The sequence below is a fragment of the Sceloporus occidentalis genome, unplaced genomic scaffold, assembly GCF_023333645.1.
Source record: "Sceloporus occidentalis isolate IW3139 unplaced genomic scaffold, rSceOcc1.0.p SCAF_24, whole genome shotgun sequence".
NCBI classification, from domain to species: domain Eukaryota; kingdom Metazoa; phylum Chordata; class Lepidosauria; order Squamata; family Phrynosomatidae; genus Sceloporus; species Sceloporus occidentalis.
In genome coordinates, this window is record NW_028317004.1 from 3,874,409 (window position 1) to 3,946,497 (window position 72,089).

The 72,089-nt window shown below is 39.7% G+C and overlaps 1 protein-coding gene across 1 annotated transcript; it reads left to right on the forward strand.

Moving 5' to 3' along the window:
- Nucleotides 1-2,074: 2,074 nt before the first annotated feature.
- LOC149300528 (solute carrier family 71 member 2-like) lies at nucleotides 2,075-26,092 on the forward strand. Its single transcript, XM_089485064.1, has 12 exons — nucleotides 2,075-2,105; nucleotides 13,134-13,229; nucleotides 14,909-14,971; nucleotides 19,480-19,607; nucleotides 20,158-20,272; nucleotides 20,858-21,076; nucleotides 21,260-21,373; nucleotides 22,365-22,436; nucleotides 22,652-22,764; nucleotides 24,482-24,579; nucleotides 25,456-25,613; nucleotides 25,880-26,092. The coding sequence occupies exons 1-12, from the start codon at nucleotides 2,088-2,090 to the stop codon at nucleotides 26,090-26,092; spliced, it is 1,407 nt and encodes a 468-aa protein (XP_089341190.1). The 5' UTR covers nucleotides 2,075-2,087.
- The last annotated feature ends 45,997 nt before the right edge of the window (nucleotides 26,093-72,089 follow it).

The following is a 72,089-nucleotide window of genomic DNA, read 5'->3' on the forward strand; positions in this document are numbered from 1 at the left end:
GCCAGATGCCTCCTTAGATCCAGAATTTTAGATTGCAGGCAGGTAACCTGCTCACACTTGCTATAATAATACATCCCTAGGCACCTTCTCCTGGAGTGAATACATGTGGCAAGATGTGCACAGAATTACATTTCCCAATGTGCTACAACTGGTGCTAAAGGGCAAATCTAGCAAAAGTTAAAATGTACAATATATTCTTACCCTCCTTCCTGTTTTTCCAAGTCCTTTACCACCTGGGTGTGGTATCAAATGCTACATGTTGAGAATCATGCTGATGAAGGGAGGATAGGGAGAGGGAATTATTCCCAAATTGCCAATATGCTGGCCTTCACATTGCATGCTAGCAGGTGTATAGCTGGCCTTGAGTGCTGTTACTGGTAACTCAACCTATACTGTATCTTCCCAAAAATCCTGGCATGAAAAGAGTTAAAACACCAGTATTTTAAATACCCATGGGGTGTGTACTTTTCAAAAATATATGGTTTTCATGGGGTAAATTAAATTGGCTGGTTTCAAAGATGTCACAAATTGGACATAGGTGCAAACTGGACAGATATCAAAATTAAATTAAAAATGTGCCCCCAAGTGTGATCTTTTAGCCCCCAAACAACTAAACAAGCTTATGAACCAATACATGGTTATATCACTGTACTCAGCTTCAAAGATTTCCCAAATAAGGCATGTGGGCCGAATGACTACATTTCAAAATTCCATGTAGCAATATGCTACTTGTAATTATTGCCCTATTACTTGTAAAACCATAAAAACCATAAAAACATCAGCTATTTCTCAGGACAAATAGTAGAAGCTATTTAGCAGGTTTTTTCATGAGCTTTTGTAGATGAATAAAATATTTTTCAAATAAAAGTAGGAGAAAAAAAGATAAAAAAAAGTATTGCTTTTCTTCAATTTGTCACCATATTTTACATATTGTTTTTAAAATAATAAATTAGATCATATGCTCAAAGTAATAGTATCTAAAGAAAAGGCAATTCTTGTCCTGAATATATACCTTGTTTGGGTACAGCAAATGAGAAAGAAGAAAATGAAAGCACTGCAGAAATACAGCCAGTATCGCGAAAGGTACAAAAAATAAAAACCTGGTGTCACCTCTGCATAGTCATTACAGAGCGGATGCACCGTAGTGATCCACTAAGCTACGGACAGTTATCACATTGCGGCGCTCACTATGTCTGCCATATGGGGAGCTCCGCCTGCTGGCTATTCCTTGAACTACACCAAGTAGAAGCTGGCCGGCGGTGACGCGGTTGTCGGTGCTGGTGACGCGCATCCGCTCTGTGTGTGCAAGGGGGGCAGTGCGCAGAAAGGGAGAAGAAGGCCGGAGCTGCCGGTGTAGTGTGCGAGTGTACGTGGGTTTGGTCCGTCCGGACCCTGTTTGGATTCTGGATCCGTCAAAGCTCGAGAGGAGGCCGGTAGAAGGCACCGGAGCTCAGCAGCCCGAGCCTTCCTCCGGTGTAACGGATCAGCCTACGTTTGAGGCATCAAGACAAACCGAGGAGGTAACAGCGCCGAGACCTGTGCACGGTGTAGAGTCGCATCGTGGACCCGAGTGTTCCCACAACCACTCTGCGCCCGCTAACTCCCTGACTGTGTGCACACCCTCTGAACATCTGGCACCTCCGGGTCCTGCCTCCACATCTGGAGCAGCGGAGCGTACATGCGCCCCCAGTGCACCCGGTTATAACTTATCTGCACCCATTTACCCAGTGCTGCTAGAGCCCGCGTCACTGTTGGCAGCAGAGCTTGCAGTCACCCATAGGGAAGCTAACTGCACTCACCTATACCCAGTGTACACTGTGCCTGAGCACATAGGTGCAGAGGGTACACCCGCCACACTCCTGCCCTCCTTAATCCTCTATCCTACCCAGCTCAGCCAGGCTGACCCTCCCCCAACAGACCCACACTGGGAGCCAGCCCTGGAATCCCCGGAGGGAGCATCTGGAGGTCCCCTGATTGTGACCCGAGCATCAGTGGTGACAGCATCCAGTGGGCAGGATGACGACAGCAAGATGAGCCAGGACAAGAAAAAGAAGGCCAACTATATTATGTTCGTCAAGAGGATCCTGATGAAAGATGGCAATACGGTGAGTGAGTATAAATAATAAGGGTGATTAACATGATTTAAATACAGAATATGGACTTGCATAACATATATAACATACTATCATTATTAAAATAATCAAACGACTGATCTTCTACACAGATTCAACTATAGTAGTACATTCTATTAGTGTGCAATGCTTAAATATGAACCACCTACAGCAAAAAATAAACGGAGACTGGAGTGAAATCTGCTCCAATGGGGTCTATTCACTAAGTGTAGAGTTGCGTTTTAGCTCATTGATGTCACAGGGCTGACCCCACTGAGCTTTTACATCAAGAGCTTTGTTGGCCCTGTGTAATAGACAGTATGGGTGAATCAATGGGATTTCCCCAGTCTCCACACACTTTGAACTATGCATATGCAGGGCCAGCCGTTGCTGGTGAAACCTGCCAGTGTTGGTCCTTCATAGTGAATAGTAATGTTAAAACTGCAACTGACCTGCACCCTTTGGTGAATAGGCCCTAACATTTCTGCGTGTAGATCATTTTCCAAAGGAAGTGGAACTCTTCTACTAAGGGGGGGAAAAAAGGGTTTTAGCTAATTCTTCTGGAAGCACTCTTTACTACTTATTTGGGAAATTTGAGGATTAAAAAATAATCAGCTTGAAGAAACTTAATTTTTGTTTTGGTACAGAAGAGTTTATTCAGGTTTAGTGGGCATCATAACAGAAACATGTTTCAGCCCCTCTGTGGGCTTTCATCAAGAGAGAATAAGTTCCCTGGACCAAAAGCTAAAATCCTCGTGCTCTTTTACTTTTGTGTGTGTATAATTATATATATATATATAAATAATTGAGCTTCTCGATTAAAAAAGAGGAACTATATGAGCTCTACATCTTTGGATGCAAAGTCCACTTTTTTGCGTTTGGGAATCGTTGAAGCTCTGATCATTTAGTAAAGACACAGTGCCTCAATTTGAATACTCTTGAACAGGGATCCTGCATTTTTGAAGGGCAGAACATAAACATTAATGAGTTTTTTGCATGTCTTACATTTGCTGCGGTCTAAAGGTTTGGCAGCCAGGAAAAGGAAGTCAAACGCTCAGTCCTAGTTCTGCTAAAATGAAAAAAAACCTAAGACGTTAAACTTATAGCGGTTATTTCCGATCCTCCCTTAGTGTTCTGATGTACTTACAGGAGCAGAGCCTTATATTTAAGTGGAGGTGATTTTGATCTGTATAGTTAAACCAGCCATGCAAAACGAAGCACAGGATATCACACAATGCTCCTAAAACTCATTGAACTGCTTAACTTTCTGGAAGTTCCGACCTGGGGCTAAATCCCGATGTTCTAAATTTATCACTGGCTCCGTCATCTCTATATAACTCCAATTTACCATACTGAAGAACTTCTAAAGACAACATTAAAATGTATCAATTATATAATCTTTAGACACAGCCATTGTTTTAGTCTACAGATCATCCTCGCCTAACATATCAAAAAGTGGCTTTATGTTTAGTTTCTTTATGATTATTCATGTAATTGGGAGTGAAGCGCCTTCACAACAGATCCACTACAATTGAGGAGTGGTCTAATATCCGTTTGGCTTCAATGTGTCTTTAAAAAGTCTGTTGAAGACTATTTACACAAAATTATTTTTCCCTTGATCAGCTTTTCTGATTTAGATATTGGGCAAACAAAAATAATGAACTGTTTTTAGAATTTTATTTTTTTTTCAAGCCAAATAAAAATACAATAATCTTTTTAGTGGATTTGGCCTTCGTGCCACGTCCCTATTAAACGAAGAGCAGGTTTTGGTATCATGTTAAGAGAATTTCATAGTTGGGAGAAAAAACCCCCAAAACCTGTCATCTCTTATTTTCCAAAGAAAACTCTTATAAACATTCTGTCTGGGTAGTACAAGCCTGTAGGTGGTCCTCGGAAAGTAGGGATTTGCACCCCCGTCTCAACACAGCTTTGAGAAATTACACTTTTCCTTTGGGTGTTTTGCTCAACTGCTATAGTTTTTGCATTTTGCAGATTTTCAGTAAACGGAAAAACTCGATTTCCGCAAAAGGGTATGTTGTTGATAATTTAGGTAGACACCATTTGCCAGCAGAAAATTCTTACAGTTCTTTCCTTGCAAAGTCTGGCCAAGCACTGACATTTTAGCACTGCCTAAATATTAACACTACCGTGGCACATTTCTAACATGCTTCTCATTTAATGTCTGATTTGGCCATATTACTTGCAAAAAAACCCCCAAAACAACAACAAAAAAACAACTAACTGGAGTAATCCTCAGTGCTTTCCTTTTTTTTGTCACTAATTTCAGCAGATCTTCTATCCTAGAAAACTAGTTCTAATCTGGAGCCTGTTTGTATTGATGCTTAATCCCCAGTTAAAAATAGAACTGGAAGAGATTTCGTAGGAACAAATTAAGCCTAGGCAATCCCAGCTAATGCCTCTTTCTTTAGGTTCAGATAAAGGTTTTTTTTTTTCTTTATTTTTGCAAGATTAAACTGCTTTATTTGAAAATAAAATTTTACATTTTGTAATTTATACCTCTACAGTGTTCGCTTTTTTAAAGTATCAAAAAAGTTGCCAGTTATAAGAATGTTCTTGATTTTAAGGTAAAAGTAATTTTTTAAGTATTATAGTTTAACTGCTTGCATTTAATACTTTTCTCTGAGAAAGAGTAGGAATCATGGCCACAAAGTTCCAATATGCTTGTGAATAACAACCCTATAGATATTTTTATTTTGATTTATTATTTTTTTCTTAAATAAGGAGCTTTTAAAATAATAAACATGCAGATTTATCCTATTAACGTACCCTACTGATGTTTAGGGGTCAAAGGGAGGGCTCCTTAATTTTCTAGAGCATATACTATTAGTCTTAATGCATTGTAATGCCTCTGACATTTCAAAAATATCAGCCTAATCCTGCAAAATGTAGAAATACTGGTTAGTAGAGTTGTGCTCACGTCAGTTACTCAGATTTTCTAGTTCCCCAGGGACTTTTATCTGAATTGTCTGTATATATAAATATACAGTATACACACCTTTATTAAAAAATGAGATATACATAAAATCTGTAATATAATTTGGGTAGCAAAAATATTTGTTTAACAGTGTCAACCCCTCACCTGCTCTTAAACCATTGGACAACTTCATTTGCGCTGCCTGTGTGATAAGCACATAGTAGAAAAAATATTTCAAATCACAGGAAAGTAGGAAAAAAAAAAGTGGCGCTGATATTTAGCACACAGGCTATCATTATTACAGTGTAGATTTTTGAATGGGACATGGAAACGAGAAAACGCTTGGGCCCTTTTTGATTTTGTCCTGGCTTTCTGATTTGTTTCCATACATAGCATATGCTTCTTGGTGCAATATGGGGTGTAGTACATGAGATGCATAAAGTCACCCGTAGACAGCCATTTCGCTAGTTTTTAGATGAGCTACAAAATATTATTCTTAAATGGTTTTTTTTTTCCCCTTTAATCACTGCGTTTTGAGTGTCCTTCCATACTCCCTTGAAGCAGAACTACGGGTATGGAGTTTTGTTGAGAAATAGTTTTCCGTGCCATTTCCTCTCATGTCTTCATTTGTTTATAATGATTACCTGAACAGTTGCTGTGGTTTTTTTTTTATCTATAGAAGCTAAAAAGGTAGACACCCTCAAAAATTTGGAAACACGTGGTCTCAAGTGAGTGTCAGTGAATATGAGCAATTAAAGTGCAGGAAGTGGCTGTACCCCTTTCTATAAGAGCACCGAGACAAAAGGGAAGACGACAGACTTCTGTTATTAAAATGTGTCTGTAGCTTTAAGAAATATAAAACATTAAGAATAGCCCTATTGTGCGCAGAATTGCCAGACTTGCTGGGGGGTTTGCATTTTCTTCCATATAACTTATGTTCTTGCTACTTTTTAATACTAGTTCAGTGGTAGCATTTTATTAAAACCATAAAATTTGATAGCACATAAGGATCATTCTGCCCATCGAGTCTATATTTCTTGCTGTAAAGACACAAACCTTAACCGGTTCTTGGTCTTGTTTTAAATTCGGCCGTATACCGATCCCATGCATGTTTTAATGCCTTCGCTGTATTCACTTCTAATAGTGTGGTAATACCGATATTATTTTAAGCATTTTGATTAGACTAAAATAATATACAAATATTTCCACTCATCAGCCATTTACACATTTAACAGCATGTACAGGGCTGCAGAATATGATGGTGCTATATAAATTAAAAAAAATAATTATATATTTAATAAATATTAAATATAATTCCAAATTTTAAAAAAAAATTAATAAAAAAAATAAGATTCTTAGCATGCTTGAAATATATAAGTAGTAGGGTTGCGTGATATAGGAAGTGTAAAGTCCTTTCCAATTACGAGATATCAGGGATTTAAAAAAAATGTGAAGACTTGGACTGCTGAAGCTGCCAATGTACATGTGCCATGTCCATTGCCATCTGTTTTTCAAGATGTTCAATGTAGTCTGCATTATAATGCCACTGCCTTCTTTATTAAGCATCTATTGCATTGTTTAATTGTCAAGGAAAAAACGCCCGCAGGAATGCTGAAGCACTATGCAGGAACGCTGATGCACCTCGGCAATTAATGACTGCAGTGGGTGCTTATTGAGCTGCTGTCACTGTTCCAGCAGCCTGGAGTCAGGTTAATAAATGAGATGCTATCATGTCGAGTTAATTCCTGGCTCAGTTTACTGCTCCTATATTTCAAAATTTACCTTACAGTGATATATCACGGTCGGATTCTTAAGAATGCTGAGAACGTAAAAACATTTTTTGATTTTCTGGGCTTTTACTTAAAATACAAATTGGGATTGTCATATAGTTTGGACTAAAATAAGTTAGCTGGCTGGCAACACAAGTTTGAATTCAGTTCTTCTGGTTGATCCTGGGAACCTCTGCAGGCAGGCTTGAAATCCATATGATTTTCACATTTGTTCTATATGCTGGTTTAATACACGGCACATGTGGCGATATGGCAGGCAGACGAAGGCATGGTAATATACAGTAACACCTAGTTACCTAATTACAACATACAATATAATGCCATACAGACAATTTGAGTTTGGGTTTTGAGTTCTGTTTTTCAGCCTAGAGAAATTGCCAGGTCTTTTAGAAATGAAAGAGGAACCAAGCAGAGTGATTCTGCGGATGTTCATAGCTTTATAGTGAGTCATGATGACCATACCTGTGTTGCAGCTTTTATTATTGCAGTTTTAGTGAGGAAATGACGTGTATGATTCCCCTTTTTAGAAGTCTGAGAGCAGGCGTAGCAAACAACTCGCTATTGTGGAAGTGAAAGACATATAAAAGTTATACAGAAAGGATTAAACATAACCAAAGCCAATATTAGTGTATTTCTAATGATACTTGCCACAGGGAAAAGCTATATGCATGTACGTTTCTTAGTATAGAAACCCAAGTTGGACAGCCACGTGGCAGTACCATCACTCTTGTACGTATTTTACACAGTGACAGGTGAAACATATTATATGTAACATGACCTCTTGGGTCAGAAGAGCATTTAACATTTTACTTTTTGGACGTATGGTTAACAATATTAAATAATGGATTACCAGGTTGCTATTTGGCAGAATTTCTGAATGCCAATCTTTAATTTGTGGGTTAATTAGCCCAGATTAAAGACAGACCAGTCATCTAAAGAGATCCTAGGGTACATGTGCTGTTGGAACCTGATGTGGTGTGTGTGATAGGGGTAGAGATGGGTATATGATCCTATTACACACCTAATAGAGGGATATTTTGTTACACTTTTAGTAGATATACAGCAGCATGTGTAACTGTTATCTTTTTGTATCCACACTGAATACTCATGGAAAACGTATATCAGGTAACTAATTGGCACCGCTACACTGAAAAATACAAAAAGTTAAAAATATATGTAAAATATCTTCAATCCAGCTTTACTCTTCCACAGATTTAGTTAAATAGCTGATGTTGTTCAGTCGCATGTGGGCACATTCACTCTTCTAAAAGATGAGGAGATACAAGCATAGTGCAGGTTTATGTAAAAAGCGCGCTTCTGCGCAAACCTTTTAATAAACACTCAAAGGATTTAAAAACATAGAGCCATGTACTGTTTGGTCTCAGACAGCGTTGCTTAGTCTTAATAACATTCACTTACATCAAGGTAAGTTCATTAGGAGAGTATATGATATAATAATTTAATTCTCTTTGCTTCTTGTTACCAGATACTTTTACTTTTAGAATTTCTCATGAGATTGGTTCACATGTAACAATTCTGCAATCTGCTTCAGAGCATAAATGTATGTCAAATAATTTAAAATGGCAAATTTGTCCATCTTGCTAAATATTTGACTAATGGACACATACGCATTACTGTGTTATTTATGTTTCACTGAATTTTATTATTTTCCTATTGTGTTCTCTCTGTTGAGACCCAGGGTTTGGTGGGGAGTTCTGAAGTTTAAAGTGAACAATAAGTGGCATGCATATACCGTGTATCTCACACATCATCAGTGTTGACACAATCCTACAGAGTAAACACAGCCTGGTAGTTTTGTAGGTCAGAAGTTGCTGCTTAGCAACACACTGCGTCACTTGTACATGGGCTTCTTAATGATCAAGCATACCTTGTTGATTTCACTCTTGATTGTGTCTCGTTTTCATTTATATATTGGACTGGCTTAACGCAGCTCATAAATTCAGCATACAGCATCAATAATATTATGGAAATGAATAGTCGCTTATCTTGAACTGATTCACTAAGAATGTGTACATTCTTGTCTTATGTGATTATATATAGTGACAAACCCTTTTAGCTGAGGACCTAAAAAGTCACCTTTAGCAATAAGGTTCAGAAAGACCATATTGTGCACAAAGCAAACACTCCAAAACCAAATCATAAAATAAAATCCTAGCTCCCAATTGGAGCCCTCTCTGGCTATACTTTGCTGGTCCAGACTGGCCAGCCTAAACACCCACTAACTATATCTCCATGCCAGACCCAGCTAAGTCAGGCTCTGGAAACCTCCACCAGACAGCACACACAAGTCCAGACAGGTAATAATCAAGGGTTGTCTTCAGGGCTTCTTCTTGCCCTGGGGATTTCTCAACCTTTCCCCTCCACCGTCTCCCGATTGCCCGGCACCTGTACCTGATGCACGCTTTTATAGGAACCCCGGACTGCATCCTACAGACATCTGTTGTAATAGGTGGAAGGGGGAATGGAGCACTGGTCCACACTGCCCTCCACTTGGTCCACCCCAAGGACCCATATACCTGAATTGTATGTACAAATCATCTCCATGGAGGTTACAGTGTAACATAACTATATATATATATTTTTTTTGGGACAGAAAAGCTCCACTAGTATTAGACCTACTAATTTTAACACTGTAAGCCTTTTTAACTAGCAGCCATCAATCTTTTAAAGCACTGGCACTTAGGCTGGAGACAGAAAGTCCTTCTACCTCTTTTCTTGACCTTTTATCTAGTTTAGTAACACTATTTCAGTTAGGACTGGTTTCATTTGTCAAGTTTTTGGTGGCTCTCTGAGTAGCTGCAAGTAAGTCTTTAATACTCCCAACAGTATGGAACATTTATCGTAGGGCTTGTAAACTACTCGTATACATAAAAGCAATAACATACCAGCAGTGCTAACAGAGAGCACAATATCTTGAAAACAGCATGGAAGGCTGGATAGGAAAATTAGTTTTGAATATAGTGTAGTAAAACCAGTCATGCGGTGCGTTCCACTAGCTCCAAACACTAAAACCATTTTCGGAGAACATAAAACATTTGCATGCAGACAGATTTACGCCTTTATCAGACAGATTTATAAATAGTAGGGATGCCTTCAGACATTTATCTTGAATAAAGCCCTGGGAACCTTGCCGCAGGCTGACGGAAAGGAAATGTAACCATTTGCTTAAAATACTTTTCATTTCCTGTATAACTAACAGCAGGCTGATATTAATATTAACATAGAATGTTCAGCTGCCCCTTCCTGATTCTCTTTGTATATACACTTTAACAGAAAGGAAGTGGCTTGAGAATAAAGAAAATCATTCCTCATTGTAGTATCCTTTTATGAAAAAGGAAGTAAAGCTGCAGGTTAAATTTTAGACAATATAAGCAATGTAATATAAGTCTTTTTCAGAATTCTTTGAGCTCCAAATAAAAATCTTGTTGATAAAGATTATTTTTTATTATGTTGCCTCTCTTAATAAATGTCAACATTGTCTGTTGGTTGATAGCTAATGCAACACTGTAAAGTCACAATTAATGCAATAGTAATAATGCAACTAGAACTAAACTACAGCATAGAACATAAAATATATACTTATATCCGGTTACTATTTTATATTTTACTCTTATTTTTGTTTTATATAGCGCCAGCACAGGCAGGCTGGGGTACAGACAAGCTTTTAGGAGACAAAGATGGCACACGCAAGCTGTTTGAGGCAAAGACATGTTGCTTTTGAAGTAAGGGTAATTTTCCTTACAGAGCCCTGCGGTTTTTAGTTACGCACCTAAGCTCAACCACTCAATAAAATATATGGAACAGGTATCAAAACATTTTCTGGGCTGCTTTTCATTCGCAGTCGGGCCCTGGTCGGGGAACCCACAAGGGTTGGGGGGGAATACAAGAGCATGAGCATTAAGGGGGGGTCATGGATCTCCCTCTAACTGGCCCAAAATCAAGGGAGTGTGAAGTCTGTTTATATAGACCTCCGTATAACCCTCCCTTGTGATGAGTACCAGCCTTTTATGCTGTGCACGGGATTTGATGTCAAAAGGAAGAGGAGACACAACAGACAGAAGAAGAAAGGGTGGAGGAATAGAAAGAGGAGCTACAGGAGATATCAATGTCTAGCTCAGTATATAGTGATGGGAGTTATGCTGTACCACTGTCAATGTCTGACAGTATAAAGTGATGGCAGTTATGCCATCATAGACACAAATTATTAACAGGTTTGCCAAGACGTCAGCTGACCTCAGCTCTTTACCTCTGTAAATTATAGGCCAAAACATTAGCCAGGCCAATCTACTGGTCTTCTGTAAATTTGAGAAGGGCATATTCTATGCTTTCAATGAGCAGTTATACTTACAAGTTTTAGTTCTTGTTTGCAGTGATAGAAAATATATTTACTTTTATATTTGTCGTATTGTTTCTGTATTTATGTACATTCTGTATTTTATTAAAATGACTTGTATTTTTCAATTGCTGCTGATTTTATTTAATATATATTTAAAATTACATACAATTTAAATGAATTATATTTGTAATGTGTAAACTATAAAATAAAAATGTGTTTACATTTTTATTTTATTTTTTTTACTACAAATACTGAAAAATATATATATGTTAGGGTGTAACCACAAAGGATGGGCTTAACCATGAAGAGCTGTGCTCATGATAGGATGTGGTTATGGGGGTGGCATCACTATGGGGGCCATGACTTTTTGTTCTTCAGGGGCTTTTTGTTGTTCAGTTGGATATTCTCAGTCCGACCTTGATTTACCGTAATTACCGCTCCAATGATATGTTTATAGAGCTTATTTTAATTTTGTGCTTAACTTTTGTTCCTACCATGGGAATAGCAGTCTCAACTCTGTGTCCACAGAGATGGGTATCTGCTCCTTGTTGATCGACTTTAATGAGAGTGGAAAGAAGGGAAAGTTGATGACTTTAGAATAGAACATTTTTATGATTTTTTTGGTACCATTCTTGCCACAAATTAGTTTCCCTGTGGTAAAATATTACATTACCTTCACATTAAATATATCGGAAAGAATGCTTTGAAATAAGACAAGCTGTTTTTTTTATATTTTATTAAATATTATGATAAAAGCTGTGTAACTTACAGTTCACCCCTTTATAATAATGAGCGGCTGTTGCTGACGTGACACAGTGTACTTTGCTGACTTTGAGTGCATTCAGAATATAATTTCACTGTAGGTTAATTACTATCTTGAATGGCACAAATATATATTATCCCTGTAGAACTGAAATCTGCAATCACCTGTTTTAACGATATATTATCTATGCTTGGAAGGCTATAACTCTTATATGAACAAAAAACAAAATACTGTTTGCGCTTCTCACCCTAATAAAGTTGGCAACAAATATATAAACATAATATAAATGAGAGGTTTGGTAGGCCTCATATTATACATTTGTATTATTTGAGACTAGCTTAGCGCACCGACATTTTTTCTTTTCCCTGTTTGCACATATTTGAGGTTGTTGGCTCCTCATCAGTCTGGTTGCAGCTTGCTGTCCAGGGGTTAATGGGGAGGAGGTTTAATTGCACCTCCCCCAACACATTAATAAGGTTTTGGTAGCAGTATAAACTGCTTTGTGTGCCCACTATGTAGGAGGTGAGAGTAGGTTCTCACCCTATTGAGAGTGTGCCTTGACGTGGCGGGTGAGCTTAATTATGCTTTGGCCAATTCATATAACCAAAAAATTTATATTATGTTTATATATTTGTTGCCAACTTTATTAGGGTGAGAAGCGCAGACAGTATTTTGTTTTTTTGTATACATTGTACAGCCAACACACTGTATTTGCAGCATGCTCACACTGTTTGGTAGGCCTCATATTATACATTTGTATTATTTGAGCCTGAGACTAGCTTAGCACACCGACATTTTTTCTTTTTCCTCTTATATGAACAATGCAAAGCATCATTCTCCTTTCTCCTAAACCTAAATTCATTCAAGAATAATATGCGTACGTAATACAACACAGAACTAACGCAATGTCAAGTGTATGCCATCATTACAACAAAGAAATCTGCTTTCTGTATACCAGCTGAATATTATTACACATTTATTTATAGTCACCCCTAATTAATGCTTCAGGTATCTACATGTTAATTTTTTACAGTGCTGCACAATATATTAGGGCTTAATAAATAAAAACTAAAAATAATTGTGTTAGGCTGGTTGTTTAATACAATTAAATCAATTAAGGTTACAATAATATGAGAAGGGATTTTAGAATACTTATTCTTCTCTTTTTCTCCATTAGCAACAAGGCATTGGAAAGCCGAGCGTGTATCATGCTGTTGTTGTCATATTCCTTGAGTTTTTTGCCTGGGGCCTGTTGACAACGCCCATGCTAGTTGTGAGTATGGACATTGCTATTACTGTTTTGTTAATGCTCTGTTTTGTCTGTGTTTATAATGCTGTTCTCCCATTCTAATGCTGCAACTGTATTTCTCCACTACAGCACACCATAATAATTATGAGTTATTTTTTCTTATAATGAAATGACAAAGTTAAACTTAAGCAAATAGTAACATAGGAAAACGGATATATCCCAGCGGAACAAACCAAAGTGTGCTTAGGTGCAACAAACCTGAACATCTAAGAGATAACGTAATCTCTAGATATTCCTTTAAAAAATATCTATATTCCTTCTAAGTTAAATGATCGTGTCATCAGTGTGGATAGTTAAATGTTAGAGATAGGGATTTTAAGGAGGATGCCCTAGCATCAGCTTTACCAAATGTGCATATCTTCTAAAATACAGACAGATCTTTTTCATAAATATAATATCTAGCAATATAATAAATCCAAAGGAAATTCACAAAGCATTGAGAAAAATTATATAATCAATTTCAATGCTGGATACTTTTTCTATTGTTTTCAGCTATAAATTCTGATGTTTTGAAATATGCTAGAGCTGGCAAGCACTATGGATGTTTGAAGAGGAGATAAGGAATCCTAATAAAGTGTTAATACAGTTTATTTTAACTCTGTGTAACCAATAAAGACCAGTGTTATTACGTCTATGGCTTTTTATTATTAGTCGTAAAGTAGTGAAGTTGGAACTGTGCTCAGAACTCTATTCATATTGTTAAGTCACATATACATAGATTTTTCTTTTGTTCTTTGTGGTTTTTTTACATCCTTTTTAAGTTGTGTAATTATATGTACTGCTTGTAGTATTTTTTATGTTTTAATTCAATAAATATCAGATTGCATCTCATGGAATAACATTGCAGTGCAGATCACCTTTTGTTGAATTATTAGGAAAGCCTAGACCTTGGTCCTGGGGAAAGCCAGTAGGTAACAGCTAAACAACATTTCTGCATTGACATAAATATCTCCTTTGATATTTGGCATTCTAGTCTGAGACTAGTTACTTTACCAATTCGATACAGATACATACATGCCTAACCGATTCAGTTATTTTTCTAAATCTGTGATGTCTGCTTCCTGCCAGTGAGCTCAGTTAACAAGCAAGCATGGAGGTGCATCCACGAGTCAGTGATTTGTAAAACGAATAAGTCATGACTACCCCTTTTGGCTGTAGACATCTTAAATGTGTTTTTAGCAGTCCTTGAGTAATGGAATCTCATCCTAGATTCCACCTATGATACGACCCTAGGCTCCTTACTGTCTGCACGTGTCAAAATAAATCTTAGCAATCGCTGGTGCACTTTTGTGTAAGTTTTTGTAAACCTTTGAAGAGCTGTGGCTGTTGTCTAGGCAATTCCAACACTCATGAGCCTAACATTTCCAACCCTCATGAGCTTCTCCTGCAAATAAGGCACAGCTGGCCCTCCTTCGTTACTATACTATACCTTATGGTGGTAATTCATTTATTTTTTTCTGCATATGACCTAAAATGTTCTTCCTAGAGTTTCCTAGTCTGTAGGTTTATTTAGTAGTGATGAGGAACAACACCCCCTTTATGTGAAAGTCCTATATGCCTGTGCAGACTTATATATTTTTGGATAAAGTTGCATCAATCGGTTCCCCTTTAAATATATGTAAATTGTGTCTGTTCTTTTCTAGGTGCTACATGAAACATTTCCACAACATACATTTCTAATGAATGGTTTAATTCAAGGAGTAAAGGTATAGTAGATACTGAATGTGTTTATATATCCACATTTAACATACATGCATGCACATTGAAAATACATTGCTCTTGCTATGCCTCCACTATAACCAATAAATTAAATTAATAAATTAAAGTTCTCATTGCCAAACACTGTCTGACTAATATACAGTGTATGTTGTCATTTCCTATTGTTAAAACTAATAAAGCATGTGCAATTTATCTTTAATGAGGTCACTGGTTCTAAGGTTTAAGTGCATCTTTTAAAAAGCATTTGTTACAGCAAGTGAATAAATCCAAAACATCTGCTGTGGAATTCTTGGCCTAAAAAGAGCAACTCCCTGCCGAAATGTATTAACCCTTTGACAGCAGAATAGCCAGTGATAGTGCACATTATTGAGATACCAATAACGTGATTTGTAAATGATGGGAATAGTGTTTTTGGACAAAAATTCAATTGTTGACTTGTATGTAACAAGCAAGTGAATGTTTGGTGTGATGGAGTCCTCTCTTTCCCTGCAATCCTATAAGCACTGGTTTAATGGTCTGATTTTTCATTCCACATTCCAAGTCAGCCACGAGTGATCCATGTGATCTCTGTCACATGATGACTTCATGATTGTGTTTAGTTGTGGTCATTGTTGCTCATAATCCATCCTGTGCATTTGTCAAATATCTTCTGGTATCCTAAGGTTGCATAAAGGCAATCTGTTATGTGACTGATGCATTTGAGTTGCTGAATTATTTCCCTGATCAGCTTAATAGGGCAAACCAGTTATTATGAATAGCTAAACTACATGCTTATTGGCAACACAAAACATTTCAACTGACCAACTCAGTCATACATGAAAAAAGTATCGGCCCAGACTGTTGTCTCCGAAGAAGAGCTTAGTTATTAGACCCAGAGTATTTGGCACCCGGGGCGGATCCTGTAAGTGGCACCCCCCCCCCCACCAAATGTAAAGACACCTACAAAATTATGTTAAGAATATTTATTGCACCAATTTGTAAACTGTATGTCAACTGTAAACAACAAGAAATCTGAAAAAATAAATTAATAACTTATAAGTAAAATAAATACGTTTAAATAACATTTACTGAACATATAATAGTGCTTTCTTTAATAACCCTCCAAAAAAAACAGCGTCCACATTGCCCACATAGAACCTGACCAGCACCCAAATTACACACACATAGGACGTGCCATCTTTGCCCCCAAACAGCCCAGCATGAGTCGGCATTGTTCCCAAACAGCCGAGTGTACGCCATCTTTGTCCCATGAACACGCTACCTGTGCCATCTTTGTCCCATAAACACCCTGCCTGTGCCATTTTTGTCCCATAAACACCCTGCTTATACCATCTTTGCCTTTTTGACAAATCAACTATACACCTATGATTAACACAAACACTTTTACAGTCACTCACTAATTCACTTTCATTCACACAATCATTTATTCTTTCACACAAATTATTTACACATATTCATTGATGCATTCTCACAAATTCATTAATTCTCACTCATTCAAACAATTCATTAATCCATTCATTTTCGCTCTCTTTCTGACTCTTTATTTCAATATTCTTGCTACCCTCCTTTCTCCCTATCTACCCCGTCTCACTCCCTTCTCCTTATCTACCCCCTCCTAACTATCTACCCTCTCCCCCCTTTGAAGTTCACTTACCTTTCAGGAGCCCTGCGGTGGGGGTGCAAGGCCTCTGTCTCCCAGCTCTGCCACTGTATGGAACAGTATAGAGTGAAGGGAGTTATGATGTACTTTAGAGCATAATTATATAATGAAAAAGACATTGGAAATGGTACAGCATAACACCCATCACTCTCACACATTTACCAATCCACAGATTCCATACATACCAATCCACAGATTCCACACTTACCAATCCACAGATTCCACGCATACCAATCCACACATACCAATCCACAGATTCCACGCATACCAATCCACACATACCAATCCACAGATTCCACACATACCAATCCAGATTCCACGCATACCAATCCACATTTACCAATCCACAGATTCCACACACACCAATCCACAGATTCCACACATACCAATCCACACATACCACAAATACCAATCCACTCTCACTGTCACTCTCACTGAATGATTTCCTACCTTTCCTCTTTTCTTCTTACAGCAGTCAGCTCCTTTTCTTCCTCTTTGCTCCTCTTCTTCTGTCTTCTTCGCTCCTCTTCTTCTGTCTTCTTCCGGTTCAGAGGGCACGGACGGCGGTGGGCGCGGCTTCAGTGTTGTGCGCCGGGATCTGACAACAAACCCCGGCGCACAGCAGCAGTTGCCGCGTGGATCGCGAGGGAGCGGTATCGGAGGTCTTTAACAGACCTCCGGCTCCCTTGAGTGATTTTAAGCCGGTTCAAGGGAACCGGCTTAAAATCACTTAAGGGAGCCGGGGGTCTGTTAAAGACCTCCTATACCGCTCCCTTGCGAGCCTTCTCCTCCAGCGGCGGACATTACTGTCCGTCTCTGGAGGGGTGCCGGCAAGTTGGCACCCCCCCCTGATGAGCGGCACCCGGTGCGGACCGCCCCCCGCTAGGTACGTTACTGATTAGACCTTTCTGTCTGGTTCCCCCTTACCTCCTAATATATTGTTACCTACTAGAGGAGCACCCGCTACTCTTTTCGTTTTTTCTTAACCTCTGTTATTGTCCATTTTTTAAATTATACAGTTTAATGTTCTTAGTTTTCACATACCTTTTGTAACAGCACTTCTTATTCTCCTTGCTTTCGATGAATAAAATATAATGTAATAAAGAATGATCACTTTTATATTCTTTTACCAGCCTATTAAGTTTTTATTTTCTGTATTGCCCTTTCGGCAAAAAACAACAACAATGCCATGGGAATTATTTATAATCTTTAAAGATTTAGCAACTCATTTTCTTTGTTGAAAGGAATATAAAAACATTTTAATAAAGGCAGTGTTTTGTGCTACTTTAATACACAGAATTAACATGGAATTCTTTTTAATTGAAAACAGACGTTCAATTGTATGCTGATTTCCGTAAGGATGACTCACTGCTTGACAGTTATCTGGATTTTCCATACGAACAAGTTAACATTTATTTAAAAAAAAAAATCAAGTGTAACACATAAAATGTGATACAGCTGTTCAGGCCCCTTTAGGCTGCACCTGTTTCAATCCCACATGAATGTATTACTAGTTGCTAGTGGAAATTATGGAATTTAAATGTAGAGAATTGGCTCGTTTAGCACATTTTTGTTCCATCCGAATTCCCTTTTAACAACCATTAAATGTTATCTTTTTGGCAGATATACAGCATGTGTACAATTGTGCCCATTTCAAATGCTGTGCATTGGCATTAGATATACCATACAGTTCCAGTAATACATATTAAATGAAGTAGGGAAAAACAATCTGCTGCATATTCCGCAGTTTAGCTGCTTTCGGAGGAGTGAATCACACCCAAATGTGTGTACACTAACCGTTGCAGTGATTTGTCTGAGAATGTCGGCTATTCTTCTCCACTTCCTTCTCATTATCTGAACGTCTGATTTATTGATTTAACCTCCAAGGTTACCAGGAAAATGTCCATAGGCCCCGCAGGTGTTCCTGGAATAAATTGGGAGTGTGTATTTGATCCTCGGACAAGTCTTTACCCATCTCTCAATGTTTTCGCAGTGTGACTTTGTAATATGTTTGTATTTCTTTGTTTTAAATGTATCACTGTGTGTGTATATGTAGAACGAGCTTCTATAACATGAAGCTTACAAATGTGTCAGATTCTCTGTAAAGAATGAGAAAAATGAGGGGGCAAGTGCAGAAAGAATGTGAGATTGGCAGCAGTTCAATATGAGCCAGTTTTTCTTTTATTAAGCCCCGAAGAACTCCTTCACCGGCATTACTTCTCTAGCCTGCTGGACAGGCTAACGAGCCAAATCGGGCATAGCAGCTCTGCAGGAGTTTCACAGAATTTTGGCATGACGTCTTTAAGACCATTATTTAACCAGAACAATTTATATAATAATGGCAGTCATGGATTATTGCTACCACGTGTCTGTAATATCAAGAGGTTCTACAAAGCCTTTAGCACAGTACTGTAGACCATGGAAAGCTATGTTTGTACCTAGTGTTCTTTGGCACTCCAGCTGTTGTTGAACACCCACTGCCTTTAACTGCTAATTAAAAAAGAGTTTTATATGTTGTTTTGCATATGCCAAATTAATATAGTGCAACATTGGCAAATCTATAAATTAAGAATGAAAGTAGTTATAAGCTTGGTTGTTTGGAGTAGTTTGTCATTGCTGTAAACTGGAACCTATTTGTTTACCTTTGAATTGGGAAAAAACAGGTTAAATCTATCTAAACCTATTTAATCTGACATTATGATACTTTGTTTCATTAGTAATTCAGCCTCATCTAGCTATCTACCTACCTCTGGTGCTTTAAAAGCAAGATCTGGCTTGTAGATAGCAAATTCATGTAAATCTTTTTGTAAGAATGTGTGTTTCCTTTCCCCGCAGGGCTTCTTATCATTTATGAGTGCGCCGCTGATTGGTGCTTTATCAGATGTCTACGGAAGAAAGTCTTTCCTCCTTGTCACGGTTTTTTTTACATGTTTTCCAATCCCATTAATGAGGATAAGCCCATGGTGAGTTTATGAGAAAAAGCACTTGTCTGAAATACTAGCTATTATCACTGATACTGGTAAACTGCCCCTTCTGGAAATTTATTGTAATCTTGCGAGCCGAGCCCTATTTTCCAAGTCTATCAGTTTGTCTTGGTCTATCAGTTCTAGTTTAACCTTTGAGTTTATGTAAATAAATAGCGCTGCATAAATTATCAGCGCTATATAAGCAGAGGATAATAGTTAGAAAAGAAACCAAGACTTTAATGATTCCATGAACCACCAGGCAGTAGCCATATATGTTCAGTTAAAAATATTTTGTAGCTTGAAGCATATACTAAGAGGGTTGTAAAGCGCAGCTTCCATGTTTTCTTCCCCCAAAAATTTGGGTGGTCTGCGCTGAAATGGTGCAGACCTTTCCCTCGCAATTGTGCCGCAAACCAGCCCTGCCACAGATTTATTAATTGAATGTGTTCTTTTGGAAATAACGTTCCATTTAATTAAACTAATGTAGATTCATATTCCATTTAAAACATTTATAGCACTTTATATTTCCATGTGTTTCACTCCGTAGGTGGTATTTTGCTATGATTTCTGTATCGGGGGCTTTCTCTGTTACATTTTCTGTGATATTTGCCTATGTTGCTGACATCACACAAGAACACGAAAGAAGTACAGCTTATGGGCTGGTAAGTTGTCATTGCTAAACAGCGATGCTATTAAAAATATGCAGATGGTTATATTGCCACATGTTCTGTGTGATGGGAATCTAGACCGTAGCTATTGGCACCTGATAAATCTGTATGCCATTTATATGGAATTCATTGGAAAGCTTATTAACTCAGTATTCAACTATGCAATATAATACTGAAGCATGCTGTTTACAAGACAAAACCCACTTAGATAACGATACATAGAGAATGCAGATGACTTGCAAATAATTGAATATTGGGTACTTATTAACCATTTCTAGATTGGAAGCTCTTTTAAATAGGGCCATCTTCTTTTTGTAAGTCAGAACTGTTATGTCCTCTTTACCCATTGTACAGCGCTGCAAAATATATAATTCTATAAATAATAATAACGCCGTTAAATTATGCATAGTATGTGAAACAACTTTTGGTTCAACTACTGTGATCAGTAGGATAACAGTTCATTGATACTGCACACTAAAACTGAGCGCATCATTTCAGAAGAAATCTAAGAATATAAACACAAAATATTGGTTTTGAGTAATTGTAAAAAATATATCTTTTTTTTCATGCTTCTTTCAGGTATCCGCCACATTTGCAGCTAGTTTGGTGACCAGTCCGGCTATTGGTGCTTACATATCTGCTTATTATGGGGATAACCTAGTTGTTCTCCTGGCAACGGTTGTAGCCCTCTTGGATATCTGTTTCATCTTGTTGGTTGTTCCAGAATCTCTCAGAGAGAAAATGAGATCAACTTCTTGGGGAGTTCCTATTTCTTGGGAGCAAGCGGACCCATTTGCTGTAAGAATATGATTCTGTTTATTTTCTGTTGCAAAATATATTTGAACCAGTTTAGGCTTCCATAAGGCTAAATGATTTTGAGGATGATGAGGGGACATGTTTTGCTTGAGCAATAATAGGAGCTGCTGTTCCTTTTACTATTTCCCTCATATAAGTTTGTAATGATTTTATTGTCTCTTTCAGTCACTGAAAAAGGTCGGGAAAGATTCAACAGTGCTTCTGATTTGTATCACAGTCTTCTTTTCCTATTTGCCAGAAGCAGGACAGTATTCCAGTTTTTTCCTTTATTTAAGACAGGTAGGTGTTTTGGACAGCTTGGAAAGTTTAGTTGCTTAAAACAATTTGAACCATTAATCCTGATTATATCTTGTGGTCCCAATCTTCATTTGGTTTAAAGGAAGTTATATATTACTAATAATTCTCTAACGCTGGTCAAAGAATTATGGGTTTTAGTGGTTGTTTTTCTGCAGTTGCCCAACAGTATTCGGCAGAAATATCTGTAACATGTAAAACAGGGCTCACGCGATTGAGAAGTGGTGCTTAAAGAGGCAGGCTTCTTGTGGATGGCCACAGCATGCATAGATATCTCTTCATTGCCTAATGCCACAAAGCAGCTGTTGGCTCAATAGCAGAGCAATTTGTGTCTGTGAAATGCTTGTTAAAAGGGCAGCTTATAGCTAAAACCACCAATCCCTGGAAGAAAATGAACATGACATTAAAGATTCAGTGTGTATAGTAAAAGTTCCATCCATATTACTACCAGATGATATAATTTCCCCAATAAAAAAAGAACATATTTAGCAAGCTACACAACTCACATTGCAAATACTTTGTGTGTGTGTTTATATATATATATATATATATATATATATATATAATTATATAAATTTACATTTTCCATTCCAACATTGTGACATAAAGATACTGTGCTAGTGTCCCACATATTACATGTATAATACATGGCCAATCATTTTGCATAACTGAACAGAAACTGTGGTAATGAGATCAGAATTGGGTGTACTAAAGGAAAAAAAAAGTTATTGTAATCCAGCATTTCCCCTTAAATTCGAAACTGCACAACCAGCAGTCCTTACAATGCGAAATAACATAATAGAGCAAGAAGAAAACCAGCAACTATTATGAGTTACCCTGTATAAACTCATTGGATTTCTTTTTAACGTGTGAAAGCATTACAAAATAGCAAATGGACGTCTGAAGTGGTTGGATGTAACAGGGACCTTTGTTTGAGCCAAGTGTATCCTAACATGTTACTTTGTTATCTTTTCAGATCATAGGTTTTAATCCAGGCAGCATTGCAGCATTTATAGCTGTAGTAGGAATCCTGTCTATTGTAGCTCAGGTAAGCTTATTTCTCTGGTGCTTTGTTATATTCAGTTGAATTGCATCTTGCCGCTTATTGTACTTTATGCTAAGATAAGTGTATCACGGCATTACCAAGGATTGCATTGTGTGGAAATGAAACACTTGCTTACTGATCCCTAACTAACTGCAGATATCTGTATACATGTTCCTCGGCCCTTCTTTTCTTATTAAGCTTATTGTCTTTTCCCCCAGACTGTATTGCTCAGCATCCTAATGCGGTCTATTGGAAACAAAAACACAGTTCTTCTTGGCCTTGGCTTTCAAATGTTCCAGCTGGCCTGGTATGGTTTTGGCTCCCAACCCTGGTAAGCATCCGGACATTTTTTGGCAGGGTAACGAGTTTATTAAACATGTTCTTGATTTTTTACACTAAAATATGTGTGTAAAAACATCTAGACCAATTTCTATGCCGTATTATATAAATGTGCCTTCCCTATTAACTGATTTCTTTTATTATTTTCTTTACTAATTTTTGTAAAATATCATTCTTTCAAATAGAGCTGCCTTTATTTTAAACTTCTGCCTCCCTGTTTTCTGGTAACAGAGTGATAACTATGACTCTTCTCTTTTCTCTTGACTATCAGTGATGCCAGCAAGCTGCAAGCAACTGCATTCTGCTTTGTGAGCATGCCTTCACAACAGAGTAATGGTTTGGTGCTTGTGATGAGCAAGAACATGGCACATATTAGTGTATTAAAAAACACCTCATCTGAAATGGCAGTTTCCAAATTATTCATAACGTAGAACTTCTTTTGCAAGATGGGTTGTTTTGCTATACCTCCTTACTAATGTTTCTTGATGTTTTAATACACTAGCACAGTTTGTGCATACAAAGACTATTGGTGATCATCCAAACAGATATGTAAGTTCAGTAATAGAAGCAGAAGTATGTTGGTAGAAGCTTCTAAAAAGTCAAGAGGTCCTTACGGAAGCTGTAATGTAGATTGAATGAGTCTCCAAACTGGTTCCAGCAGGGGTCTTGCACAGATTGGAACTGGTGCATAATGCAGTAGACGGGTGTAGAAAGTGAAATTGCATTTGGATATACAGTTTGCATACAGTAAAGTAGCTGTGGAGAGCTGTCACGCAACAAATAAGGATCAGAGGGAATATTGTTAAAAAGGGAGAGGTGAAGTCTGTTGAGCAATATGTTATGTGCCCCTGAAGTGCATTTTCTACATTTTCAGGGAACACTTAAAGGATAGGAGGCTAATGGAAAGTCTGGTGGAGCAAGGTATGGAGTGCACAGAAGAGTACAGTATGAGCAGTGCAGTTCTGGGAGGAAATAAAGAGAGAAGGATCTATGATGGATAAATCAGCTGATGGTACAAGACAGTGAAGGAAGTTGTCATGATAGGTTATGTCAAGACTGGGCTGTGTGGCTGAAGTGGCGAGGCTAGGCATAGAGTACAGTGGAGATATTTAGAGTTGGACAGAAGACTAAAAGAAATAAAGATGGCTTACTTTGTATTAGCAAGAACTGTATGTTTGCTAGAGATCAGAAATCTCAGATTTCTGTGCACCTACCCAGTGAAGTTGTAACCACATTAGCTGATTCCCTCTTTTGATGTTAATGGAAGTGAAGTCAGTTGATATTGTACCTTGCATACCTAATTTGAAAGTGTTAGTGACTTTGACATTTTTAGTTGCTTCTTTGCCCATCCACCCGTGATTTATAGTCTAGGTGTATTACTTTTAGATCTGACTGAAGTTCAGCCAAGGCTACCAATAATAAGCGCCAGTCATTTATGGTTTAGAATCACAGTCCTTCACTCTGAATGCCAAGTGGGAGAAGTTGTATTAAAAAATCTTTGGGCTTATATTTTTTCTGCTTTTGGTCAAACCATTGTTACTCAATGCATTTTAATAAATGTCAGGTTCTCTGCTCTGCTATGACTATTCACACGCATTTTATACTGTTATGACAAAGTGTACACTTTATTAATCATTTTAGAGGTGTATTCCCACTTGTGATTTAAAAGTTGTCTGCTTTTCAGTTAAATACTTTATCTTTCCTTGAAGGATGATGTGGGCAGCTGGAGCTGTTGCAGCCATGTCTAGTATTACGTTCCCTGCAGTGAGTGCCCTAATTTCACGTAATGCTGAACCAGACCAGCAAGGTGAGTTGGACTAGGGGACAAATGTATCATTTATTAACACTGTTACCAGCTCCTCGTAACTCTGTAACATCTATTGATGTCTGCTGTGTTAATACATACTAAAATACAGACTGTTTAACTACGTATGCAACAGATCTGTTTGACATTGTTATAACTAAAATTGGTGAAATGGTTATTCATGAAGTCTGTTTGCCTGGGTGTAGTTGGCCAATTAAACAGCAAAAAAAATAAAAAAAAAAAACCCCTTAGGTTTGCCTGAAATGGGGAAAAGTTGCAGGAAAACCTCAGTGGAAATAACCATGTAAAGCCAAGTAGTATTCTCTTGTAATTCTAAGAAAAAAATAGCATTTCAATATCAAGTAATATTGAGATATTTATTTTTTTCCGAATATTATTGGAAAAATATTTTTTTCAGGAAACTTGGCATATGTGGTGATGTCATTGGGCTGAAAATGGCTGCCTATTTTTTGCAATTATCATTGTTTCATTAGGAGTTGCCCGCAAAGTAGGAAAAAGAGCCATCTTTTCAAAGCAACTCCTACAGAAACATTTCCCCCGGTTCTACACCTGGGTGTAATTATTCCATTTGTCTAAAAACTCCCAGATAAGTAAAAACCTGTTGCTTGATGTGACCAAAACACTAGATGTGTTTAATTTCCAAGCTCTATGTTAACATTATTTGATTTAATCCTTACTTCCATATTCAGTAATGTCCTACAGTGTGTTTACCACTTGTATTTCTAGAGGACAAGGAAGCTATTGAGAAGTCCTTAAAACCCCTAATACGTAGGCGCTGAGAGGCTCCCGCTTTTCAATTTTAGGCTACTGTATTAACAATGCAAGAAAAGGCACTCATATATTTTGTTGTTCATACAGGTGTGGCACAAGGAATGGTGACTGGTATACGAGGATTATGCAATGGGCTGGGACCTGCACTGTATGGATTTGTCTTCTTTCTCTTTCACGTGGAGCTCAGTGGATTGGTACCAGTGCCGAGTTCAGAGGAAACTACTATGAAAGATCCAGTTTATGAAGTAAGCAGCGGGTTTACACACTAAAATTCTGAATTGAGCATCTAAATTTCCTAATATAGAAAATTGTGATCACAAATTTAGCTGTCAGTACTATATTGAAGATATCTCTTATCGTCTGAATATATATGTGTGTGTGTGTGTGTGTGTGTGTGTGTGTGTATGTGTATATATGTATGTATGTATATATATTTATTGCTTACAGAATGCTCTTATGTTCCAGAATGCGTAACATATTTTAAATTCTAATGTCTTTTCTTTCTTTAAAGGGATCGATCATACCAGGGCCACCATTTTTATTTGGTGCATGTGCTGTACTTCTTGCCTTCTTGGTTGCCTTATTCATTCCTGAACACAGCAGCCATTCGGCCAAAAACAACGGTATTGGGAAGCACAGCAGCGTTATTAGCAGCACTCAGACAAACCCTGATCGTGGTAGCGATGAAGATATAGAACCACTTTTGCAAGACAGCAGCGTATGAGTGCTTCCCAGAGCATCTATTGGCATTGCATAAAAGCAGAAGCAGAGAATATATAAGGGTCAATAAAATAAAGAACTGATCATGTATATAATATATATTTTTTCTCTTTTCTACATTGGATCCTTCATACAGACTGTGAGACTTGCCATTAATATTCTCATGTTCTTTTGTATAAAATATTTGTTTGTTATATAGTCGCTGCATGGGAGGTTGCATGCATTGCAAAAATCTCCAGCAGTACAGCAGCTAAAGGTTTGAGCTCTCCATCCTGTATTTGCTACCTCAAACCTTGTTATTGCATTGCATACTGACTGTTGTAAATCTTAGATACTGCAGTGATGGCAAATTGATCTTACAAGGGTACCCTTTGCAAAGTTGAGCCGGTGTTTTAACACACCTAACAGTGCCTGCCAGTACATTATGTTTTCTTAATGGGACCAGACACATTTTAGCATGTCTTGTTGTTCATTCCGAGGAGGTATATCTTCTGCACCAGAGTTAACTTTGGTACGAGAGAGACATTTCCAGGGAGGGAAGATCCCAGGAGTTTCCAAACATTTTTAACTCCTTGAAAACATTATATGACTTATCATTTACTCATAGGGAGAGAGAGACATTATTTGTTTAAAGCTTATACTGTTCATGAACAGCGAATCATTTTCCACCATACTTTTCTACCACATGCTCACTTTTTATTTGCACCAGCTCCCAAAATATATTCAAACTATATGAGCAATTAAACTAAATTAAGTTAAAAGGAAACAATACACAATAAAAAAACAAAAAAAAAAGTCAGAGTTTAATTATAACTGCTCCTGAATAGTCCTTCATTGGCGCTCGAATCTATTATGTCTGTATAAAATAAAAGCCTAGTTAATGTAGTGAGATGAGAGGCTTCATATCACTGTACACTCGCACTGTTTACTGAATTCACTCCTTTATGCAGGTGTCTATTGTTTTTCTATCAAATGTAAAAATGTTATTTGTGAAAAAATCTCCAAATTCTGTAACCTCATTGACTACCCTTTCGCCTTAAATGTTATGTACAGTGTATTAGTCACAATCCATTGCATTCATGTCAGATACACTTCATATACTACTTTGCTTATGTGTGTCATATATATATATATATATATATGTATATATATGTATATATGACACACACATGTATGTATGTATTTATGTGATCTCAAACAGTCAGGCTGCTTTTGTAAAGTCACTTTTTCCCCCCCAAAGCATTTTGCATAGGTTGAGTAAATCTATAAGAATATATGAATGTATGTGTATTTTTCTTATACATGATCCATTAAAGGAAAAGAATGATCATTAACTGGGCGCTGCTGTTCATGTTTTATATGTAGATATTTGTAAGAATCTTTCCCTAACAAAGGCTATGTATATCTTGTATTTATAAATGTATCAAGATTCATGACAGAAAATATACTGATTTTATATAAATAATTATCTGTACCTGAAATGTTTTTTTTCTTAATATATATATATATATATATAAAGAAAATATATATTTTGAAATGTTAAACCCTCAACAGTGATAACTTGAATTTTGTAATACGCCTTTGGTTTTTATGTTAACAAACTTCATAAACACACAATAAATAAGCAAAAGTATATTCAAGTGTAAAATTCAAGCGTGGTTAGTGTATAAATGTTTCCTACAACTTAAAATCAGTTTTCAGACTAGACAAATTGAATTGCGTGTTTTCCATGGCAGGGTTATTCGTTGTTGTTGTTGTTGTTGTTGTGTTTTGGTTTTTTTTGTGTTTTTTTTGACCACATCAGATTCTGCCTTTCACATTGATCATGCCAATAATTACGTTGCATGTTGAAACAATGCTTGAGACCATGGTTGTAACTTAACCACACTGCAGATTTTATGTGACTCTTTTATTAGCACAAGTTGTACAGTTGGAAGTATTTGACATTGAAGGACCATGGTTTGGAAAAGTTTCAGATGTTTTCTTCATGAGCACTCTTGTTTCTAAGGTACAACCAAGGATTAATCTAAGCAGTTTCTAGTTGAAACAAACTATTTTTTCTTATACTGAATTGTATGCATCTGCTCTGCTATCTGCCTTGTGGGCATCATAATTTGAGATGTTCTCAATTTTCTAGCATATGACGACCTGTCCACAACTGTGAATGGCGCTTGATTTCCTTAAAATGTTGTCAACAGCAGTAATAATATAAATCTCCTCTTGGTCAAACATTAAAAATACACGCTTGAATGTATTTCGCAAAGTGAAGAAGTACAGAAAAATGCCTTTCCTCTGTACAGTGGCGACTCTAGAAACAATATATAGGGGGGCACATAAGTTACCACAGTCAAAACTGGGGGGGCATTAATTTCCACCATTAAATCATACCACTGAAAACACACACACACACACAGATATATAGATATATAGATATAGGTAGATCTAAATATATATAGCCAAAAGTAATGTTCTATGGAATGATACTTTTGTTACTGGACTAACATAAGACTATCATTCAACATGGGAAGCCTGAAGCCACAATTTAGTGCGACTAATCCTTGAAATAAATATTATAGAGTAAATAACACAATACCTTAACTTTTCCACTAAATGATTTCAGGGCCCTGAAGTCACTACAAATACAGGGGGGGGGGTTAATCTCTGGATAAGTAAAAATGAACTAGTTCCTACTGTACATTAAGTGCCAGGAACAAACGCCAGGACAGTCTCTGCCACACCAAAAAACTGTGGCAAAAGTTACTCATTCACACAATTCAATCTACCCCCTCTCCCTCTATTATAACTTTTTAACCCCTCTCCCTCCCCTTTCACTACTCACTATTTACCTTCTCCCCCCTTTGTAGTTCACTCACCTTTAAGTCCTGTGGCGGCAGCAAGAGGCTTCTGTCTTCATGCTCTGCCGTGGCACTCGGCATATGATGTCATATTCCGGCGCTCAGCATGAAATGCCGGCACCGCAACCGAGGTAGAGGCCTCGCATCAAAAAAAATATATATATATATAAAAAAAAGAGCGCTTTCAATGAGGCTGCCCGGTATTTAAAATCCCATTGCCGGACTGTCCCCGGCAATCCGGACATACAGTGTCCTTTTGGTGGTTCCACATTCGACAGGGGGGCAAGAATTAACCTAGGGGGCAATTGCCGTCATGTAGCTACGCCACTACCTCGGTAGCATCACTCACTACAAAGTTTAAAACAGCCTCTGGAACTAACATCATTATAAGCACTGTGTGTCAGGAGCTTCATAAAATGGATTTATATGGCTAAGCAGCTGCACACAAGCCAATGATCACCAAGCACAATGCCGAGCGTTGGCTGGAGTGGTGTGAAGTGTAGCACCAGAGGACTCTGTAAAAGTGGAAATGAGTCATACTTCACTATCTGGGAATCTTATCCATGAATATCGGTTTGGGCATGCCAGGAGAACTCTACCTACTGAAATGCATAGTGCCTATAGTCAATTTAATAAGATATGCAGATTGAAGTAAATGACACAAAACCTTAACTTTTCCTCTTGCTGATTTCTGGGCCTAGAAAGTTTTGTCCTTTGAAGTGACTACCTTTAAAAATAAAATATTAAAAATAACCACATAATAAAAGTCAGTAACACACCAAAATTGTACAAAAAAATTCAATAACAATGTTTATATATAAATAATTGTTTACAGCAATCATGCTGAAACCTGGCTAGCTGCCCCCCTTGTGTATTGATGCTGTCAGCAGTATGGGGTCTGCACATCACTTACACATCCATGCTATCACACAAACACACAGACACTCATTCATAGTCTCATTCATTTACAGATTCATTCCCTCAATCACGTATGCTCATTCATGCACCCTCCCTCACCCCCTTACCGGCACTGCAGCTCTTTCGGTGTCGCTCGCAGACCTCCGCAGGGGCCGCTGCTTCCCTCTGCGTTGTTTGCGTTCTGTGGGATCAACTTCTCTTGTACCACACAGGAAGCAGGAATGGAGCAGAGTCATGTGATGTGACGTAAATTCACGTGACTGCTGGGTTCTGTTTCACCTGTGCGGTACAAAAGACACTGCTCGCATAGTGTGTCTGAGCAACCCACAGGTAAGCAGCAGGGCCTTGCGATCCTCCAATCCCGGTTGTCCTGGCTGCAGATCTCACGCGGGCCACACCTCGAGGTCCGGCGGGGCGCATTTGGCCCACGGGCCGCATGTTGGACTTGGGTTATGCGCCTTAGTTCCAGTATTGTTAATGCTACAGAATGCAAGGACAGCTGATAATTGAATGCTTCAAACTTTGTGGCACCAGTTTGGGGAAGGCACTTTTCTGTTTCACCATGAATGTGCCCCTGTGCATAAAGACAAGGTCCATAAAGACATGGTTTGACTGGTCTGATGTGGAGGAACTCAAGTTTGAACAGAGCCCACCACCTTAACCTCATTGAACATCTTTGGGATGAATGGGACCGCTGATTGTGAGCCTGACATTCTCAATATCACTGTCTCACCTCACAAATGCTCTCTTGGTTGAATTGGCACAAATTCCCACAGACACAATCAAATCTTTTGGAAACTCTATATTAATGGCTATGGTTTTGGAATGGAATGTCCAACATGCTCATATAGGTGTGATGGTCAGGTGGCGAAATCATTTTGGTCATATACTGTATTTAGGATACAGTAACTCTAAGCCTTGCATTTTTTTAACCAGCAGTCATGCAGCTAGCTTCCAATCTTACTGATAGCAACATGTTAATACAAAATGTGCTTCTAACTGAGGGTTGGGATCACTGACCAAATCCCAGCAACGGAGTCTGCCTCTGCAAATAATACCCCTGCTGCAGGAGAGCAGCCTCATGCACCTAGAGGGCAAATACATAACTTTTAGTGCACTATTTATGTTGTCTTATGCTGCATTTTGGGGACTACGAGTAAAAAATTTAAAGTTGAAAGCAATATCTAGTATGAGGGTATGGCACCTTCTACACGTAGGAATTCTTCTCCATATTGGGACTTCGCTGGCTGGACCAGGACGTCACCATTTGCAGCAGAGGGACGCTTTGTAGATTTCGGCCCTCGTTTTTGCACATGCTGTGCCTTTTGTATGTAAGTGCAATACACTAAGTCCCTTTATGAGTTTATGGATATTGCACCATTGGTTTTATTTATATTTTAGATAATAAAGAGGATTTTCTACTTATGATTGATTGACTCCTATGTATATGCTACACTGTAGAAGACGTTTTTTACCAATTGGACTGAAATTAATGTCCACTAAAAGGCCTGATTATTATACATGTTTGTGAGTGGAATTCATTCTATATACACCACATATTGCTCTATACTATATTACACTATCTTTCTTTTGTTTTATTATTTCCCTTATGTATTTGCGCCCCATGTGGAGAACTATGGTTTAAAGTGGTACCCGAGGAGTACTTTTGGGAGCAGCAGTGCAGTAGGGGAGTAATATTATATTTTGTATCTATTTGGACATTTATATTCACTTTGTGTTTTTTTTTTGTAGTTGTTAGTATGAGGGTTATACTGCATTTTGTTTGTAGCACTTCTGATATCTTCTGCTATACTTAGTGAATTAAATACACTTTTCCATTAGAATTTTATTCTTATAATTAGAATTATTATTCTTTCTCTGGTTTAGCTTTCTTAATCCCATTTTTATTGACAGACATACGATGTGAGCAGACCTCTCTGTGAGTCATGATCAATAAAAAACTATTCCTAAATATTGCCATTTTTAATTTTAATATTTTTGTGTGTCTCCTACTTGCCTGCTTATCTTTATTTAAAGCAGAGGGGAGCTCCCTAGCAATTTAGTGGAAAGATGCCGATCAATGTCGCTTAGACCAGCAAAGGCTGCTCCCTTGTGGTCTCCTGTAGTCTGCTACAATGAGTGCCAAATATAACGTCATATCTTGGGGCTGTTATTCAGAACAGTGAGTCAGAGTAACTTGCCGAGAGGGCCGGACTGGCCTACTTGGGGCCACACTGCGGCTTGTGCGTGGGGTGGACTGCACCGAGGCGCCACAAGGGCTGATTTTGAGGCGCCCGCTACCTCATGAACAGGACGGGTAGGCCAAACATTAAGGGAATATGAGGTTTATCACTTCAGACTTCGGCACTCCCTAGCACTATGCGCCGGCAATTGATTCCAAGCCCTGGGATATGACATCATATGCCGGCACTCAGCATCATTTTTTACACTGCCAGGGTGAATCAAAGCAGAGATCTGAAGTGACTGATCTTGTGCTCCCACTACTGAATGGAAGGAGGGGAGAGGAAAAGCAGAATGGTAAGAAATGGGGAGAAAGGTGGGTAAGAGATGTAGAGAAAGGGGGGTAGGTGTCATGGTCAGGACTACTTGCCAAGCCATGACTGTGTGCAGGGCGTGGGCATGAAAGGGTTAATAGCACCAGGCCTCTGGATTTACTAACTTCACCCCTTAACAAGGCATAAATTATACCAAATTAACCCCAAATGCTGCCTGTATGCTGCCAGGTAGTCTGCCACCACTCATGATTTTGATGCTGGTTTATCAAAGACAGGGTTGGATTATTAATATTTTAATAACAAAAAGACAAATGTTACACAGTGCCGCAATTACAAAAACAAGACTTACAAAATAGAAACAAAACAATCAAACAGTTCTTAAAAACAATTGGACTTAAACACTGGACCCTCACTCACAAGTTTCATCAATAAGCAGGCCTGTGCAAACTCTTTAAGTCCAGATGGTTTCTTACCATGTTCTTTGAGGTCCCTGTATTGCCCCTAAATCAGACTCTTTTGCAAAGAAAACACCCCTCTGGTCATATGACCAATTATATGCCACCTTTTCCAAGAATTATTACCCATCTTTGATCTGCCAATAAGTTATGGTGGGATAAAGGTGATGGAAAACCCCTCCACTTAAGCTAGGAATGGAATTCCTATAACTCAGGATCCTTATCAGTTAGTCCATGAATCACCACAGGGGTCCTTGGAAGATGACACTTCTTGCCAGAATGGATACAGAGGGCATGAACAAAAACTCATTTAAATCCACATCAGATTAACTCATTGAATGCTTACACAAAGAAAAGAACCATGCATCCACTATATCCTATGAGTTAATCATGACAGTAGGGGATAGGGGATAGTGAGAAATGTTGCAGACCAACAGACTCAAAGGCTGGGGACAGGGAAGTAAATGGATTAACACACACACATACAAAAATATGTTTGGGAGGGTATGAAGGGGAAAAAATCCTGGGTTTAGAGATGGAGGGGGATGAGCATAGGGAAATCATGGTGGGGAGGAATATGATGGCGATGATGATGATGATGGTAGGAGATATGAATTTGGTGGTTGGTGACATTCATGGTTACTTCATGATATGCCAAAGATATTTGCATATTTTGACAGCATAGACTGTAAGCTGGTTTGAGCAGGGCCCTCCTCACCTGTTGTCTCTGTTAGTCAATTTGTTATGTTACATACTACTTGTTATGTCCTGTCTACCCATTGTACAGCTCTACAGAATTTGATGGCGCTATATAAAACAATAAATAATAATAATATTTTGCACATTAAAGGGTTAATAGGACTGTTATAAAATGAATTATTGGTTAACAAATGTTTTGCATATGTTTACCTCTAAAAGTAATTTGCAGTGTTTTTTGCAGACTGTTCAGCAAACCATTTTTTTATCTCTCATTTTTTTAGGAGAGCTACAAGTTTATTTGCGTGTTTATTTCCTACTGTGAAAGTATTTTCTGTGTTTTGAAGAACTTTTTTTGCAGTAGTTTATTTAAGAAGACCTGAATATGGTTGAATTCATACTTAAAATATTATTTAGGATTATTTGAATTCTGCTGTTGCTCTCCCAGATAGTCCCAAATAGTTGCCTGATACTATGGGCCACATTGATATTATGGGATTTCATATGTATCTTATTTATGGCCAATTTGTTCTTCACATATACTTTATAAATGCATAGTTTGTCCCTATTCTGAACGTATGCACAATAATGCCACCAAGTTATGGGGCTGGTATTCAGTTGTTCCCAGGACTGAATTTATATGGTTTAATATGTGAAAAAAACAGACAAAAATACTACTGCAACGTTTGACAGAGACTTGTGGTAAAATGGGTGCATAGAAAGAGTTAAAAAAAAAAAGCATTTGAAATACCATAGGGTGTCTAGTTTGCAAAAAATATATGATTTGATGGGGTAAATTGAATTGGTCCACTTCAAAGATGCCCCAAATAACACATCAGGACAGGAGGACCAGATGCCAAAATTCCAAATTGAAAAATGCAAACCTCCCAAATGTGGCTATTTTGCCCTCAAACAACCAGGCAAATATGTGCATGGTTAGTAGTACTGTACTCAGGAGATGTTAAACACCTATTGGGGTGTTGTTTGACTGTGACCTATACCAGGAGCTGTATGGTCATATTTGAAGAGCAATGTGTGTGAAAAAACACAATACATGGTTTGATGTGGGTAAATTTAACTGATTGGCTTCAAAGATGTTCCAAATAAGACTTGGGGCAGAATGACCACGCGCCCTTTTTCCAAGTTAAGAAACTAAATTGCCCATGTCCCAAATGTGGCTCTTTACCAGCCAAACAACCCCACAAACTCATGCATGGGTAGTATTACTGTACTCAGGAGATGTTGCTAAACACATATTGGGATGTTGTTTGACAGTGACATATACCAGGAGCTGTACATTTGGTCTAGTTTTCAAAAATCTATGGTTTGATAAGGTAAATTGAACTGATGATTTGAAAATATAACTTGCAAAAACAACATAAAAACATTAGGCATTTCTAAACTCAGGACAAAAAGTAGAATCTATTTAGCATTTTTTTCATTAGCTTTTTTAGATGAGCAAAAGATTTTTAAAATTAAAAAGTAAGGAAATTTTTATTTTCAACTTTTTGCCATATATATATATTTTTTTTAATAGTAAATTTGATGATATGACCAGAATAATAGCATCTAAAGAAAGTCCTTCTTGTAACAGTGAGTGCTGTGATTTAAACAGATAATCCTTGTAAATTAAATGTTAATTCACAATAATATGCATTGCAAATGAACACGCAATTTATGTACAGTATATAATAATTTGCTAGTTAAAACAATAGTCTACTTGTGAGCATCAACAAATAGCCAAACTATTTTTCATAGACAACCAAAATACACATTTAGTTTTTTTTATAAAGTATTAATTACTTGTACGTTACACAATTTCTAATAGCAGCATTCAATATTTCCACCATTGGCACCAAACCAGTTAACATTTTCCAATCCGCTCAACAACAACAAAACAATCTGAGGTTGGAATAGCAAACTGACAAAAGGCAAAACACATTAGCGTGGTAACAAAAATCACTATATCTCACTGTACTAGTATGATGCAATGTTATTAATAACAAAGTATTTCAAAAGAAACCAATAAGTACTCAAATAATGATTTGTAAAATTTGGCAACTTCTACAGGTTATGAGTGAGATTTTTAACCACCTCTTGTTGCTGGTGTCCAATTGGTCTCTGCTGATGAGGAATTATTGAACCGTTTTTTGTGGAAAAAGTGGAGATAATTTTCTTGAATTTAGGCAACTGCCATAAAGTTTCAATTAGCCAGATGAAAGTTGTAAATATGAAAACTATTAAAGATTAGAAAGTTGAATGGAAGTATCCTTAGAGTCCTGTGATGTTGTTTATTTGTCTTTACATTAACTTAAACAACCTTTAACCCTATAATTCACTTCTGTGTCCATCTCTCCTTGCTGCAATGCTCCACTTCTTCTCTTGCATCTTGTTGTTTCCTCTCTCCTCTCTGTTCGTCCGCGGTTCAGTGAAAAACTGGACTTGGCCTCACGATGATCTTCCACAATTTGTGGAATGGGTGAGAGGCTGTCCCAATGGCTCCCCTTTTGCAGAAGTCCACAGAAGGATTAGCTGAGAAAGAGACATGTTTCTGCACTTCTCTTTCTTTATTATTCTGGCCTCCAGGGGAACTTTGCAATAAGGGTGGAGCTTCTGGGTACAACCACTCTTCAATCCTTCGATCGTGCAAAGGGTGTGCCCTGAGGTCAAGTCATTTTTCTGAAGTGTGCGGAGGTTACTTTGGCAAAATGGCAACCCTGACAGATCTACCTAATGACTTGATGACATTGCCTCACTGTATGCTGAAAGAGCGAAGTCCCTATTTAGTTGATCACTTTTTGCAGAAGTGAGCTGGCTCTGGATCATGTCTCAAGCCTCTGTCTTTTTTTAAATGAAAAAGAATCCTGCTCCAGCTGGGGATGTGGATTTATGAATGAATCCTCTCTTTAGATTATCTTCCACCAAGGCAACTGATTCTGGCAATGGCAATGCATTGGTTCTGCCTCTGCGAGTGACAATACCTGGGAGCAACTTTATAAGGCAATCATGAGGGCGGTAGAGTGGAAGTTCTTTGGCCTGTTTTTTTATAGAATGCATCTTGATAGTCCTTATAAGGACTAGGTAACGTGGAGGATATGACAGAAGAAATGGACGTAGACTTGAGGAAGATTTTCAATAGACAGTTTGAGAGACAACATTTTTTCCAGGACTTAATATCACCCATCTGGAAGTCGATTGAAGAATGTTGGGAATGCAGCAAGGGAAGGCCTGGAATGAGGCCATGAAATGACATGGGTTCTTGATAGAGCAGACTCATACTGAGGAGTAGAGGTGTGGTTCTCTGGGTAATAGTAGCAGGGTGTAACGGATATTTGTCAACAACAGAAACAGTATTAGGTGGGAACACGATAGTGAGAGGAACTGTATTCTTTACGACAAATGACAAATCAATGGAGAAACCTGCAGCATGGTCAAGAATGGATGATGCAGATACCTTAATGTCCTTCCATTTCAGAGTAACTGGGACTTGAAGACATTTTTTATTAATAGAGGAAGCAGACAAAACTCCCTTTCTAGATCTAGGTGCGGGAGTTTTCCACCTTATTGGCAAAGGACCTGGTAAAATGATCCTTCTGGCCATAGTAAAGGCAAAGGCCCTAAGACCTTCTGCAGGACTTCTCTTCTAAGTATAGCTTGGCAGTCGTCGCTTGCATAGGCTCATAGGACGACAGGGTAGAGACAGGAACTGCTGTGAATTGAGGAGTCTGAGAGTATGCTCTTCTGAACCTTTTAGAGTTTGACTGTTTTTCTTTAATGAGATTGTTGCGTTTGAGAGCCATAGATACAAAACTCCTCAAGATCATTTCTCTGGTAGGCATTTCATCTTTTAGACGCTCTGACAGAGAACATCACAGAAGGCCTCACTAGAGCAGTTTACCTTGGCTGCAGTAGCCTTTTGAGACAAGTAGTAACAACAAGGAAGCTGTAGTGGTATTTCCAGGGACACCAAATGTCTTACGGAAGGCCAGTATGAAGAGGAACTGTTAAAGACCAAAGGTAAATAATTCTACCACATAGGAGAGGCCCATGACAGGGCCTTGCTGTTCAGAAGGGATAACATATTTAGCTATTTCAGAAGGGAACATCTGAGGAGTAAGTTTGAATTAAATGGAACATTGATGTATGATTAAGAGTTAGACAGCAATGGGGAATAGACAGCTACAAAAGTTACTCTTGGAGTAAAGCAGAACCACACTAGGGTACCTCAGAAGAGTAGTTCTTTAAATCCAGCACTGAGACTGGCACACTCCTAGCCTTCCATAACACAGGTCTCCCTGCTTCCTGGCAGGGCTGTGCAGAAGACAGCCATCGAGCCAGTTCATGCCGCTAGTGGTGGAGGGGCTCAGTAGCCTGACAGCATCTTCTGCGGAGAGGCTGAGAAAGAATACATCTGCAGGCCGGGGTCCAGGTACTGACAGACAAGGACATGACACACAGTTTACTCTAGTTAAAGTAAATAGATAATACTTGTAGCATGTCTTGTATATTTTCTGTATATTGCTTAAAGTTAATCCTGGAAGGATTAAAGTGCCTTTATTAAATGCACTTTGCATGTAGATGCAAGTTTAACATTGGGGAAAGTTTTAGAGGAGATAACTATTAAAGGGCTTTCTATTAGCAAATATTTAATTTAAATACCCCATTTACAAGGAAAAATGGCAAGTCACAACTTTCATTGTTTAAAAAATGAAAAATGTATTCTAACTTAGAGGTGAAATACTAGCTAATTTTCCAGGTAGAAATGTCATAACCCTTGTCTGCCAGTGGCACTAACAACAACAGCTCACAAGACGAGCGTTATATCTATCATAGCATTATTTTCACAACTGATTTTGACAACCAATATATATTTCGCATAGGTGGCAAAACAGTAAACTGCTCTGAGAGTACAACTGCAGCTAATTAATGTTATGAAGCCAGGTTGTTTAATGTTTCATTTAAAGAATAGCTGAAATGGCTATTTAAATTAGCATCATGCAATCAATATGATTGTACACTTTCTGGCGGAATAAAAAAAACATGCATTCTCAAAATTGGCCTTAGATATGTCAGCAAGATAGCACTGACATTGTAGTACCAATTTAGCGAGGCACTTTTTTCAACAGTTCTTTATTCAGTATGAAAAATGAGCAATGTTGTAGGCATATCACATTTAATAGCTTAGAAGAAAGTGTGTAATCTGTAAAAGAGCGAAATGTAGAATGTAAAGGGATGAATTTAAATACCTACAATAAAATTATAGTTGATTTTCATGTAATAAAAAATTATATTATATATATTATATATATTATATTATATTATACTATTACCCACCGTAAAAAGGATAATCCTAGGGATACATTTATCATAATCATATTCAGTTGTTATTTAAAAATATGTCTGCTTAATAGGGGAAGACAATCCTTTTTGTTGCTACATCATGTTCTATAGGTCTGTAAAGTGGTTATTTTTGAAGAGCAATAGGCAGTGAAATAAAAGATTTTCTACCTTTCTAATTTCTACCTTTTATTGGTGTTAACTGGGGTCCTAGAATCCTAGTCTTTGGGCGGGACCACTTGCACATTAAACATATGCAGTCAAGTGATTCATTTAGGTGATTTATAAATATTTCCAGAGGCAAAAACAGGAACAAAAAAACATAATATTCGAATATATATATATGTATATATATATATATATATATATATATATATATATATATATATACATATACACTATATGATCAAAAGTATGTGGATATCTGACCTGATCACACCTACAGTACTGTGCAAAAGTTTTAGGCAGGTTCGATAAAACACTGCAAAGTAAGAATGCTTTCATAAATAGACATCTTATTTTTATCATTTCACAAAATACAAAGGGAGTAAACAGAAGAAAAATCCATTGGAGGGATGGCATTTTGGCTGCAAAGCATCCATGAAGACCACGTCTGACATATGGCACTGCTGGACATTTTCCGATTGCGAAGGGAAGCAGGGTGTGTCTTTCATCTGCTGCACTAAGGTTCCTTGGCTGACCACTGTTTCTAAGGTCTTCAACATTGCCATATCTTGGTGCTTCTTCAAAGGAGCTTGTACAGAACATCTAGAAACCCTGTCTGCCTTGAAATTTCTGCCTATGAGAGATCTTGCTCACAACTACCATGTGTCTTGTTGCTGTGTTCGGTCTTGTCATAGTGTATGACGTTTGACATTAAACTGTCTTTGGCAACCTCACCTTCTTGTGAGTTTGGCTGTTCCTTAGCCAGTTTTATTCCTTCTACACAGCTGTTTCAGTTAATGATTGTGATTAAACGTGCATATTAAATTGACAATCATTAGCACCTGTTTGTTGAATCATGTACCTAACTGTATGACTTCAAAATCCCTGAGTTTATGCAACTTTACCAGAAGAATTTATGCTGTTTTGATTTGATTTAGATTTTAATTCTGTTCACTCACTTTGCATTTTGTTAAATGATAAAAATAAACTATAACATTTCTATTTTTGAAAGCATATTTCATATCTGTGGATATTTGAGCCCATTCAGCCAAAAGAGTGAGGTCAGTCACTGATGTTGGACAGGAAGGCTTGGCTTGCAATTGGTTTTCCAATTCATCCCAAAGGTGTTCAGTAGGGTTAAGGTCAGGGTTCTGTACTTGTCACTCATGTTCTTCCACTCCAAACTCATCAAACCATGTCTTTATGGACCTTGTTTTGTGCGTCAGGGGCACAATCATGCTGGAACAGGAAATAGCCTTCCCCAAACTGGTGCCACAAATTGGAAGCGTACAGTTGTCTAAAATGTATTTTTTATGTTGTATTATTAACCTTACCCTTTCCTAAGTAAGGGGCCTAGTCCAAACCCTGAAAAAAGCTCCAGACCATTATCCCTCCTCCACCAAACTTTACAGCAGGCACTATGCACTCTGGTAGGTAGCATTCTCCTGCCACATCTCCATTGCACCAGAGTCCAAAGGCTGCGTGCTTTACACCACTCCAGCTGAAGTTTGGTAATGGACATAATGATCATTGGCTTGTGTGCAGCTGCTTAGCGATAGAAACCCACTTAATGAAGCTCAGTGCTGATTTCTCCTCCAGAGGCAGTTCGAAACTCTGTAGTGCGTGATTCCAGAGAGGACAGGCTATTTTCATGTGCTATGTACTTCCATACTTGGTAGTCCAAATCTTCACAATAATAGCACAGTCAGGGCTGGCCCAAGACATAGTGCCGCCTGGGGCGAAGTTTGAAATGCCGCCCCTCTCCCCTGCCGAATCCACTGCTCATTATCTACCCTCCTCCCTCCCTATTATCTGCCCTATCCCCCCTTTGTACTTCACTTACCTTGCAGCAGTCCTGCGGTGAGTCTCCCTGCTCTGCCCGGTGCGCGCTGCTTCACTGCTGAGTGCCGGAAATGACATCATATTCCGGCGCTCAGCATTACAAGTCTGCACCGAGACCGAGCTAGAGGGCTCACAGAGGAGAGAGATGGGCGCAGAGGGCAAAGTGAGTGCTGCCTCTTCAAAAGTGCCGCCTGGGGCAATTGCCCCACTCTGCTCCATGGCAAGGCCGGCCTTAAGCACAGTGGACTGGGGCAGATCTAACAGGGCAGATATTTCACAAACTGACTTGTGGCAAAGGTAGCATCCTATGACAGTGCCAAGTCACTGAGCTCTTTAGTACAAACCTACTGCTAATGTTTGTATATGGTGATAGGATGCCTGTATGCTTGATTTTTTTACACCTGTTAGTAATGGGTGTAGCTGAAACACCTAAATTCAATAATAAGATAGAAGAGGATGTCTACATAATCTACATAAATAGAGACATTCTTCCTTTCTTCTCTATATAGATAAATTTATGTTAAATATATATATTCCGTATGGGGGCAAAGGGATATTGCCATGTTAGTCCAAGAGAAAATCAAGTTTTTTTATTGGGCCAGCATAGAAAACCATGTAAAGCTACTTAAGCTTTTGGGACCTCAAAAAAGAGAAAAAGAAACCTTTGAGGTTCCAAAGGTTTTTGTAATTGTACATCTTTTTATTTGGTCAATAAAACGTCGACTTAAGACACCATAGGTGACTGTAGGAGCTAATAAAGTTAAACTTAATTTTAGGTTATAGGCGTCCTAAGTCACGGAAAGTACTGGGCAATGTTCATACAAGGACATCACTACTAATCAGAATGTCTTTAATATTAAAGGGGAACTAATTTAGTTACCCAGATCTTTAACAAGAAAACTCACCTACCCACGATCCTCGAATACACTTTGGTGTCTTCAGAACACTTTAGCTATGACACTGCCCACAGTATAGCATGTAACGTCATTGCATAAGTACTGAGGCCTTATTTTTTGCCAATAGATGGCTTCCTAGATGTGCTGTCATCAGCTCTAACATCCCATACGGAAACTATTGCCAAAAAGGTTGCAAATAGTAGCCTTATTTTTGGCGATATGCAGCTTCAGGCATTAGGCTTCTGACATAATTGGAGGATGTAACTGCCCCATTTTTCTATGGTAAAAGCTGGGAGGTGTGATGTAGGAGTGCTGTGAATACTGAAGACACGGCATCCTGACCACACTGAAGGAAACAGGAAGCAATGACACCCAACTTCAGGTAAGTTTCCCAGCATACTGCTTCAACTAACACAATCTAGATAACCACCCAACGCTATTAGCTGGATGTACACCATTTTTGAGTACTGCTGCCTATCCTTATCCACAGCAAGAGTATTTAAATAGTTCCTGTTTTAATAAAATAGAGGCATAGGACGCTGATGTCCAATTTTGTTGCTGCAATTATGAAACTAGACACTAGATGGCAGCCTTATCTCAGAAATTATGTTAAGATTTATTAAATCACCAAAGTTTGGATCTTATGCCACGGCCTTACCAGTCAGGGCAGAAACTGACTTGCCCACCCTTCAGTTATGTACCATTCATTTTTTTCATATCTGGAACACACTACATCAAACTAAAAATAGTCATAAATCTCAGGCACCTCTACTACCAGTAGACATCAAAATCCTCAAACCTCAAAAAACTACTCAAAAATCAACTTTAATCACTGTCAAAAAACTAATGCACTAACCCACAGACCACTCTCAGCCAAAAAGAAGTGCATGCACACACACACCACTATACATTAATTAATTAATGAGCTGAATTTATAGATTTATTATTGGTAGTACTTATTATATATATTTTTTGCATTTATTTATTGCTTCTTAGGATTAACCCCTTAATCACTTTATGTACAAGCAATGTATCCCTGCCCCACAAGACCACAAACATTAACATCATTGATGTATACTTAAAGGAAAGATATTCTATATTAACAGGACAAATTGGCTATCTGGCATATTGTACAAATGCCCAGTGAGCCAGCGGCCGATGGTGCTGCACACTTACTGTATTTGCTCGATATAAGACTACCCCGATTATAAGACGACCCCCTAAAATTTGAATATTAATTTAGGAAAAAAAGAAAAAGCCTGAATATAAGACTACCCTATAGGAAAAAAGTTTTACTAGTAAATATTAATTCACATGTAAACTATTTTTTCACATTTAAAAAAACTATGAATGAGAAAAATGCATTTCTTTTATTTGCCAACCTGTCCGCTGGTTATGCACATCTGACCCCAGTTATGCACATCTGGACCCAGGCTTTCTACTCTGCCCCCCAGATATGCAACTCTGCTCCCCCAGATATGTCATATACCCTCCTATATGCCACTCTGCCCCCTGATATGCCACTATGCCCCCCAGACTTACCAATGCATCCCCCGACTTGCCCCCCGTGCTCCAGACTACATGGTGTCTAGCCAGGGGTTGTCTGCGTGATGTTGCCCGGCACTGTCGCCAGGGCTTCTATGACAGAGCACTAGAAAATCACGCTGTTGCTCCATCATAAAAGCCCTGGTGGAAGTGCTGGGCAGCAGCGGAGGTTGTCTGCGTGCATCGCGCAGACGTCCACCGGCTGCCAGAGAGGAGGATCTAGGTCCCCTGCGGATCAAAAGAGGACCTCGAATATAAGACGAGGGTTATTTTTCAGAAAATAAAGTTTCTTATATTCAAGCAAATACAGTACTTTTACTTCCAGTGACAGATCCAGTCATTCAGTGTTTCACCACTAACTGAATACATGCTTTTGCATGCTATGAGAATATAAAAGCTTAGTGTGCAGCCACACATAAGTCATTTACTGCATGCTGGAAGTGCCAGGGCCCCTTGGCATCCCCAGTCCAGCTCTGTGTAGAACTAAGGGATTTCTCTATGTTTGAATACAAACAGATATGAGTTTTTTGTTAATGTCTGTGACAGCAGTTACTAAGAGCTATAAAGTAACAATTTAGTTAGAAGTATCAGTTCCCCAGGTCAGCTAATTATGTTGAGATCTTAACTCAGGCTCCGCATAAATGCTGCATTATAGACTATTGAAAAGGAACTTAGAACAGTGTGCGAGACATCCTGCTAGTCCACTCATTTTGCTTACTCTTCAGACAAGTGGATCTTCCCTTCTTGCACATGGTGATTTTATTAACTGCTGACAGTGCAAACAAATGTAAATTGTTCTCATTATCCAGACATCTGATACATAGAACATATTTCTTTAGCAGGCTGCTGTTATATGCGTTTGCTGTAATGAGATCAAATGTGTTGTAATTATAACAACAGATTTGCCAAACACAATGCTATGAATCAAGGAAGCAAATGTAAAATGTTATTGATATAAGTGGAAATTCTAGTACAGCAGAACGGTATTAGGTGGTTTGGAATAGTTGTAGCATATAATTCAAAACAGCTTTTCAAAATGAGACTTTGAGAGAGTGTGACAGAGCATGAGAGTGTCAGAGAGAATAAATGAGAGTGTAAGAGTGAGAATGAAAAAAACAACAAAATTAAAACTTAAATACTGAATTATATAAACCGATCCATAATATTATGACCACTGACAGGCAAAGTGAATAACATTGATTATCTTGTTATCATCTGTCAGTGGGTGGAATATAATAGGCAGCAAGTGAACATTTTATCCTCAAAGTTGATGATGTCAAAGTTTAAGGATCTGAGTGACTTTGACAAAGGCCAAATTGTGATGGCTAGATGACTGGGTCAGAGCATCTCCAAAACTGCAGCTCTTGTGGTGTGTTCTTTGTCTGCAGTGGTCAGTACCTCAAAAATGGTCCAAGGAAGAAAAAGCGGTGAACCAGCGACAGGGTCATGGACAGTCAAGGCTCATTGATGCACATGGGGGGGTGATGGCTGGCCCTTGTGGTCAAATCCAACAGATGAGCTACTGTAGCTCAAATAACTGCAAAAAGCACCTATAATGGCCACGTGAGCATAAGAACTGGACCATGGTGCAATGGAAGAAGGTGGCCTGGTCTTGCGAATCACTTTTACATCACTGGAAAGCCGGATGAGTGTGCATCGCTTACCTGGAGGACACATGGCAGCAGGATGCACTGTAAGAAGACAAGCTGGGTAACCTTGGGTCCTGCCATTCATGTGGATGTTACTTTGACATGTACCTACCATTGTTGCAGACCATGTTCACCTTTTCATGGACACGGTTTTCCACGATGGCGTTGGCCTCTTTAATCAGGATAACATTTTTGCTAAATTATACATTTTCTATAGGATATTTTTGACCAACTCAGCTACCAGTCACATGAGTAATTGATCAATAGATATTTAAATCCAACAATCACATTTTATATAGCTATTAACGTACATGATATTGATTATATAATAATATGTGTTTGGTGGTGTTCAACCTTCCACATCCTAACAGGTTGAAGCATTAAATGGAAGAGGCAAACACATTTTAAAATGAACTAGTCTATGATTTTAACTGTATTTGGTTTTTAGTGAATCCTTCTACGGAGTCTAATTGCCATATGTATTGGTTCATAGAATATTGGTAGATTTTGTTTGTTGATCTACTAGAGCATAAATAAGAAACCTTGAAAAAAATAGTGACAAAAGGTCAGTGCATCCATCATTGTTAATTAGACCACGGAGTATTCACCATATTCTTAGGTTCTAATTTAAATTAATACATTTGTGTGTGTGTGTATATTTATCATTTGTAACTAGGTCTGCGTCCGATTAACTAAATATGATTTACCCAACTCCAAACATAGAAACACTCATGATGCTAATCAGTTCCTGGTCTTATCCATATTCCCATCCCATACATGTTTAAATTCCCTTACTATATTAAAATTACAATACTGTAATTCATATGAAATATATACATATTGCTACCACATAGTACATAAAGTCATAATTTATACTATACTTATTTCTAATATAGAGCGCTAAGTCTGTAAAGTGCAAAGTTTTTAAAATAAATAAGTAATTTCTGATGATGTAAGTCGTTCCGAGATTTAACCCTTTCAGCACCAAATACATGTGAAATGTGGTTGGCAAAGTAGATCCACAAGCCAACTATGTATCTCATATCTGGTGATACTATAGGGTCCCCTCTCTGTGATCACTATAAGCAATCATGACACAAACCCTTTTTGTAGTGTAGGGAGCCTGCCAATTGACACCTGACCTGCATTATGGGTGCTGTGCAGCCAATCCCGGATAACTGAAGAGGATGAAATGGTGGACTCCTGACATTCAGGAGTCTAAAGCAACTTGAGCCTCAGAGTCTGCAAACCCCTTGGTTATTTATGTAATTATTTTATATGACATTTTTGATATACAGGTTCCTATATTTTAAATGTAATAGCCCTTCCTCTGTAAATCCCCTTGCTATGCAAAGATTTTTGTGTTAAACATTCTGCACAGATGCCATGTGTGAAAGCAATGGCACCTCAAGAATATATTCTTCAATGGCTATGCATGCAAGTGACTCGCTGCTTGTTTAGTGGTCAGAGTGGTATTGGTGAAGTAAACATTGCTTTATCGAACCCATTAAATAAAAAACCCAGACATTACTCTAAAGCAAATGCTAACATACATTTTAGTTCATGCTGATCAGGTCAAATATATAAAGCACTGCTCTGGTATATTATAATGTCCTAGTTATGGAGGCATAAATAGTTGGCTGTGTGGCTATATGAAAATTACAAATAAATTGCATTTATGAAGTTAAAGGATTATGAATGTATAATTGCTTTTAAGTGCTTCCATAAACTGGTGATATACGGTATGTATGTATGTACTTTTAGATTCATGGAGAAAAAGAAGTGTTTCTACACCTCTCTTTCTTTGCAAATCTATCTGAATTATTCTTGCCTCTTGATGCAGTTCCGCAAAAGGACGTAAGGTGCAGCCTCTCCCCTGTTCCTCCAAACGAGGAACTGTGGGAAAGAAGACAGGCACACAGAAGCAGTCGGTGGAGAAGGAGAGCTTAAAATAAAGCGTGAGAGAAAGTGAGTGTGAGAGAGAAGGAGTCAGAATGCGAGCAGGGCAGGACAAGCTGTTTGGAGACAAAGGTGGCACAGAGAAGGTATTTGGGGCAAATATGGTACCTGGAAGATGTTTGGGGGAACAGCTGGCACAAACAAGCAGTTTGTGGGCACTGACATGCTGTTTGAGGAAAAGATGGCACAGATGAGCTGTTTGGGGGCAAAGATGCTATAGACAAGCTTGATTCAAGATTTTTTTGTTCTTTTAGAAAAAAACAAAGGGAGATAGTGTCTAATCAAGTGGGGCACGCCAGGACAGGACATAATGGATGTTGTTTTTGATGAGGATTTCATCCTTGGACCCAAGCAGCACAATGTCTTGGGCCAGCCCTGAGGGCAGGGATGGATTTCTTTGAACTTATGCTTCTAGTGGAAGGGATCTTTCATGGAACCCCTTTATGATGCCATAGAGACATCTCTGGGATATTTTTATTTATTGTTTAATTGAATTTTTTATATTTTGTTAATTTTTTTTCTTTCTATATTTGAAGAGGGAGAAACTCTGTTTAATGACAGCCTGACCTCCCATGTAGGACATACTTTTAATATTTTCTATAGGATATAATAATATGCCTGAAGGGTGATAAGGAGATAAATGTGCTTTCTATTTTAGTTTAAATTGCCTCTTTAATTTAAAATGCCTTTTTTGAAATAACATTTTCAAAACTATTTCCTATGGTATTTAAATACACATTTTCCAGTCAATATTCCCGAGATGTGAAGGATGTGAAGAGGAACTGACAGTATATTAGTAAATGATAAAAAAATACTCTGCTACCTGCTGATTCTCTCTATAATATTTCCCTAAATTGCTTAAAAACTAATAAATCAGAAAAGGGCTACACAGTCTTCACTTAATTTTTAGTTACTTTTACAACAAAATGTAGAATGTTTCCCATCTGAACTCTATTATTATTATTTAATTAAAAACCATACAAACAGAAGCTGCAAATAAAATGCCCCTTGGGACATTTATCACAAAAAACACGTTGCTATGATAACAGGATGATCCGAGTTCACAATGTAATTTCCCCTTAAATACCAGCTCTGCTGTTGATACGGACAGAAATAATGAGCAGTAAACGAGATACTGCAATTTGGTTTAAATATATGAAATTGGAACAGTAAGAAACATTGCAAAAATTATTCTTTTTTAATTGGCAACTAGTGACAAGTTCAGGTAATAATGGTACAGAATACTGCAACTTACTGTCTGAAAAAAAGTATTTTATTTATATTATATTTCTATTTTAGTGCCTGGATGGCCTCATTTAAATTTAACTACCTATTCCCAAAAAGCCACAAGTATTGTAGGAATTAAGTAAAAAATCCAGGGAGAAAGCTAGACAGAAAAAAAAGAAAAAGTTGATTGTAAGAACTTAAAATTATAAGGTTGTTGTGTTTAAATAATTAATATATGAATTAACCTAATATAGATGTATTGTTTGATGCAACTTAAAATATTATTTTTAATAAAATTACAGGCATATTTCCTGTATTGGGTGTGCAATGGTGTCCATTGGGTGTGTATTGGTTTTACCCAATATTTTAAGCAAATTCTATTAAAGCAGCAGAATATATCTCTTTCATGCCAGAAGTGCTGCTTTCACATTTATGACCATACCTAATATGCTCACCCAGAAGTGTGACCCTGCTTCACTGTATGTGAGGGAGTAGGGAAGGTGATCTAGGACAGGGGTCAACACATTTGGCTGGGATCTAAGAGCCAGTCCATAAATGTCAGGTTTTTTTCTTCCCCAATCATATATCACCCCCTAGTCTGCAGTTAAAGGATGTTTATTGTGGCAATATGACAGGAAACACACCTTTCTTCAGTGCTGCAATACTTTGTACAGTGCCACAGTTAACACCTGTGACGGCCCTGGGTTAATAAGTCCCATCTGTAGTAGCTATTGTTTGATTTCTGTATGTCTCAGTATACAAGTGACTATTGTTGCGCCTTTTGTTCCCCTCATGTACTGCCCTGTCCTGTCCATATTCCACATGCCCTGCCACGGACTTTAACCCTATGTAGCCTGGACACCATAAACCCCACCGGAGCGCCCCTTTCATGGAGTTAACCCACAGGGGTGGGGTACGGACCAGACGAGCCTCCTACAGATTCTGGTCGCTGGGACTGCCAGGAAAATGGAGATCAGCTGACGCGGTTGTCGTACGCATGCGGGGAAAGTTTGAACTGTTGCTGCTCGGGGTCCCTTTGGCCGATTGCGTCGCTTTTTGGACAGGATACACTCAGGACCCCGAGCTATCCATCGGTATCCCGGGATCGCTGCCGAGAATGATGTCTAAAGTTATTCAGACATTGTGGGGCTGGGTGGCCTAAGTGTGGCGTTGGACTGTCTGGGCTGGGCGGGAAGATGTGGACATGATTTATGGTTTGTTTCTCACCTAAACTATATATATAAGCCCATGTGTTTCCCAAATAAAGGGTCCTGTTTTTACCTCAACATGAGTGCTGTCTGATGCTTGGGGCAGGCTGCAATGATCCCTTATTGTCCTTTTCAGGACAATAGCCACATGGTGTAGCTCAGTTTCAGCTAGCCACAGTGGTAAAGCAGCCCTGTTGCAGCGGCATCCCCCCTTCTCTCTGCAACGCTTGTTCTGTCTGGCGGTGAAGGGGTTAATTGTTGATGTCCTGGCAGGAGGAAGCAACGTTTGTCGGGAGTACCCAGTCGGGGTAAAGGTCGTTCCCGTCACAAAACCTTTATGATAAAGAGTATTTTACACCATAAGGATCTAAGCCTGTATGTTTAACCATTATTCCTGTTTTTGTGTTTTAGTGTACTTGTCAAAAGATTAAATTATTTCAAGGGTTCATATGAAAGTATATCCATGCTAATAAATAGTATTTATTAGCACCAGAATATAAAGAGTAAAACATTGAAATGTGTTTGGCACTCCTCCTCATTTTTTCTCAGTTTTCAAAATGTCTCAGGTATTTATGCAGCCTTCTGTGGCATCTGTTAGAGGATGCGCCACTTTCCAAAGAACCAAAACTAAAGTGTTATTTTTTATTTCAAATGAGACAAATAACTAATTTATACTTTTTTCAGCTCTGTGTTGCTTCCCGATAAAGCACCCACCACTTCTTTTATCAGAAAGCTAATAAAAGATAAGACCTGAAGCTAAATTATGATGAAACCAAACCAAATGGCTAGCAAGACGTTTCCTCCAACATTTACCAACACAAATGCACAAGACAATGAATGAAAACACCAGTGCTTTTATATGCTCTGTTTGTAGATGACTGCTTCATATATTTTAGATTGGGACATACACCTATAAGCTATAACATAATATGCTCATGTACACACATGCTAACACCATAAACAAATACACACACTCTAACACTATATGTTGACACACTCATGAAAATGCCATACAGTAAAATACACAACACCATAGATGCTAATACCACAATCTTATACACATGCATACACCATCCAAAAACAAATACACCAACACACTGGCTAGAATTGTCCTTGTTTGTGGAATACCTTCAAATGCATATAGAGGGCCTTTATCAGCTAGAAATTTCCTTGTTTTCCTTGCATATATTAAAGTACTGACTTTTTTATTACTTTTTGGTCATTAATGTACTTGTGAGGTCTTGACTGTTGATAGTATTATGTGAGTCATATGCATAGTATAGCTGTGTTGGTGTAACCATTTATGGACTGAAACTAGATTAGATATGGATTTAAGATGGCTACAACTCTACAAAACAAATCCTACATTTATTTATAGCTCTCTGTCATAACAGGGGACATTTTCTTCCGTCGTGGTGCCTACTGTGTAGTATTACATATCTTGGTTTTGAATGCTTGTGTGGGATTCTAATTCTCTTTCTTAATTAAACCATTTTTGGTACCCTCACCTTGCTTTCTTTCCCCAACACATTTTTTCTCACATGAACCTAATGAATATATCACCACCTTAGCTTACAATGACCTGTTCCTTATCAGTCTGTTTTTCCTTCTGTTTATGGCATAATGCTATTTCACCCTGCATTAGTAGCGCAGCAGCTTGTATAGAGATTGATAGGATGTGTGGTAAGAGTGAGTGTGTGGTGTTAAGAGTAAGTATAGGTGAGTTAGCATGTTATTAGAGTGAGTGTATATTAATGTATGGTGTTTGTGTATTAGAATATGGTTTTAGAGAGTGTTAACATAAGTTGTCAGTGACAGCAATTGTGTGTTAGCTTATAGTGTAAGTATCTGATGTTAGAGTGAGTAGTAGTAGGTGTGAGACAATTGCTGTCAAAGTCTTCGATCTCAACTTGCATGTTAGGCCAGTACAGGGTGTCTTGAGCCTGTCCTTAGCATGCCTCACCCTGAATGTGGCTTGAGCGTATACATGATAGCATCTCTGGTCTATGGCGTATAAACCTTTGCACAATATGCAATTTTGTATGCTAATTCCATAATTGAACGGCCAGTACTCTTTCACAATGGCTGGAGCTGCATATTTTGCATCTGGTTATGCACTCAGAACTATATGTTTAAGTGGCTGTAAAGCTTAATCTCTTTCAGTTCGCCTTAACCCCTTCAATTCCAAGGTTTTTTTGGTACCTCAAGTCCTGGAGCAGTTTTGCCATTCCTTTGATACCATAGTTGGATGATTAGCTGAAAATTTTGAATGAGAAATTTAGTAAAAACTAGCGAAAATTTGAAAAAAAATTTTCCCTCTGAATCCTCACAAAATTAGGTAAAGTGATGGAAAATCCCCTCCAAGTTTATCAATTTTGGTGTCCTGATTTCAGAAATACCTAATTTATATAGATTTTCCATACTTTTGCAGCACTAGGGAACATACTATAAGGTGTACATTTTTTGTAGAATTTTTATGCTTATAGCTTAATGGTTTGGGAGTTGTGAATGGGGGCAGGAGGGTTATACAGGGTAGGGCAATGGGATGTAAGGTTTTTTAAGTTTTTTATTATTATTATTATTATTATTATTATCTTTTTTATATATATATATATATTTTTTTTTGTTTGTATTTTTTGTATATATATATATATATATATATATATATATATAAAAATGGTTAGAAGTCCTCTTAGGGACCTCTTGAACATGTTATTAATGCCAGTGATGTCACAATGACATCACCTAGCTCACTTCATTGTTTTTAAATTATTATTTATTGTATTATTTTAGTGATTTAAAAAAAAAAAAAATCACTAACCTTTTTTTTGTTTTCTCCGTTACTTTTTTCAGCATGGAAGGAGGTGAGAAACATGGTTTCTCACTCTCCTTCCTACAATCCCCCTGCATCCATCACATTGTGATCTCTATGCAAGTCCCCACAGACTTGCATAGAGATCCCAGCGTCTGTGTCTCATCAGAGGACAGGATATCCCCTGAGGGAATTTGACAAGGGGTCATTAATTTTTGTGTGTTTTGCTTACAATTCCAAATATAGCTACAGAGGGTCTAGACCAGTGATGGTCAAAGTTTTTTGGCTTGAGTGCCCAATTTTTTGCATTCAACTAAGCTGCAGACCTCAAAGTGCCAACACTGCATATTAAACAAGGAGAAGACATTTTTTCAGTACAAAATTACCATACACAACAGTGTGCATCAATTTGCCTTCATAAATTATGTTTGTTTTTTAAGCATAGAAACATAGAATGTGTAAGCAGATAATAACTATTTGGCCCATCTATCTGCACAAGCAGAAAACACATGTAAAGAGGGTCTATTCATGTAAAGGATTTTATTAAATAACATTAGCATTTGCACTGAACTGATATCAGCGTATAACAAAAATAAATGGAGTCACTCACCCATTCACTCTTTCATTCACACAATCATTAATTCTCTCACTCATACACACAAATCATTTACAAATATTCATGAATGCATTTTCAAAAAACATTCAAACAATTAATCCACACATTAATTAATTATTTCATTCATAAACTATTCTTCCACACATGTATTTATTCATTCATTCTCTCACTCATTCACACAATTCACCCACATATTAATTCATTCTATCACTCATTCACACAATTCATCCACATATTAATTTATTAATTCTCTCACTCGTTCTCACTCTTTATTTCAATAATGTTACTATCCCCCCCCAACACAAATCTAAAGACTGAAACACCCTCCAGGGCTTATGATCAATGACTAATGAGCATACCTGGGAACTCTCCCAAAGATCACATTACATCACCAAGGAGAAACTTGGGATCACGGGGGCAGCTAGTCCTGTACGCAATGTCAAGGGGACCTCCTATTGACATCAGTGGACTGCCTATGAGGATAAGATGAACCGCCTATCTGCATCTCGAAAAGGGAGGGATCCAGTTAGAGGGATGTACCGAGGTATCCTAATGAGCAAGAAACATCATAACTTGAAGTGCTATATTTGTAACAAAGTTTTTATTCAAATGAAAAGCATTCTTGCAATGAAAATTTAAAATCCATTTTCAAATGTAATTTGGGCTGTTGTGCACAGAAAGCTTTTAAAAGGGGTATTGCAGACCATGGATCTGAAGCGGTATGTAATTTACAGTTCTCAGAATGTTTCATTAATGTGCTAGAATCAGTGGCCAAAAAATTTTATCTGATTGCTTCCGAAACAATCAGCAGTGTGTATTTCTGGTTAATACTGTAATTCTTTCAGACAGCTTATTGGTTTCTGAAGTATGATAGGCTAGAGATTCTAATCGACTGCGTGCTATAAATATGGTACATTATTTTCCATCTTCCAAAATCATCAAAACTTAACCTAGCAGTCATCTTTTAATTTATGCGGAATAATCCATCATTGTATAAATTAGATCTCTGCATAATGTCTCCAAAGAGTTCTAAATTAGCAAATGAGCACTAAAGTGTATAGTTTTCTGTTCAGTTCAATAGTTGTAAATGCTTTTCATCATAATATTGAAACAGACACTTGCTGTCAAGGTAATTGTTAAATGAGTTTGAAAACCAACTGCATAATTAATGTACCCAGATATATACTTTCAAGACATAAATGAAGGATAAGTCTAGCGTATCTTTTTTTAAAATAAAAAATCAACTTTCACTTTTCACCATATTTATATGTATTGATGATAATCAACATGCTTTCTTCTCCCAATTGGTGTTGCTGTAATGGCTTAATTTTGAGGCATTCAGCAACACCGAAAACTGCAGCCCCGTCTGATCTCTCCCCGGAGCGTCAACGTGCATTATATTAAATATCACACTGGCTGCCTGTTTTAAAAAAAATATAAGAGGCAATCAACAATCTCTTTCTAAACTTAAAAACAGTGTTGTTGAAATGCCTTGATATCGAGGCATTCAGTGACAGAAAACTCACCTCAAGGCGCACTGTGACTGCTCTGGAGTGCCATAGCGAGATATTTTGCCTCTTGCAAGATGATGGGGCCCATTAAAAAATAAACAAGCTCTCAAGAGGGTCTCTCCAGACCCACCCTGCAGGTGGAATACAGGTATTACATTTAACTATGCAAGTGAGTTGAGCCCAGCTTAATGTGTTACTAAAATTAATTTAAAAAGTAAAAAAAAAAGAAAACAAATAAAAATAGTTAAAGAAAATAAATAAAAATGTGTGGAATGAAAAACAATTCCCCCTTGATGTCACTATCAGGGGAACCATCCAACGGCGACAACAGTGACATCCTTTCCCCTGATTAGAAGATATGGGAGGACGTTACCACAGTGCCACCATTTTGGCTGAAGTTGCCACCAGGTTATGTCGGCAGATATGTGGACAAAGAAAGAAGATAACAGATTAAGGATTTAAGAGAGGAGAGAATGGAGATGATAGAAGATAGAAGAAGAAGATGCAGGGAAACATTTAGAGAGCGTGAGAAATTATATTAGTTTTATGTATTGCATTTTCTTTGAGTAACAATATAAAAAGTGTTTCTAAAACTCAGTTACTCAAATATTATATTTTCATATATTTATTCACTTAGTGCTTAGTGCTTTTGCTGTGTCCATTCACTGGATTGACACAGTGTGATAAGTCTGGCAAAATACAGCTCTGTAAAGTCACTAATTCTCCATAACAACCCTGATGTATATCTGGATATCCCTACCATTTCATATTCACCAAGTTTCAGTCTGTTTCAAGTTAAAAACTCCATCATTTTATTGATTGTAAACTTTAAAAAGCATCTGATGGCATAATCAAAATTAGTTCTCTTATACTGCATCGAAAGGGCATTCAAAAGACATTAAACTGGTTATTGGACAAATAAGCAGCTCTGTAATTGTATATTTTTTAGATATTGTTAATGCACAACCGTGGTTTTTTTCATATGCTAACCTTTTAAACATACTTTATGTGGGTATAAGGGATTCTTTACAGTGAGGACAATAAAGGTATGGAATTCACTGCCAAGGGAGGTGGTGTTATCCAATACAATAGATGCCTTCAATAGGGGTCTGGATAATTTTTTTTAGAAAGGCATGGCATACAGGGCTATAAATAGAATAACATTTATATTTTAGAGCCTCTTGGAGTCAAGAAGGATTTTTTCCCCCTGATGGTAGAATTCGAATTAGCTTAATTAGGGTTTTTTTGCCTTCTTTTGGATCAAGAATAGGAAGGTTAGGTAGAAGGGTTGAACTTGATGGACTTAGGTCTTTTTTCAACCTTATGAACTTTGTAACTATGTAACTATGTGTTACACTGGTGTTAATTTCCTACTGAATAGGAAACTGATCAATAAGAGTTTTTTGTATTGCACTGATTGTACCAGTGCTGTTAGCATGGATTTAGTAATAATTCTAATAAGCATTTGTTATATTTTTGCACAGCATCAGCAAGACAGACTTGCTGGTTCCTAAAACATTTTCAACCTAAAGAATATAACACCTGAGAAAATAAAAATCCTAGCAATATCACTATTTGCATGAAGAAGTACAGATATCAAGTTTGTTTAATTTCCTAAAAAAAATAGATAATTTATGAAGGCCACTACAAAATGTACAAAAAGAGTATCCCCCCAAAAATCCTTCTGTCCAGTTCTTTGAAAAACAATAAATCTATAAAAAAAGTTTAATTATATGAGATGATTTATGATTTGTTTTAGCCCGATTGTTTAACTCCACAACCCTTTTTCAAATGTTTAAGATATGGATGTTACAGAGTGTGTATGTGTAAGAGTATGGTGTTAGAGTGAGTATGTAAGTATATGGTGTTCTATAGTGTATGTTAAGGTACATGGTATTAGAGTGAGTGTGTATAAGTTTTGTGAGAGTGTGTGGGCATGTGTAAAGGGTGGGGAAGTGAGTGAGAGTATATATACTCCTATTTTCCACTAGCACATTGTGTTAACCAAATTTCACTTTAAAAGGCTGCTTGATTGTTAGAAAACCCTTTTGCAATTATGTTAGTCCAGCTAGGCATGTCACCCCCCGCTTTACTGCTCCCTAATCACTACCTCCCGGCAAATAATGCTGAGCGTGGGGATATGACGTCATCCCTGCATTCTGCAGCAATAGCCGGCGTGTAGTGGGGAGGGAGTAGTAAAGCGAAGTGACAGACCTTGCGCTCCCACCACAGGATGCAGGATAGAGGATGAAGGCAGAAGACAGAAGGATGGTAGATGGTGGAAGAGGTAAGAGATGGGGAGAAAGAGGTGTAAGGGCAGTGTATGTGAATGTATATGTTTGTAAGCTTGTGTGTGTATGGGCCGGTAGGTTTAAGAGCAGTATAGGTATTTGTTAGCTGGTGTGTAAGGGCAGTGTATGTGTATATATGTGTGTGCAAGGGCAGTGTACATTTATGTGTGTGTAAGGGCAGTGTATGTGTATATATGTGTGTGTAAGGGCAGTGTACAACTATGTGTGTGTGTAAGGGCAGTGTTCATGTATATGTGTGTAATGGAAGTGTACGTGTGTATATGTGTGCTTATGGGCCGGTGTGTGTAAGGGCAATGTATAAGTGTGTGTAAAGGCAGTGTATGTGTATATGTGTGTGTGTGTAAGGGCAGTGTGGGGGGGAGGGAGGCTAACATTAACCTTTTTTTAATTTAAAAAAATCTCTGCTGCTGTGGACTACTCTTCCAATGATGCTTAGCCAGCATTGTGGTGAACGTCTGGCTGGCTGAGAATCATGGGAATTTTAGTTCACAGCTAGCATCTGCAGCTTTATTGATGCTGCGCTTCCCAGGATGCTCAGCCAGCATCATGAAAGTAGTATGTCTGGCGGAGCCTCATGGGAATTCAATTCAATGTGTTGCTTTTTTTTAATATGCATGACTGTCAGACAAAAACAAAGCGTATTTTAAGTAGCGATGCAAGCACTTGTAAAGTGCAATTGCTTGTATTGGTGAGTTCCGTGAAATAAAAAAAAATAAAAAAGTGTCCCTCTTTCACATTTTAAAATGTTGGGAGGTATGATGTGTGTAAGTGAATGGTGTTAGAGCCAATGCATGTTTAAATGTGTGGTATTAGTGAGGGTGTATGGTGCTATGGTTAGTGTATGATGTTAGAGGAAAAGGGTAGCAAGGGGTAGTGTGTATAGTACTATAGTGTTAAAGTCAGTGTGTATGTATCTGTGTATATGTATAGTGCTAGAGTCAGTGTGTATGTGTGTGTTTGTATGTTAGCCAGTGTGTCTGTATACATGTATAGGTCAATGTGTGAGTGTTAGTGTATGTTGTTGGATAGTGTGTGCATTTATAGAAGAGTGTGTTATTAGCATGTATGAGCGTATGGAGTTTTGTGTGCTACTTTATGGCATTAGCGTTAGTATATCAGAATATAGTTTGTTTCTATTAGTGCATGGTGTTAGCAGTAGCATACATGTGCATGAATGTACGGTGTTAGCATGTATGTGTTTCATAGGAGGAGAAATGTTAGAACAAGAGGTCATAATCTAAACTAGAGGGTCAGAGGTTTAGATGTAATCAGTAGCGTACGGGTGCCGCTTATCAGGGGGGTGCCACCTAGGGTGATCACATGTCCCGGATTGCCCTGGTCCCATGCAGCCTTGTCACTTTTTTTATGTGGAGGAAACCACTTGGCTCCCCTCAGTCTCCTCCGCGAGGCCTTTGTTGCGGTGCTGGCATGTCATGCTGAGCGCCGGATTATGACATCATAAAGGGGGAGAGGGTAGATAGTGAGAAGGGAGGGAGAGGTAGATAGTGAGAAGGGAGGGAGAGGGGGTAGAATAAATTGTGTGAATTAATTATGTAAATGAGTGTGAATTAGTGAGTGACTGTTTGTGTGTATCATAGATGTATAATTGATTTGTAGAAAGGTAAAAATGCCACAAGCAGGATGTTTGAGCCTTGGAGACCAAGATGACACAGTGCTGGTCAGGATCTGTGTGGGCAGTGTGGACACCAGGGCTGGCTTTGGGTTGTGCAACATGTCATCTATGCCTGTAATTTAGGGGGTTTGCTCTATTCCTGCAATGCTATGTTTCCGTACATTATTATTGTATATGTCAGGACTCGGGTGATCAGGTCGGGTAGGAGCCCATGCGCAGGGGATACTTGGGGTTCAGTATGTAACCCACGGTGCATGATTATGCAAACAAAGACACCACAAGCAGAATTCCAGGTAATGTAGTGTATTTTATGTATAACAGGACCAGCAAATAAGGGTAATACAGTCAAAGCAAGAAACCAGACGTATGGCAAAATAAATACTGGTAATAAGTCTTTTGACAGGGAGCCCGCTTGGAAGGGCACGGAAAGGCACACAGCCCACTTGGAAGGACACAAAGCAGGGAGTCCACTTGGAAGGACACAATAGCAGGGAGTCCACGTGGAAGGACACAATAGGAGGGAGTCCACGCGGAAGGACACAATAGGAGGGAGTCCATGCGGAAGGACACAATAGGAGGGAGTCCACGCGGAAGGACACAATAGCAAGGAGTCCACTTGGAAGGACACAATAGCGGGGAGTCCACTTGGAAGGACACAATAGCGGGGAGTCCACTTGGAAGGACACAATAGCGGGGAGTCCACTTGGAAGGACACAATAGCGGGGAGTCCACTTGGAAGGACACAATAGCGGGGAGTCCACTTGGAAGGACACAATAGCGGGGAGTCCACTTGGAAGGACACAAAAGCAGGGAGTCCACTTGGAAGGACACAAAAGCAGGCAACCAGGAACAGTACAGGTGCAGAGCCACAGCAGGAAGGTCCATAGACTTCAATAAAAAGGCCCTCACTGAAGGGCAGGTTCATAAAGGCAGGGCAATCCAGGTAACAAGGCCCAGCTGGATGTAGACTAGGGCTTAACCCAGGTAACAAGGCACACCTGAGTTCTGAGTGCTCCAGAGGGTGGAGGGTGGCCACTAGTGGTTGCAGATGTAAACACCACAGGTATAAAAAAGCCATGGTTCGGGCAGCGAAAAATTGGTTCCTGACAGTACCCCCTCCCCAAGGAGCGGCCTCCGGGTGCTCCTGGGACTGTAGAGAGGCAGTATCAAAACCTGTGGTAAGAATTCTTAGCCCTAGCATGTAGAGCTTTTTCAAATACGTGCAGGTCCTCCTTTCTTACTACAGTTCCGTTAGAGGCAATGACGCAGTCTGAGGAAAGGTCATCTGCAGTGCAGTTGTAAGACATAGTGGTATTGGATGCTGGATACATAGACATGATGGCACTGTTCCATACTCTCTCTTTCTTGGCTGTCCATGCACCAGGGGTCACGAAGCTGCCCTGTACCCAGGGCACCTCTGGGGGCAGGGGGGTAGTACCCGAACTGCACTGGTTCAAGGCTGGAGTGGCAGGCTTAACAGACTTCTGTTCACGCAGCTGTTGCCCGTAATGGTTAAGTTCTTTACTATGCACAATTGTCCCGTCAGATGCTAGGATGTAACCAGGAGCCCCTAAGGAGTGTTTTGCTGTTTGGGGTCTATGATTCTTATTCCTGGGAGTAATGGGAGTGGTGGTCCCAACTGCACAAACAGCCGTGGGGTTATCAATTGCGGGTGTGTCTGTTGTATCAGCAACAGAAGCATCTGAAGACCCGCTGTCCATATCAGACCAGTCGGTTTCATCAGAGATGGTCTGGAGGTCATCCGACATGGCTACAGATGGCGCAGAAGTGCCAGGTACTGTGGATTGGTTAACCCCAGGATCACCAGGTTGGGGAAGAGATAGGGTGTGCTCCAGCTTTGATGCGTTGCTGTTGTCACATGCAGGTTCCTGGGCCTGGGGTTTGTTGGTGTGGGTTGCAGAGGGTTTAGCTGGTTTCAGAGGACATTGGGTGATCCAGTGTCCCTTTTTGCCACAGTAAAAGCAAGATTCCTCATCACGCCTTTGTTGCAATTCGGTTGCGGTAAGGGGTTCACGTTTCCTAGATTTCCTAGGAGATTCCTTTTTCATACTGGTAACAGGCTTGTTGGATTTCTCATGTGATGGAACAGGTGTAGGTGAATGGTCTTCATGAGAGTGATTGGAGTTGGAGTCCCAGATTTGCATTAATGATTTGCACAGTTCAAGTAAACAAACATTCTCCTATCACTTTGATGACTGAAAGTAACCCCGCAGACTCCTTGTAATGGCCTTTGTATTCTGTCAGGACTCGGGTGATCAGGTCGGGTAGGAGCCCATGCGCAGGGGATACTTGGGGTTCAGTATGTAACCCACGGTGCATGATTATGCAAACAAAGACACCACAAGCAGAATTCCAGGTAATGTAGTGTATTTTATGTATAACAGGACCAGCAAATAAGGGTAATACAGTCAAAGCAAGAAACTAGACGTATGGCAAAATAAATACCGGTAATAAGTCTTTTGACAGGGAGCCTGCTTGGAAGGGCACGGAAAGGCACACAGCCCACTTGGAAGGACACAAAGCAGGGAGTCCACTTGGAAGGACACAATAGCAGGGAGTCCACGTGGAAGGACACAATAGCAGGGAGTCCACGTGGAAGGACACAATAGCAGGGAGTCCACGTGAAAGGACACAATAGCAGGGAGTCCACGTGGAAGGACACAATAGCAGGGAGTCCACGTGGAAGGACACAATAGCAGGGAGTCCACGTGGAAGGACACAATAGCAGGGAGTCCACTTGGAAGGACACAATAGCAGGGAGTCCACTTGGAAGGACACAATAGCAGGGAGTCCACTTGGAAGGACACAATAGCAGGGAGTCCACTTGGAAGGACACAAAGCAGGGAGTCCACTTGGAAGGACACAAAAGCAGGGAGTCCACTTGGAAGGACACAAAAGCAGGGAACCAGGAACAGTACAGGTGCAGAGTCACAGCAGGAAGGTCCATAGACTTCAATAAAAAGGCCCTCACTGAAGGGCAGGGCAGGGCAGGTTCATAAAGGCAGGGCAATCCAGGTAACAAGGCCCAGCTGGATGTAGACTAGGGCTCAACCCAGGTAACAAGGCACACCTGAGTTCTGAGTGCTCCAGAGGGTGGAGGGTGGCCACTAGTGGTTGCAGATGTAAACACCACAGGTATAAAAAAGCCATGGTTCGGGCAGCGAAAAATTGGTTCCTGACAGTATACCTGCAAATACAGGATTTGTATGTCTGATTCTATGCCTCCAGTGCTCAGTTCACATGTCAACAATAATGATAACAATATTCATATATATATATATATATATATATATATATATATATATATATATATATATATAATTGCTAACAGCAATCACACTCCTATCATACCCAGGCAACCAGTACATGCTAGAACCTGGGTATGCCTGGGCATGATAGGCGTGTGATTGCTGTTAACAATCATATATATATATATATATATATATATATATATATAAATATTGTTATTTAATTGTTACTTACGTTTAATAAAAGTGTGAGATTTTTTATGGTGGGGTAGTCATTTTCCGTTTCGACCAAGTAAATGCTGAATCTTTGGTTTCGATCCAGAATTTTCATTCCGGTAGATCCCTAGTAAGCCAGACACTGAAGTGGTAGGCCTACACCACATCAATGTTTGGCTTAGTATATAGTGATAGCGGTTATGCTGCACTGTTGTCAATGTCTGGCTCAATGTATAGTGATAGGGATTACGCTGTACCACTGTTAATGTCTGCCTCAGTATATAATGATAGCTGTTATGCTCTACCCCGTCAATGTCTAAAATAATGTAATAAAAAACGTACAATTTACACTTTCATCTCTTTATCGCAATGGCTTCTCTCTATTTACCTTCTTATTTTACTGACATAATAATAAAAGCTACAAGAACCCAAACACAGTGTTTCTCAAACTAGGTTTTAATACAAAGTTATTAGTAAATATTAATTCATATGTTAACTATTTTTCATATTTAATAAAAACTATGAGAAAAAAGCCTTGTTTATATTTTCTTTTATTTACCAAACTGCCCCCAGTAATGCACATCTGACCCCCAGCTTGCCACTCTGCCCCCAGGTATGCCTTATACCTCCTATATGCCAGAGATTCCACTGTGCCCCCTGATATTCCACTGTGCCCCCGATATGCCTTATACTCCTTATATGCCAGTGATATGCAACTGAGCCCCCTGATATACCTTTTACCCCCAGATATGTCTTATGCCCCCCTGATATGCCTAATATTGATATGCCTTATACCCCCTATATGCCACTGTGCCCCCTGATATACCTCATAACTTCCAATATGCCACTCGCCCCATTTATGCCTTATACCTCCCTATATGCCACTGTCTACCCTGATATGCCACTCCGCCCCCATAAATGCCCTGCACAACCCTGAAATTAATTATACTCCCTGATTCACCACTCTGCCTCCCCCAGATATGCCACTCTGAAATTCATTATACCCCCATACACCACTCTACCTCCCCCTATACACCACTCTAACTCCCCCAGATATGCCATTCTGCCTCCCTGAAATTCATTACACCCCCATACACCACTCTGCTATCCTGAAATTCATTATACCCCTCATACACCACTATAACTCGCCCATACACCACTCTGCCCCCTCCCCCTCTCATACACCACTCTGCCTCCTCCCCTCCCATACACCACTCTGCCTCCTCCTCCCTCCCATACACCACTCTGCCTCCTCCCCCCTCCCATAACCACTCTGCCTCCTCCCCCTCCCATACACCACTCTGCCTCCTCCCCCTCCCATACACCACTCTGCCTCTCTCCCCCCTCCCATATACCACTCTGCCTCCACCCCCCTCCCATACACCACTCTGGCTGCTCCCCCTCCCATACTCCACTCTGGCTCCTCCCCCCTCCCATACACCACTCTGCCTCCTGTCAGCAACGGAGGTTCACAAGACACCAGGGAGCCGGGTAGAGAGGCAAAGTGGTGTATGGGAGGAGGAGGAGCCAGATTGGTGTATGGGTGGGTGGCTCCCATACACAACTCTGCCTCCTCCCCCCCTCCCATACACCGCTCTGCCTCTCTCCCGACTCCCTGGTGTCTTGTGAACCTCCCTTGCTGACAGGCACTTTCACTGCAGCTTTATAGAAGCCTCAGCGTAAGTGAAGTGCAGTAACGGAGGCTGTCTGTGCGCATCGTGTAGACCCCTACCAGCTGACAGAGAGGATGATCCTCTGCAGGAGACCTTGATTCTCTGTCAGCTGGTGGGGGTCTGCACGATGTTTACAGACAGCCTCCGTTACTCACCTTCACTTCCACTGGGGCTTCTACATCATGTGATGCTGCCACTGCATCGGAGGAGCGGAAGTGGAGGGGAGAGGCGGAAGTCGTCTGTGCGCATCGCACGGACACCCACCGGCTGACAGTGAGGGGAATCTAGGTCCCCTGCAGTGTTGCGGGGGATCTGGATTCTAGTGTTATAATCCGATCTCTGTTTGAGGTCGGATTATATAAGAGGAAGAGTTTTTCTTCAAAACTTTTTGTTCTTCCATCTATGTCCAGTGAAACTATTAACAGCTTTAATATGCTTATTAGATTAATAGTTTTTTATACTTGTGAAGGTCCAAATCACAATACTTAATATATGTGCTTCATTATTCTCAGAAATTCAAGAATAATGTATTCATGGTAGTTTAATGCCAACACAATAAGGGACCAGATTTATCAAGAAATTTTCTATTATATGTCTCCAGCAATTTTCTTGGCTAATCTTTCACTAAGATGTCATTTCACTTAGATTGCATGCTGATAAATTGTAACTCTCACACATAATACTTTCATTTAGATATCAGCAAGGAGTAATGCTATTAGCTTGGCAATAACTTCCAGTCCAGAAAAATAGACACGGATACACAAATTCTATTTAGATTTAATTAAAAAATGAAACATACATTGAAATTGTGCCAAATAACTTAATAGTCATCTCTACAAATAATCAAATTATATATGTGCACTGTAATTTTTTTCATTTTTTTCTTATTACAGAGAGTTGTGTTTTATTCTTTATCACCAAGAGGATGTACAATGGTAACCTGAACAATGCACAGATTTTTCCAAACAACACACAAAATTTGGTTTCAAATGCTGATAATCTTGTGAAAGTAGTCTAAACTCATCCCTCTCCTCTCTCTCTCTTCATGGCCAGATGCATGGGAAGTTAGTATATTATAAAGCGCTAATAATGCCACAATGTCCCATGATTTGCCCCTAGTATTTAGGGACATAGGCATTTCTGGAGGCAGAATGGCATATAGGGGGTTAAAAGGCATTTCTGGAGGCAGAGTAGCATATAGGGGGTTAAAAGGCATATCATGGGGCAGAGTGGCATATAAGAGGGTATAAGGCATTTCTGGGGGCAGAGTGGCCAATAAAAGGAAATAAACCCCCCCAAAAAATAGTTTACATTAATTACGAAATAAAAGTTTCTTACAAGAATATCGTGAAGAATAATGTGATCACTGTTTTGTTCCACTGAATAAAAGTCAGTGTGTATGTGTGCTATATGTATAGCGCTGGAGTCAGTCTGTGAGTATATGTATAGTGTTAGAGTGTGTGCATAGTCATGGCTGGGATGCGCTAGAGACCAATAGTAGGGAAGTTAGGCAAAAAGGGCTCAAGGAAAAGCGTAGTGGAAGGCAATCCAGAAGGTCAGGTCAGGCAGCAGATAAGCAGTACGAGAAACCAAGCTGAGGTCAGGTCAGGGGAGAGTAGGAGAATCCAGAAGTCAAACTGAGATTAAAAAATGATCACAAGAGATCATTTGGGAGATCCCAGTCTCACCCCTCGGCATCAGATAGCTTCTCCCCTTCCTATATTCGGCTAGTCTTTCGTCTTCACCTCCCCAGCCCCCTCCAATGAAGACACCACAGCGCAAGGAACTTGAGGCTGGTGATGCGGCCTAGGACGTGACGGCGTCGACCCCATCGGGTCATCGAGAAGGTGGGGACGGCTCTGAGAAGTAAGGACCCCCTGCATGGAGCGGTAGCGGGGCCAGGAGCCTGACAGGGTGTGCAACTGTATAGTGCCAGAGTCAGTATGTCTACTGTATTGTAGTGCCAGATTCAATGTGTATGTGTCCATAGTGTTAGAGTGTGTAATTTTAAATATGTATAGTGTTAGCCATTCTATGTGTGCACATGTGTAATAGTGTGGGGTGCTAGTTTGCATGGTGTTGTTTTTGATTAGAGATGAAAAAAGCTGGCTCCTAACTTTTTTGGCTGACGCTTAGATCCAAACCAAATGTCTTGACCCCTGAGTTAATGTTGTGTTCTGCTAAAAGGGGAAGTCTGGTAGGAAGTTATTTTTTTCCCTTGAGCATAAAATACACTGTTATACAGTGTATTCTGTAGTGCAGATTAAACTACTTAAATCTTCTCCCTTCTCTTCTCTCTTCACTATTCTATCTTCATTCTTCAATCCTTAATCTGCTATCTTCTTTCTTTGTCTGCTACTCCATGGACATAACCCAATGGTAACCTCTGACAAAATGCTGGCGCTGCAGTGATGTTTGCAAGTGCCGTTTTTTGCTCCTAGGTCAATTAAGGGAAATATGGCGGTGCTTGTGGTGACATCCTCCAGTGGAGGTGAATGAGAGTGTGAGAATGTGAGTAATTCAGTGAATTTGGATACACAAACTCCGGACGACAATTCTGAGCTTTTTGCTTCATTTTCATCCGTTTATGTAAATTTGCAACACGAATCTGAATGCACTAGTCTAGTGTAGATTATCATTAAAGGACAACTGTAGGGGGAAAATGTTTCTTTATATTCTTTAAACTCTAATAACATCAGATCCACTGTAAAACATTAATGCAAGGATAAAATAAATTAATTTTTTCCAGCTCCAACAGTCTCCATACAGCCTGCTGTGAGCATCCATATTGAGTAATCTGTCTGTCAAATCTAACCCTGTCTGTATGTGACGTTTTGCACATGCGTAACCGCCATTTTGGTTACTGGCAATGGCATTACAATAAGTTGTGGAGGCCATTTTGGTTATTGACTGCGACCATTTTGCGCATGGCTGCCTAAACTCATCTTCTCAATTATTCACAAATAACAAAGTAACTTTACCATAAAGCTGCAGCTGGGAATATCTCTGTTTGTATAACAGTAAAATGTCCCTGCACACATTTATTAAATTAATAAAGCACGTGCGTTAGGTGCAACATGGGTACAATTTATTCATCTTTTTATATTTTAATTTCTTCCGCCAAAATGGTGGTGCTTCCAGTGTTCTTTTCCGAATCAATTTTGGACTAGTTGCACATGTCTACTGTACATATGAGCATTCCACCACATCTGATATTTTTATAATAACCTTTCAACCCAAAGCAAATACAGCATTTATATTTTTTTCTTTCAAAAAGTATAATGCAAAAAATAATAAAATAATTTATCTTAAATGTCTTAATGGCATGGAACAGAAATGCCATGGCCTGATCCTATGAAATGGAAATGATACAGAAAAAACCCTTGGAGGAAGATAACAACAATATTCTTTTGGAAAAGGTTGAAAAGTCAATGGAATTATGAATTAATGTCAAGAGTCCAAAGGCATTTAAGATGACATCAGATACTACATTATAACTCTGCCATTTTCTTTCAATCTGAGGGTCATTTGGGGTCCTGGGGAAATTACATTTTCCTCCTGGCATTAAATGGTTCATGGAAACATCAAGCTAAGGATACATGTGCTAAATGACAAGTTGAGCATTGGTATTAAATAGTAACAAATAAGATGCTCTAGGTTCAATCTTTAGTATAGTATAGCAGGTTAAAAAACTGAGTTCAACCTTTCACACATACCTACTTCTAAAGTTGATCCAAAAGAAGGCAAAACCCCCCCACTTTGGGCAATTATCAATTATGCATAACAGGACAAAAATCCTTCTTGATTCCATAGTGGCAATTAGATTACTCTCTGGATCAACTTGCTAATATGTCCTTCTAACAGTTGTAGCCCTTCATGGTATGCTTAACCAGAAAAGCATCCAGAGCTTTCTTAAAAATATCCACAGAGTAAGATAATATAACATCCTTACGCAGAGAATTCCATATTCTTATTGTTTTTACTAGACTTGGGCACCAGGGGGCTCTTCGTGTTCGTCTTCGTGCTCGTCTTCGGGGAAAAAAAAATCTTCGTATTCCGCGAATATTCGCCCGTTCCTGTCTTCTCTTCGGGCGAATATTCGCGGACATTCTTCGTGCTCGTTTAATCTTCGTTTTCCTCCTGGTTGCCTAGCAGGGGTTAATACGGGGTTAATAACACATCACAGCAGCAGCAGCTGCCGTGAAGGTACGTGTGTGCAGCTCTATTGGTCGTTTCGGCAGGGGGCTGGTCTGGCATCAACGAGTGAATTGCAGAACTGCAGAATGCACTTCATTCGTTGATGGCAGGCGAGCCCCCTGCCGAAACGACCAATAGAGTTGCACACACATACCGAGGTGTACTGTCCATAGATGTTTAATAAAAGAATAGGGAATATTTTACATTTTTAAATTGATTTTGGACCACTTTACATGCCTAACATTTGCTACCTATTTACAATGGCATACTTTGCAACAACCCAACTTACTTATTGGACAGGACTGGAAAATAGCAGGACTGTCCACCAAAATCTTGGGTGTGTTGGCAGGTATGCTGATGGAAAAATGTTGGACAAGAACTAAAAAATAGCTTAGGGTTAATGTACGGTTATGTTTAAGATTAGTAGCAGTGCACTGGTTTGGTTAAAGATGGATTATGTCTAAATAATAATAATTAAATTTTAATGTTTTTTTTTAAAAAAAAATAGGGGTTTATTTAAATGTATTTTAAAGTTAGATTTATTATTTAGTACTTGATTATATTTATTAAATGTTTATAGTAGCGTTACCTACCGAGCTATAACTACCTATGTGTATTTGCATTTTGCATACCTAGTTTAGCTAAATTAGATGGGACAGGACTGGAAAAAAGCAGGACTGTCCCTGAAAAAGTTGGGTCTGTTGGCAGGTATGTGGATGGAAAAATGTTATAGGGTGAAGTGTGAGTTATAGTGTTAATGTAATGCTATTAGTGAGTGAAGGCCAGGGCAAATAACAAGGAAAAGGTCCTTGTGTTTTGTGCATTGTAAGTGTGTGTGTATGTGTGTTATGTGTGATGTCACTGTGTGTTATATGTGTTATATGTGTTATTGTGTGTGTTATGTTTGGTTGGTTGTGTATCAGAAGGAAAATAATGAAATGGAAAAGGAAATGGGAAAGGCAAATGAGTGGGCAATTGGCGACCCGCTCACCTGTTTCACCCCAGGGCAAAGCACCCAAACACTGTCAGTCTTAGACGTTTGGCAGCAGACTTCCAGAGCTCAGACACAAGGCCCTAGCGTAAGCTGGCCACTCCGGCGGAGGTAGCAGGCGTTGCCACACCGCAAACAGAGGCAGCCAGGGGGGAGAAACTGCCCTTACCATTAGGGACATTTTGGGCATGACTCTAGCCAGGAAGCGAACTGGCAGAGAAGAGATGCTGGCACCACCACCAGCAGCAGCATTGAAAAGGCGAATGAGTGGGCAATTGGCGACCCACTCACCTGTTTCACCCCAGGGCAAAGCACCCAAACACTGTCAGTCTTAGACGTTTGGCAGCAGACTTCCAGAGCTCAGACACAAGGCCCTAGCGTAAGCTGGCCACTCCGGCGGAGGTAGCAGGCGTTGCCACACCGCAGACAGAGGCAGCCAGGGGGGAGAAACTGCCCTTACAATTAGGGACATTTTGGGCATGACTCTAGCCAGGAAGCGAACTGGCAGAGAAGAGATGCTGGCACCACCACCACCACCACCACCACCAGCAGCATTGAAAAATTGGAAAGGCGAATGAGAGGGCAATTGGCGACCCGCTCACCTGTTTCACCCCAGGGCAAAGCACCCAAACACTGTCAGTCTTAGACGTTTGGCAGCAGACTTCCAGAGCTCAGACACAAGGCCCTAGCGTAAGCTGGCCACTCCGGCGGAGGTAGCAGGCGTTGCCACACCGCAGACAGAGGCAGCCAGGGGGGAGAAACTGCCCTTACAATTAGGGACATTTGAGGCATGACACTAGCCAGGAAGCGAACTGGCAGAGAAGAGATGCTGGCACCACCACCAGCAGCAGCATTGAAAAGGCGAATGAGTGGGCAATTGGCGACCCACTCACCTGTTTCACCCCAGGGCAAAGCACCCAAACACTGTCAGTCTTAGACGTTTGGCAGCAGACTTCCAGAGCTCAGACACAAGGCCCTAGCGTAAGCTGGCCACTCCGGCGGAGGTAGCAGGCGTTGCCACACCGCAGACAGAGGCAGCCAGGGGGGAGAAACTGCCCTTACAATTAGGGACATTTTGGGCATGACTCTAGCCAGGAAGCGAACTGGCAGAGAAGAGATGCTGGCACCACCACCACCACCACCACCACCAGCAGCATTGAAAAATTGGAAAGGCGAATGAGAGGGCAATTGGCGACCCGCTCACCTGTTTCACCCCAGGGCAAAGCACCCAAACACTGTCAGTCTTAGACGTTTGGCAGCAGACTTCCAGAGCTCAGACACAAGGCCCTAGCGTAAGCTGGCCACTCCGGCGGAGGTAGCAGGCGTTGCCACACCGCAGACAGAGGCAGCCAGGGGGGAGAAACTGCCCTTACAATTAGGGACATTTGAGGCATGACACTAGCCAGGAAGCGAACTGGCAGAGAAGAGATGCTGGCACCACCACCAGCAGCAGCATTGAAAAGGCGAATGAGTGGGCAATTGGCGACCCACTCACCTGTTTCACCCCAGGGCAAAGCACCCAAACACTGTCAGTCTTAGACGTTTGGCAGCAGACTTCCAGAGCTCAGACACAAGGCCCTAGCGTAAGCTGGCCACTCCGGCGGAGGTAGCAGGCGTTGCCACACCGCAGACAGAGGCAGCCAGGGGGGAGAAACTGCCCTTACAATTAGGGACATTTTGGGCATGACTCTAGCCAGGAAGCGAACTGGCAGAGAAGAGATGCTGGCACCACCACCACCACCACCACCACCACCACCAGCAGCATTGAAAAATTGGAAAGGCGAATGAGAGGGCAATTGGCGACCCGCTCACCTGTTTCACCCCAGGGCAAAGCACCCAAACACTGTCAGTCTTAGACGTTTGGCAGCAGACTTCCAGAGCTCAGACACAAGGCCCTAGCGTAAGCTGGCCACTCCGGCGGAGGTAGCAGGCGTTGCCACACCGCAAACAGACGCAGCCAGAGGGGAGAAACTGCCCTTACCACTAGGGACATTTTGGGCATGACTCTAGCCAGGAAGCGAACTGGCAGAGAAGAGATGCTGGCACCACCACCACCACCAGCAGCAGCATTGAAAAATGGGAAAGGCGAATGAGTGGGCAATTGGCGACCCACTCACCTGTTTCACCCCAGGGCAAAGCACCCAAACACTGTCAGTCTTAAACGTTTGGCAGCAGACTTCCAGAGCTCAGACACAAGGCCCTAGCGTAAGCTGGCCACTCCGGCGGAGGTAGCAGGCGTTGCCACACCGCAGACAGAGGCAGCCAGGGGGGAGAAACTGCCCTTACCATTAGGGACATTTGATTCATGACACTAGCCAGGAAGCGAACTGGCATCGAAGAGACACTGGCACCACCACCAGCAGCAGCAGCAGCAGAATTGGGAAAGGCGAATGAGTGGGCAATTGGCGACCCACTCACCTGTTTCACCCCAGGGCAAAGCATCCAAAAACTGTCAGTCCTTGGCGTTTGGGAGCGGACTTCCAGAACTCAGACACAAGGCCCTAGCGTAAGCTGGCTACACCGGCGGAGGTAGCAGGCGTTGCCACACCGCAACAAGTGCAACCAGGGGGGAGAAACTACCCTTACCATCAGGGACATTCGAGGCATGACACTAGCCAGGAAGCGAACTGGCATTGAAGAGAGACACTGGCACCACCACCAGCAGCAGCAGAATTGGGAAAGGCGAATGAGTGGGCAATTGACGACCCGCTCACCTGTTTCACCCCAGGGCAAAGCATCCAAGCACTGTCAGTCCTTGGCGTTTGGGAGCAGACCTACAGAACTCAGACACAAGGCCCTAGCATAAGCTAGCTACACCGGCGGAGGTAGCAGGCGTTGCCACACCGCAGCAAGTGCAACCAGGGGGGAGAAACTACCCTTTCCATTAGGGACATCTGAGGCATGATTTCAGCCAGGAAGCGAACTGGCAAAAGATACTGGCACCACCACCAGCAGCAGCGTTGGAAACGGAAAAAGGTGAATGAGTGGGCAATTGACGACCCACTCACCTGTTTCACCCCAGGGCAAAGCATCCAAAGACTGTCAGTCCTAGGCGTTTGGGAGCGGACTTACAGAGCTCAGACACTAGGCCCTAGCGTAAATTGGCTACACCAGCGGAGGTAGCAGGCATTGCCACACCGCAGCAAGTGCAACCAGGGGGAGAAACTACCTTAAACATTAGAGAGAAAAAATTTAACTTTCCAAGCTAAGAGCTGGGTAACCCAATTTGGGCAGATTGAATTTAAGAAAGGCAATCTGCTCCATCAGATGAGGTGCCATGCGTGAGCGCTGTGGACTCAGTATGTTTCCAGTCATAGAAAACACGCGCTCACTTTGAACAGTGGTTGGCGGACATGATAGAAGCTGCTGCGCAACCCATGAGAGTGCAGGCCACACACTCTTCTTTTCATCCCAGTAGCTAAGAGGATCAACATTAGGAGCAGAAGGAACTTCACAGAGGTAAAGTTTGACCATTTCAGCAGCACTACTCTCCTTTCTGCTGC

What these genes read in the sequence shown, in the direction of transcription:
- LOC149300528 (XM_089485064.1), top strand. An exon ending in TTAATGAGGATAAGCCCATG is followed by an intron (nt 19,608 to 20,157) that starts GTGAGTTTATGA and finishes TTCACTCCGTAG; the next exon opens with GTGGTATTTTGCTATGATTT. An exon ending in TTTTCCTTTATTTAAGACAG is followed by an intron (nt 21,374 to 22,364) that starts GTAGGTGTTTTG and finishes TTATCTTTTCAG; the next exon opens with ATCATAGGTTTTAATCCAGG.